We start from the raw sequence: 72089 nt of genomic DNA on the forward strand, positions 1-72089 counted from the left end.
TCCTTTTTTTTTTTTCTCTTCTTCTTCTGGGACCCCTATAATACGAATGTTGGTGCATTTAATGTTGTCCCAGATGTCTCTGAGACTGTCATCAATTCTTTTCATTCTTTTTTCTTTATTCTGCTCTGTGATAGTTATTTCCACTAGTTTATATTCCATGTCACTTATCCATTCTTTTCCCTCAGTTTTTCTGCTATTGATTCCTTCTAGAGAATTTTTAATTTAATTTATTGTGTTATTTATCATTGTTTGTTTGCTGTTTAGTTCTTCGAGGTCCTTGTTAAACATTTCTTGTATTTTCTCCATTCTATTTCCAAGATTTTGTGTCATCTTTACTATCATTTCTCTGAATTCTTTTTCAGGTAGATTGCCTATTTCCTCTTCATTTGCTTGGTCTGGTGGGTTTTTACCTTGCTCCTTCACCTGCTGCGTATTTCTCTGTCTTGTCAGTTGGTTAACTTACTGTGTTTGGGGTCTCCTTTCTCAGGCTGCAGGTTCATAGTTCCCATTGTTTTTGGTGTCTGCCCCCAGTGAGTAAGGTTGGTTCAGTGCATTGTGTAGGCTTCCTGGTGGAGGGAAATGGTGCCTGTGTCCTGATGGATGAGTCTGGATCTTTTCTTTTTGGTGGGCAGGACCACGTTTGGTGTGTTTTGGAGTATCTGTGAACTTATTATGATTTTAGGCAGCCTGTCTGCTAATGGGTGAGGTTGTGTTTCTGTCTTGCTTATTGTTTGTCATGGCGTGTCCAGCACTGGACTTCGCTGGTCATTGAGTAGAGCTGAGCCTTAATGTTGAGATGGAGATCTCTTGGAGAGCTCTCACCAACTGATATTATGTGGAGCTGGTAGGTATATCATGGTCCAATGTTCTGAACTCAGATCTCCCACCTCAGTGACTCAGACCTGACACTTGGCTGGAGCACTAAGACCCTGTCAGCCATATGACTCAGAAGAAAAGGGAGAAAAAAAAGAAAGAATGGAAAATTAACATAAAATTATATAAAACAAAGTTATTAAAATAAAATATTTAAAAAGTATATTATTAAAATAAAAAAGTAATTAAAAAAAGAAGAGAGCAACCAAACCAATAATCAAATCAACCCATAATAACTAGTGTTAAAATCTAAAATAAGATAAACAGGGCTTCCCTGGTGGTGCAGTGGTTGAGAGTCCACCTTCTGGTGCATGGGACATGGGTTTGTGCCCCGGTCCGGGAAGATCCCACATACCGCGGAGCAGCTTGGGCCGTGAGCCATGGCCACTGAGCCTGTGCGTCCGGAGCCTGTGCTCCGCAACAGGAGAGGCCACAACAGTGAGAGGCCTGCATACTACAAACTAAACAAACAAATAAATAAATAATAAAATAAAATAAAACAAAATAAGATAAACATAAAAATCAGAAAGTAGTCTGTTGCATACAGCAAACCCCAAGTCTGTAGTTGTTTCCAAAGCCCACTGTCTCAATTTTGGGATGATTCGTTGTCTCTTCAGGAATTCCACAGATGCAGGGTACATCAAGTTGATTGTAGTGATTTGATCTGCTCCTCCTGATGGTGCACGGAGATATTGCCCTTTCTCTTCTTTGTTTGCACAGTCCCTGGGGTTCAGCTTTGGATTTGGCACAGCCTCTGCACGTAGGTCCCTCTCTGGTGTCTGTTCTTCACCCAGGCAGGAGGGAGTTAAAGGAACGGCTGATTTGGCGGCTCTGGCTCACTCAGATGGGGGGAGGGTGTGATATGGAATGTGACATGAGCCTGAGGGGGCCGAGGCCGGCGTGACATTGCAACAGCCTGGGGTACACCCTCTGTTCTACCAGGGAAGTTGTCCCTGCATCATGGGACCCTGGCAGTTGTGGGCTGCACAGACTCCTGGGAGGGGCATGTGGATAGTGACCTGTGCTTGCACACAGGATTCTTGGTGGCTGCAGTAGCAGCCTTAGCATTTCATGCCTGTCTCTGTGGTCCATGCTGATAGCCATGGCTTGTGACCATCTCTGAAACTTATTTAGGCAGTGCTCTGAATCTCCTCTCCTCACGCACCCCGAAACAATGTCCTCTTGCCTCTTAGGTAGGTCCTAAGGTTTTCCCAGACCACCTCCCAGCTATCTGTAGCTCACTAATCCCCTTCAGGCAGTGTTCACACAGCCAACCCCAGTCCTCTCCCTGGGATCTGACCTCCAAAGCCCAAGCCTCAGCTCCCAGCCCCTACCCATCCTGGCTGGTGAGCAGACAAGCCTCTCAGGCTGGTGAGTGCTGGTTGGCACTGATCCTCTATGTGGAAATCTCTCCACTTTGCCCTCTGCACCCCTGATGCTGTGCTCTCCTCTATAGCTCTGAAGATTTCCCTCCACCCACCCCCATCTCCACCAATGAAGGGGATTCCTAGTGTGTGGGAACTTTTGCTCCTTCACAGCTCCCCCGCAGAGGTGCATGTCCCATCCCTATTCTTGTCTTTCTGTTTTTTCTTTTTTCTATTGTCTCTGTTTTTTCCTTTTTCCTTTGCTGTACCCAGGTACGTGGGGAGTTTCTTGACTTTTGGGAAGTCTGAGGTCTTCTGCCAGCATTCAGTACATGTTCTGTAAGAGTTGTGCTACATGTAGATGTATTTTTGATGTATTTGTGGGGAAGAAGGTGATCTCCACGTCTTACTCCTCCACCATGTTGAAGGTCCTCTCATGAAGTTTTAAAATAAATATCTCATAGATAACTTAAGAAGAGGAAAACTTTAAAGTACATTTCTTAGTTACTAGTGTGCTGATTTTTTTCTGTTTGAGACACCCTTTCCCACCCAGCTCCTTAGACACATTTTCTGCCCCCATTTGCCCTGCTCTGTACTCAGGAAGACTAGTCCCTGATGGCTAGCTCCTGCCCTAATATAATTCAGCTGTGGACTTCAGGTTAGGTTAGGACAATGGGAGAAAAAAAAAAAAGGAAGACAAAACTGAAATAAGCTGGAGTAATTCTTCTGCATTCCCTTCAGGACCATGTCTCTCCCAGTACATGAGTCCCATCTTTGTGTGGCAAATACTCTGCTCCAGTAAAAATATTTACTGCCCTTATCTTTTCATCAAAAGGGCTGTGGTAGTTTTGCACTGTAGTATTTTTCTAGGCATATTCTCATTTCTTGTTTTTACCCCTAACAATGTATGCTTAGACTTTTGAAGGAAGGCTTGCCATTGAAGTCTCATCATTTAAAATGTTTAGGGTGAATTCTAATTCATGCCAAAAACTCAGCCTAAAATGTCTAGAAATAATTACTTTTTAAACTTTGGTGAATATTCTCTATTCATATATACACTCTAGATCTACATCTGTAACTGTACATAGGTGAATCACCTCCTTTCATACTTTTAATTCACTTTTACTTTTCCTTAGTGTGGTATAGTGGTTAATAGAACTTGATTTGGAGTCAAAATTCCTGGACTAATATCTCATTTCTGTCATTTACTAGTTATGTGACCTTAGGAAAACATATTAAAACATTTCTTCTTAGATGCCTAGTGTTTGACATGGAGAATTTAAGAGTGCCTATCATATTAAGTATTTCTGAGTGAGGTAAAGATAAAGTGCTGGGAACACTGACTAGTGCATAAGTCTTCAATAAGTTATCCTTTTTGTTGATGTTATTACTTTGTTCTTACCGTTGTCACTAAAATTACTAGCATTACCTTCACCTTCACATAATAAAAATAATGCCAAGATGCTCAAAAAAGATAAATTTACACACCTACCAAGAGTGTATAAGAGTGTGTATTCTAACATTCCACAGGAAATACTGGTATTTTGCAATATTTTAAATTTTGGTTTATCTTATAGGAGGAATACCTTATTTGTATCATGGGGTAATTAGTGAATGTAAATACATTTTCTCATAGTTATGAGTTGTATTTCTTCTTTTGACTTGCCTTAAAAGTTTCTAATATTTGCTTTGGAAAATTCTCAATGAAATTATCTTTTATTTTATAATTTTTATCTTTTGTTTTAATAAAAAGGAAAATGAAACCCTTTGTCATTAATTGTTGTGTTTATTTTTGAATATTTCATTTTTCTGTCAACTTTGCTAATGGTGTATCTTGTTTTATACAATTTTTTTTTTTTTTTTGCCATGCTGTGCCACATGGCTTGCGAGATCTCAGTTCCCCAACTAGGGATTGAACCTGGGCCACTGCAATGAAAGTCCAGAATCCTAACCACTAGGCCCCCAAGGAACTCCCTACAATTTTATAATTGTAATCTTTTCAATAAACCATTCATGTTCTTATGGCTTTTGATGTATATGGTATGTTTAGAAAAATGTCTGAATACAAAGTTTTAATGTTTTCTTTTACCCATTGTACTTCTAGTAATATTTTTGGTATTATTTTTCATTTTCATCAGGGTATAAATAGTTTCTAAATATGAGATATATTTCTACATAAGGAGTAAAGGAAAGATGACATTTTCATGTCACTTTTCTCAGCTTCTTTCCTTCAGTGATTTGGAACACCATCCAAGATGTCATTTCATAGGAACCTCTGAGTCATATGTCTATACCTGTATTGTGTATTTGAGTATCTTGATTTGACAGATTTTGAAAAATGGATATAATCCAGTCCTTTGCTTTATGTGGAAATTTTTTCTCAATTTATGATGAAGATATAATGTGGTTATCATTTCATTTGCAGTATTTTTATGTATCACTTTATAACAGTAAATTAATTCTGTACTCTGGATTCTCATAGCAGTTTCTGATAACTACTCTTTTGGGGATTCTTGTTAAATTTCTTCATTTCTACCTCTTTATATTCTTGCTTCTCTATTCTTGTGAAGTTTCACTTTCTTTTCTATCATTTTTCTTACAAACCATCTTCAACATTTTATTAACTAACCAGGGTAATCAATCAGTCCACAATAATCATTGTCACCATTTATAAAACAATGCAAATAAAAAATAAATGGTCAATAAATATTTGTGGTATTAATGTGTAGCCAAAAATAATAGTAATAATAATTCCTATTAAATAATAATAATTCCTATTATGGAATAAATGCCTCATTTCTGATATTAATGATCTCTATCATGGTGACTCTGAGTACCAAAATAATGGGAAAAACTTATATATTTTTAAATATATATATTTATACACACACACACACACACACACATATATTAAAAACGCTCTTTAAAGTACTCCAAGTAGATTATTGGTGTGTTTTACTCAATAAGTTAAAGACTTAAAGTGAATTTATTTTAAAACATTTTCTTAGAGGTCCAAAGAAACATTTTTCTGCAGGTACATTTACTGTAAGGAGAGAGATGCAGGTAGTTTACACTGAAGACATTTATACACTTAGGTAAATACACAGTATTATATTATACATACTCCAAAGCAAATAAAATAAATATATATATGAATATATATATGACTTGGTCTACCTAGAAATTTATATCTCCAATTCTATTAAAACTGGTTGTAGGACAATAGATATATTAATGCACAGTCAAGATATATTTATGAGAATATTCATCTTTTAAGAGAAACCTTATTTATCATTATAATTTAAGCCTGTTCTAGCATCAGGTTCATTGCCTTTACAATACATTTTGCTGTGAACACTGACAATAAAGATAAATTCCATTCATAATTTTAACAAGTTCTCTGAATTCTTCTTAGAGTTGACGATTTTAGATGTGTTTTTTTCAGCTACACCACACTAAGTTTAAGCGCCCAAAGATGTTAAATTGTAAGTATCTCAATGATATTTTTAAAAATGGATAATAACTTTAACAAGTAGTAAAAAATCTCACATTTTCAGTCACATAATACCTAACCATTACTTTTTTAGTAATGTCCTATTAAAGAACTATGTGGCAGTGTTAGCTGCTAAGGAAACCATCCTCTATGAAATTGAATATAAAATAGAAACCTTTGGAAAAGATATTCAAAATGCACACTGAATGTTTTATATTAGTTTCTTTTGACTTTGTGGTTGGCATTGATGTCTTTTGGAATATATATTTTAATAGCAGATACAATAAAGTTTATTTAGGGCTCTAAATGTATACAGTGGATTTCAAAGTTTTGCTAATACAGTAGATATGAAACTTGGAGAATTTTATGAAGCAAATGCCTTTAAACATCATAAATTTAGCTGTGCCAGAGCAAGCTCCAGCAAAGTTGTAGAACAGTTTACAATATTTGTGCATATTCTGCACTTTCAAATATAATTTTTTTAAATTAATAGCTTTTTAAAAATATATCATTTATATTCTGAACTGAACTTCTGAATAAATCTAAATAAATAATGGTTGTCTAAGCGAAGATGAGATTAACATTAAAGGGAGAGCATTTTTAGCCTTACATCTTTTATTATAGTCTCATTCTCTGTGAAAGCCAGAACATTATAGTGTTCACAAATCAGTTGAATTTTCCACAAGATTAATGCCTAAATTCTGGTGGAACGTACAGTTTCCTTTAAATTTTTTAAACATCTGAAATAAATCATTATAGATGTCCATAACATATTTTTGTTTATGACACATATAAAAATATATTATTTTGTAAAATAACTAAACAATGTAAATAAAGAAACATTAGTACTTGACTGCCCCAATATTGTAATAATAATGGTAGTAGTAGCAGTAGAATAAAGTGTCTGCTATAACTAGACTTTGATCTAAGTGTTTTACATATAGTATACACTGATTCTCACAAAATTTCATGGGGTAGATCCTATGAACACTGCCATTTTAGAGAGAAGGAAATTGAAATAAGGAGAGTTTATGTAATTTGCCCAAAACAACATGTCTAAAGGGTAGAAGAAATATTTTCAACCAGGCAATACAACATCCCCTCCCAAGGTTTCCCAAGGAAACCTTATTTGTCACTATAGCATTCCAGATCATATGCTATACCTTAAAATAATCATGTCCTTACAAAACATGAATTCTGATCAATAAAATAAAATGTAATCTTAATGTGTAGCATTCATTTGTTGAATGCTCTAAATGTACCAGACAATATGTTAAGTACTTGGAATACAAGGACAGAACAATTATGTCATAGACTATAAACACTGAAGCTTAAAATATGGTTTAAAAGTTAGATATTAAGGACATATTGATGGTACATGACACAGGAATCTAAAAATGCATAAACCAGTTGTTGCATAGGATCATTTGAAGTCATAAAACAAAGCAAACTAACCTAGTCAGCAAACAACTGTTTTTTTAGGATATTCATTATAGTTGTTTCCATACCGATATTTTCATATGTACCTAGTAAGCTTAGAATAATGGTTCCCCAAAGATGTCTACATCCTAACCCATGGAACTGAATATGTTACCTTACATGGCCAAAGGGGCTTTGCAGATATGATTGAGTTAAGGATCTTGAGATGGGAAGATTATCCTGGATTGCCCATATGGGTGCAATGTGGACACGATAAAGACAAGTCTTCATTAGAGGGAGGCAAGAGGTGGGATTCAGAGGAGATGTGATGATGGAAGCAGAGGTTGGGGTAATGCGGACATGAGCAAAAGACTACCCGCAGGTTCTAGAAGCTGGAAAGATGAAGAAATTGATTCTCCCATAGAGACTGCAGAGAGAATACAGCTGTGTTTATATCTTGGTTTAAACCCAGTGAAATTAATTTCAGAATTCTGACCTCCAAGACTATTAAATAATTAATTTGTATTGTTTAAATCCACTTAATATGTGCTAATTTGTTACAATGGCAAATGGAAACTAATATGGTACTTTTAACATTGTTGCATTTTATTTCATAACTCATACCCCCCATATATTCTTTAAATCTGTGCATGTCTAGTTAAGGCTTCATAATTTTGAGAGTTGGAAAAATCAGATGGGCACTGCTTTTACTGTGCATGGGTTAGAAAAATTATATAATGCTAGAGTGATGCTTTCTTTGGAAATTGGGTAGAATTTGCATAATCATTTAGACTTGGTTTCCTTTGAGGAACATGGAATTTGTATTACCTTATTTTTAAACAAATGTTTTATTTTAGAACAGTTTTACATGTTCAGAAATAGTGCAAAATTAGTATGGTAAATTCTCATTCTCCCCATACACAGTATCCCCTAATTTTGAAATCTTGTATTAGTATGGTACACAATTAATGAACCAACATTGTTATATTATTATTAACTATAATTTATACTTTATTGAGATTTCCTTACCTTTTTCCCAAGGAAAACCTTTTTCTCTTCCAAATCCTTTTTCTGTTCTAAGATCCCATCCAGAATTCCACACAAAATTTTGTTGTCATGTATGCTTAGGTACCAACTGGGTGTGACAGTTTCTGTGACTTGCCTTGTTGATGTCCTTGATAGTTTCAAGGAGTGTCTTTCAGGTACATTTAGAATGCCTGTCATTTGGTATTTGTCTGATATGTTTCCTCTTGATTAGACTGGGATTATGTGTTTTGGAAGAAAACATAGGTAAAGTGCCATGTTCATCATATCATATTAAGGATTCATGCTATCACCATGTCTTATCATTGTTGGTGTTCATCTTAACCACCTGGGTGAAATAACACTTGGCAGATTTCTCCACTGGAGAGTTATTCTTTTTTCCTTGTCCATACTATATTCTTTGGAAGGAAGTCACTGTACAGCCCATACTCAGTGAGTTGGGAGTGATGCTCTCCCTTTTTGAGAACAGAGTATCTTCAGAAATGATTTACAATTTTTCTGTAGGTGACACATATCTTCACCGCATGTATTTATTCAATTGCTTATTTATACCTGTATGCATCATATGTATTTATATTTTGAGATATAATCCAATACTCTTTTGTTTCTCAAACTATTAAAACTTTACCTATTGAGATGCCCGTTGTATGCCTTTGATATACCCCTATCATTGTGGGTTGTTTCTTGTTGTTTTATATTTTTTGTTTGTAAGTACTTTCTTACTTTTTGGCACTACAAGATGCTCCAGCCTCATCTTCTATATTTCAAGGCACTCGAGTCAGCAATTTCATTGGAAAATGGATTAAAAAAACCAAGATCTGGGTACTCATTGCTACTGAGGTGTTGTTGCTTCTAGACTTACTCAAAGGACAGAAAAAGGAATATATGTGTATAGTCACCTGTGTTTATACATGTACCTCTAAATAGCTTTATGTGTTTCCATCTGTGTCTGCATTAAGCTAACATGAATTCACAAAGAAGTCCTCAACTCTATTGCATTATCATCTTGATCATTTTAGTTTGTTCCCCTTTCTTATCTATAACTCCGCTCCAACAGTGAGGAATCTAGCACGCACTGTCCGACACCCATATACTTAATTGTTCTGTTCCAGTATCCGTGTATAATGGTCTCAGAATTGTTAGCTTATAGTCCCACAACGGTCTATTGCTAGGCTTTCTAATAGGTTTCACTGATCTTTGGGAAAGCATTTACATTTTATCACTAGTTATTTTATCTATGGACATTATTTTACTAATCCAAATAACTATTATGTTACCTTGTGATGTTCAAATATATGTTTCCATGCCCAGTTAAGCCATTTGTATATAAATTTTGTGAACTATGAGCTTAACGTCTTAGGCTATTCTTTTTGAAATTGGGTTTGCATTTTTTTTTTTTTTTTTTTTTTTTTTTTTTGCGGTACGCGGGCCTCTCACTGTTGTGGCCTCTCCCATTGCGGAGCACAGGCTCCGGACGCGCAGGCTCAGTGGCCATGGCTCACAGGCCTAGCTGCTCCGCGGCATGTGGGATCTTCCCGGACCAGGGCACGAACCCGTGTCCCCTGCATCAGCAGGTGGACTCTCAACCACTGCGCCACCAGGGAAGCCCGGGTTTGCATCTTTTTATTTCACTATTGTGGCTTACTTTATATAGTTTAGATACAAGTAATTTGTCAGATATACATAATAAATAGTTTATTCTTATCTGAGTCAATATTTTCTAATCCTAATGACTTTGTTCAATGAGCCCAATTCATGGAATATTTGTTTGTTTGTTTTGGTTTAGTTTTGTGGTTTTGTCTTAGTGCTTTTTGTGCCTTCTCTATGTAAGAAATACTTTATCTCCAGGTGATGAAAATATTTTCTCATGATTTTTATAGTATCCTTTATGTCATTATATTTTATGTTTGGATTTATGATCCTTCTTGAATTGGTTCTTATGTGTCGTGTGAGAAGAGGATCATGGTTCATTTATTTTTCTCAACAGATATTTTAATGTTTTGGGTACCACTTAACTGAAAAGTTGTTTCTCCCCCCATTTTATTTCTTTGAGACCATTGTTGAATGTCAAGATAGCATGTCTATGAATCTATATCTGATTATTCTGTTACATTGATCTAATTTTATTTCATATTAGTCTGATTTTCACTATTTATACCAATTCCATACTATTTACTGCAGTTTTAAAGTGAATCTTGAAATCTAAGATTTTACTGGCTCTTTTAAATTCTTTGCATTTCCATATAATTTTATGATTAGACTGTATCTATAAATTTTGTTATAATTATGACTGTGCTGTTTCTGTATATTGATTTGGTAAGAATTGACATCTTTAAAAGATTGAGAGAGACATTAACTCCATGAACAATGATATGTTTATCCACCTATCTTAAATTTCCCTTAAAAATATTTTACAATCATCAGAATAGATGTCATAGACAGTATTTGTTAAATTTATTTTTAAATGTTTTAATGTTATTTTAAATGGTATTATTTTCTTTATTGTTTTCCACTGATTAGGTGCTAGCATGTGGAAATACAGTTCTCTCTGTATATCAACATTGATCCTATGACACTGGTAAGTTTACTTATTAGTCATAGTAATTTTATTGTAGATAATTTTAGGTTTTCTACTTATCATCATCCTTTCCAACCTTTATGAGTTATTTTCTCATACTGTGTTCAGTAGCTGTGGTGTCTACTATAATGTTGAAAAGAGGTGGTGAGATTAGACATCCTGATCTTAGGGGAAAATATCCAATATTTCACAGTTAAATATGATGTTAGACCTTTTAAACATATTTATTGAACTGAGAAAGTGCCTTTCTGTTTCAAAATTTCTGGTATGTATTTTTATCATAAATATGTATTGAATTTTGTCAGTGATTCTCCTGATTCTATTGAGTTGATTATATATTTCTTCTCCATTGTTAATGTGGTAATTTACATTGAGTTTTAAAAATGTTGAAGCAACATTGCTGCATTACCATAAAATAATTGAATTGTCAAAACAGACTCACATAAATCATAGATTTTCTCCAACACCAAACTTTAGGAACTTTTCAGAGAATTCAAATATTATAGAAGCACCAACTTCTTTCTGGAGAGACCAAAACCATCAGAAGCAATTTCTAAGTATTCCTTTTTCCCACACTGGGATGATGAAAACATGGAGACCAAACCAAGTGTCCATAAAATTACTGTTAGATAAAGGTTTTTTTTTTTTTTAACATTGTTACCCTTGTGTTTGACTAACATTCATTCTCCAGCTGATCATGTTCTATAAATCCTTAAATTCTGGGTTTATTTACAATAAGAGAGTCAGATAGACAAGTCATGTCTTGCCAAAATGCATTTATTTAAAAGAACTCTCATGTATATTCCCATTTATAAATGTCATCAGCTTATTTACAGGGAGGTCTGATCTAGTTCAACTATAATCTCTACAGTCCCCAAGTAGAAGGAAATAAATCAAAGCCTGGCTGTTAGCCTTACTACACCATCCACCCTCTGATCTTGATCAATATCGTCTTGCCTAATATTTCTATGTATCTTTTCATAATTTGTCTTAAAACATAACTCCTGAAAATATTTCCCCCAAGATTTTATACAAACAAGTCTGTAAACACTCCAATGACTCCTGGGATTTGACGTATCTAATGGAAAATGGGAATTATTTTTTATATAAATCATTTTAGTAATGACTCTATCCCTTCACAGGCATTTTGAAACTTTTATCAGCTTGATTATTCCCTTTCTCTGCCATCAAGGATTATTTGGACTTTTTGTATGTGTTAATGAACGTGTGTCTGATATGTCTTAAGCCTTCTTCTGACCAATCTATATATATTGATATGCATGATATTGATCAAGAGCTTCAGATAAATCCCCCAATATTTTCTACTTCTGACTGGCCTGAGAAGTTGATTTTAATGTAATACTAAAGTTAATAAAGTAGGGACTTCAACATAATATTTGGCATATGATGCATAAGTTAAAATTATAGTATATATTTTCTTTTCATGTGCTTAACCTATGTACCCATAATTGTAACACCTGGGGTAATTACTAGAGGCCATTTTTTTGAAAACCCCTGAGATTCCACGTGGTGTTTGGACATAACCATAATCATATATCATGGCATATGTTTCTACTAACACAGGATTTTAGGTAAGATAATGTAATACTACCATTGCCTCCCCTATTGCAATGACACAGTGTTGATTTTTAACATCATTCTTTTAATCCTGACAATTTAAACCACAAAGGAGGTAATTTCACTGCTGATATGTATTACTCGGGTACACATCCCTGGCATAGACCACTAATGCACCTGGCCACTGACCTTTAAGGTCAGTGATTAGATTATCCAACCACCTTCCTTGAGAAATGGCTCAAACCTTCTCTCCTGTCTTTGTTAACGCCTGTGATATTCCATCAAATAGGTGGCTTCTCTGGTCCATTCACAAATCCTTCATTATCCTCCTGAAATGACTTCCATTTGCAAACAGTCTCCTGGAAAAATACTTCTTTTATCATCCGCATTTGGTTTAACAATTCTTCTTTCATGATATTACATTGTAGTGTAGTAATTTTGACATTGGTAAATTTACTTTCACAGTATTTTTTTTTTTTTAGGCAATACAGTGCACACAGTTACAGCTTAAATTTTCTTTTTTTTTAATCAGTTTCTGCTCTATAACAAAGTCAATCAGTCATACATATACATCTGTTCCCACATCCCTTCCCTCTTGCGTCTCCCTCCCTCCCACCCTCCCTATCCCACCTCTCCAGGCGGTCACAAAGCACCGAGCCATTCTCCCTGTGCTAGGCGGCTGCTTCCCACTATCTGTCTACCTTATATTTGGTACTGTATATATATCCAGGCCTCTCTTTCACTTTGTCACAGCTTACCTTTCCCCTCCCCATATCCTCAAGTCCATTCTCAAGTAGGTCTGTGTCTTTATTCCCGTTTTACCCCTAGGTTCTTCATGATATTATTTTTTCTGAAATTCCATATATATGTGTTAGCATACAGTATTTCTCTTTCTCTTTCTGAGTTACTTCACTCTGTATGACAGACTCTAGGTCTATCCACCTCATTAAAAATAGCTCAGTTTTGTTTCTTTTTATGGCTGAGTAATATTCCATTGTATATATGTGCCACATCTTCTTTATCCATTCATCTGATGATGGACACTTAGGTTGTTTCCATCTTGGGGCTATCGTGAATAGAGCTGCAATGAACATTTTGGTACATGTCTCTTTTTGAATTATGGTTTTCTCAGGGTATATGCCTAGTAGTGGGATTGCTGGGTCATATGGTAGTTCTATTTTTAGTTTTTTAAGGAACCTCCATACTGTTCTCCATAGTGGCCGTACCAATTCACATTCCCACCAGCAGTGCAAGAGTGTTCCCTTTTCTCCACACCCTCTCCAGCATTAATTGTTTCTAGATTTCTTGATGATGGCCATTCTGACTGGTGTGAGATGATATCTCATTGTAGTTTTGATTTGCATTTCTTTAATGATTAATGATGTAATGATGAGCATTCTTTCATGTGTTTGTTGGCAGTCTGTATATCTTCTTTGGAGAAATGCCTATTTAAGTCTTCTGCCCATTTTTGGATTGGATTGTTTGTTTTTTTCCTACTGAGCTGCATGAGCTGCTTATAAATTTTGGAGATTAATCCTTTGTCAGTTGCTTCATTTGCAAATATTTTCTCCCATTCTGAGGGTTGTCTTTTGGTCCTCTTTATGGTTTCCTTTGCTGTGCAAAAGCTTTGAAGTTTCATTAGGTCCCATTTGTTTATCTTTGTTTTTATTTCCATTTCTCTAGGAGGTGGGTCCAAAAGGATCTTGCTGTGATTGATGACATAGAGTGTTCTGCATATGTTTTCCTCTAAGAGTTTGATAGTTTCTGGCCTTACATTTAGGTCTTTAATCCATTTTGAGCCTACCTTTGTGTATGGTGTTAGGGAATGATTTAATCTCATACTTTTACATGTCCCTCTCCTGTTTTCCCAGCACCACTTATTGAAGAGGCTGTCCTTTCTCCACTGTACATTCCTGCCTCCTTTATCAAAGATAAGTTGACCATATGTGCGTGGGTTTATCCCTGGGCTTTCTATCCTGTTCCATTGATCTATCTTTCTGTTTTTGTGCCAGTACCACACTGTCTTGATTACAGTAGCTTTGTAGTATAGTCTGAAGTCAGGGAACCTGATACCTCCAGCTCCGTTTTTCGTTCTCAAGATTGCTTTGGCTATTCGGGGTTTTTTGTTTTTCCAAACAAATTTTGAAATTTTTTGTTCTAGTTCTGTGAAAATGCCAGTGGTAGTTTGATAGGGATTGCATTGAATCTGTAGATTGCTTTGGGTAGTAGAGTCATTTTCACAATATTGATTCTTCCAATCCAGGAGCATGGTATATCTCTCCATCTATTTGTATCATCTTTAGTTTCTTTCATCAGTGTCTTATAATTTTCTGCATACAGGTCTTTTGTCTCCTTAGGTAGGTTTATTCCTAGATATTTTATTCTTTTTGCTGCAATGGTAAATGGGAGTGTTTTCTTGATTTCACTCTCAGATTTTTCATCGTTAGTATACAGGAATGCCAGAGATTTCTGTGCATTAATTTTGTATCCTGCTACTTTTCCAAATTCATTGATTAGCTCTAGTAGTTTTCTGGTAGCATCTTTAGGATTCTCTATGTATAGTATCATGTCATCTGCAAACGGTGACAGCTTTACTTCTTCTTTTCCAATTTGGATTCCTTTTATTTCCTTTTCTTCTCTGATTGCTGTGGCTAAAACTTCCAAAACTATGTTGAATAAGAGTGGTGAGAGTGGGCAGCCTTGTCTTGTTCCTGATCTTAGTGGAAATGGTTTCAGTTTTTCACCATTGAGGACGATGTTGTCTGTGGGTTTGTCATATATGGCCTTTATTATGTTGAGGAAAGTTCCCTCTATGCCCACTTTCTGCAGGGTTTTTATCATAAATGGGTGTTGAATTTTGTTGAAAGCTTTCTCTGCATATATTGAGATGATCATATGGTTTTTTCTCCTTCAACTTGTTAATATGGTGTATCACATTGATTGATTTGCATATATTGAAGAATCCTTGCATTCCTGGAATAAACCCCACTTGATCATGGTGTATGATCCTTTCAATGTGCTGTTGGATTCTGTTTGCTAGTATTTTGTTGAGGATTTTGCATCTAAGTTCATCACTGATATTGGCCTGTAGTTTTCTTTCTTTGTGACATCCTTGCCTGGTTTTGGTATCAAGGTGATGGTGGCCTCGTAGAATGAGTTTGGGAGTGTTCCTTCCTCTGAAATTGTTTGGAAGAGTTTGAGAAGGATGGGTGTTAGCTCTTCTCTAAATGTTTGATAGAATTCGCCTGTGAAGCCATCTGGTCCTGGGCTTTTGTTTGTTGGAAGATTTTTAATCACAGTTTCAATTTCAGTGCTTGTGATTGGTCTACTCATATTTTCTATTTCTTCCTGATTCAGTCGTGGCAGGTTGTGCATTTCTAAGAATTTGTCCATTTCTTCCAGGTTGTCCATTTTATTGGCATAGAGTTGCTTGTAGTAATCTCTCATGATCTTTTGTATTTCTTCAGTCTCAGTTGTTACTTCTCCTTTTTCATTTCTAATTCTATTGATTTGAGTCTTCTCCCTTTTTTTCTTGATGAGTCTGGCTAATGGTTTGTCAATTTTGTTTATCTTCTCAAAGAACCAGCTTTTGGTTTTATTGATCTTTGCTATCGTTTCCTTCATTTCTTTTTCATTTATTTCTGACGTGATCTTTATGATTTCTTTCCTTCTGCTAGCTTTGGGGGTTTTTTGTTCTTCTTTCTCTAATTGCTTTAGGTGCAGGGTCAGGTTGTTTGCTCGAGATGTTTCCTGTTTCTTAAGGTGGGATTGTATTGCTATAAACTTCCCCCTTAGAACTGCTTTTGCTGCGTCCCATAGGTTTTGGGTCGTCGTGTCTCCATTGTCATTTGTTTCTAGGTATTTTTTAATTTCCTCTTTGATTTCTTCAGTGATCACTTCGTTATTGAGTAGTGTATTGTTTAGCCTCCATGTGTTTGTATTTTTTACAGATCTTTTCCTGTAATTGATGTCTAGTCTCATAGCATTGTGGTCGGAAAAGATACTTCATACAATTTCAGTTTTCTTAAATTTACCGAGGCTTGATTTGTGACCCAAGATATGATCTATCCTGGAGAATGTTCCATGAGCACTTGAGAAAAATGGGTATTCTGTTGTTTTTGGATGGAATGTCCTATAGATATCAATTAAGTCCATCTTGTTTAATGTATCATTTAAAGCTTGTGTTTCCTTATTTATTTTCATTTTGGATGATCTGTCCATTGGTGAAAGTGGGGTGTTAAAGTCCCCTACTATGAGTGTGTTACTGTCGATCTCCCCTTTTATGGCTGTTAGTATTTGCCTTATGTATTGAGGTGCTCCTATGTTGGGTGCATAAATATTTACAATTGTTCTATCTTCTTCTTGGATCGATCCCTTTATCATTATGTAGTGTCCTTCTTTGTCTCTTCTAATAGTCTTTATTTTAAAGTCTATTTTGTCTGATATAAGAATTGCTACTCCAGCTTTCTTTTGATTTCCATTTGCATGGAATATCTTTTTCCATCCCCTTACTTTCAATCTGTATGTGTCTCTAGGTCTGAAGTGGGTCTCTTGTAGACAGCATATATATGGGTCTTGTCTTTGTATCCATTCAGCCACTCTGTGTCTTTTGGTGGGAGCATTTAGTCCATTTACATTTAAGGTAATTATTGATATGTATGTTCCTATTCCCATTTTCTTAATTGCTTTGGGTTCGTTATTGTAGGTATATTCCTTCTGTTGTGTTTCTTGCCTAGAGAAGTTCCTTTAGCATTTGTTGTAAAGCTGGTTTGGTGGTGCTGAACTCTCTGAGCTTTTGCTTGTCTGTAAAGGTTTTAATTTCTCCATCAAATCTGAATGAGATCCTTGCTGGGTAGAGTAATCTTGGTTGCAGGTTTCTGTCCTTCATCACTTTCATTATGTCCTGCCACTCCCTTCTGGCTTGTAGAGTTTCTGCTGAGAGATCAGCTGTTAACCTGATGGGGATTCCCTTGTGTGTTATTTGTTGTTTTTCCCTTGCTGCTTTTAATATGATTTCTTTGTGTTAAATTTTTGACAGTTTGATTAATATGTGTCTTGGTGTATTTCTCCTTGGATTTATTCTGTATGGGACTCTCTGTGCCTCCTGGACTTGATTAACTATTTCCTTTCCCATATTAGGGAAGTTTTCAACTATAATCTCTTCAAATATTTTCTCAGTCCCTTTCTTTTTCTCTTCTTCTTCTGGAACCCCTATAATTCGAATGTTGGTGCGTTTAATGTTGTCCCAGAGGTCTCTGAGACTGTCCTCTGTTCTTTTCATTCTTTTTTCTTTATTTTGCTCTGCGTCAGTTGTTTCCACTATTTTATCTTCCACCTCACTTATCCGTTCTTCTGCCTCAGTTATTCTGCTATTGATCCCATCTAGAGTATTTTTCATTTCATTTATTGTGTTTTTAACCGATGCTTGATTCATCTTTAGTTCTTCTAGGTCCTTGTTAACTGTTTCTTGCATTTTGTCTATTCTAGTTCCAAGATTTTGGATCTGGGAAATAGAATCTTGGATCATCTTTACTATCATTATTCTGAATTCTTTTTCAGATAGACTGCCTATTTCCTCTTCATTTGTTAGGTCTGGTGGGTTTTTATCTTGTTCCTTCTCCTGCTGTGTGTTTTTCTGTCTTCTCAATTTTCTTATTTTACTGTGTTTGGGGTCTCCTTTCTGCAGGCTGCATATTCGTAGTTCCCGTTGTTTTTGGTGTCTGTCCCCAGTTGCTAAGGTTGTTTCAGTGGGTTGTGTAGGCTTTCTGGTGGGGGGGACTAGTGCCTTTGTTCTGGTGGATGAGGCTGGATCTTGTCTTTCTGGTGGACAGGTCCACGTCTGGTGGTGTATTTTGGGGTGCCTTTGGCCTTTTTATGATCTTAGGCAGCCTCTCTGCTAATGGGTGATGTTGTGTTCCTGTCTTGCTCGTTGTTTGGCATAGGGTGTCCGGCAGTGTAGCTTGCTGGTCGTTGTGTGAAGCTGGTGCTGGTGTTGAGATGGAGATCTCTTGAAGATTTTCGCTGTTTGATATTACGTGGAGCTGGGAGGTCTCTTGTGGACCCGTGTCCTGAAGTTGGCTCTCCCACCTCAGAGGCACAGCAGTGACTCCTGGCTCCTCAATTTGGGATGATTCGTTGTCTATTCATGTATTCCACAGATGCTGGCTACATCAAGTTGATTGTGGAGCTTTAATCCACTCTTTCTGAGGCTGCTGGTAGAAATTTCCCTTTCTCTTCTTTGTTCTCACAGCTCCCGGGTCTCAGCTTTGGATTTGGCCCCACCTCTCTGTGTAGGTCGCCAGATGGCGTCTTTTCCTCTCTCAGACAGGACAGGATTAAAGGAGCAGCCGCTTCAGGGACTCTGCCTCACTCAGGGCGGTGGGCAGGGAGGGGCATTGAGTGCGGGTGGAACCTGCAGCGGCAGAGGCCGGCGTGACATTGCACCAGCCCGAGGCGTGCCGTGCTTTCTCCCAGGGAAGCCGTACCTGGATCTCAGGACCCCGGCAGTGACGGGCTGCACAGGCTCCCCAGAAGGGGGGCGTGGGCTGTGACCTGCACTCGCACACAGGCTTCGCCGTGGCGGCTGCCGCCCCAGCGTCCCACGCCCGTCTCTGGGGTCCGCGCTTTCAGCCACGGCTCGCGCCCGTCTCTAGAGCTCCTCCAAACAGCACTCTTAATCCCCTCTCCTTGCGCACCAGGAAACAAAGAGGGAAGAAAAAATCTCTTGCCTTTTCGGCAGGTCCAAACTTTTTCCCGGACTCCCTCCTGGCTAGCTGTGGTGCATTAGCCCCTTCAGGCTGTATTCACACAGCCAACCCCATTCCTCTCCCTGCGCTCCGACTGAAGCCTTAGCCTCAGCTCCCAGCACCACCTGCCCCCGGCGGGTGTGCAGACAAGCCTCTCGGGCTGGTGAGTGCCGGTTGGCACCGTTCCTCTGTGCGGGAATCTCTCTGCTTTGCCCTACCCAGGTACGTGGGGAGTTTCTTGCCTTTTGGGATGTCTGAGGTCTTCTGCCAGCGTACAATAGGTGTTCTGTAGGAATTGTTCCACGTGTAGCTGTATTTCTGGTGTATCTGTGGGGAGGAAGGTGATCTCCGCGTCTTACTCTTCTGCCGTCTTCCCCGGAAGTACTTTCACAGTATTGATAAAAAAAATTATGTTCCTTGAAAATCTATTTGTCATATTCCACAATCTGGGTGTCAAAAGACTTTCCATAAGTGTCTTCCAAAGGAACATAATTGGTGAATGGTATAGGACCAACTAAGTAACATTTCTACTTTATTTGAAAGCAGTATATCCACAATAAAATTTATAATTCAAACATCATATTTCCCTCATGTTACTTGAAAAAAAAGATAGTAAAATAGACCAAAAATCATGCACCCAGTATTCACTGCAACTGGCTACTAGTCAACTAAGTCATCTGTGGTTAGTAAGTCATGTTTTTCTCTAGATTATTTGGACAGAGTTTTAGTCAGTGACCATAAATCAGCATAGTTCAATTTCCCAATTTTTGGACAAAATGCGTAGTGGTTTTTATTATCATCAGCTAAAAATTAACAGCAGATCTGAGCAAATGTAATGGGTATTAGCAAATGCAGTGCATTGAGTTTTGCTTTTAAATGGTCTCATTATTGCATCCTTCCTATGAATTAAGCACACATACAAGCTTCATTACTATTTGCCATGATTTCTCTTGGTTTCCACTGAGGTTCCTTCTTAAACCATATTTTCCCTCCTTTGATATGGTGTTTGGTTTTGACTATACAGTGTACCCATAAAGTGAGGTGTATAATCAATATTACATGGGCCTCTCTCTCTCTCTGATCCATCCCTGAAAGATATTGAAAGATTTAATATGTAAAGAATTACAGGATTTCCCCTGCCTTTAGATAATTGGGATCCATTCACTGTCAGTACAAATCTGGATATATGAGGTGAGGTTTTGACCCAACACAAGATCCCCTCAGGAATACATCATGTTGTATGTAGCTCTGTAGGTACCATGTTAAGTTCATTGATGACTCCTTTGATTTGCACACATAAGTACAACCCTTAATCTGAGATGTCCAGATCAGTCAAGATAAATAAAATCTTTGTGAGATGGGAAAGGTATAAACAAATCTCCTTTTCCAATCACACATTTTCTTTTTTTTTTAACTTTTCATTTTATATTGGAGTACAGTTGATTAACAATGTTGTGTTAGTTTAATTTCCCAATCCTAGAGATCTCTCCAGCTGGACCCCAACCACACGTTACAGTGTGTCATATTTTTTATTAAAACATGTTTCTTTATTTGACTTAGCCTGTTGAATACTTTTAAACACCTGCTTTCAGCAACAGATATTTTAAATTGCCTATTTCATTTTGTACGGACACCACAGATCTGAGGTTGATAAGAGATGTATTATCTACATTATTATAATATTTCCTTGCTTATTTTTTTTTTTTTTTTTTATGGTACGCGGGGCCTCTCACTGTTGTGGCCTCTCCCGTCGCAGAGCACAGGCTCCGGACGCGCAGGCTCAGCGGCCATGGCTCACGGGCCCAGCCGCTCCGCGGCATGTGGGATCTTCCCGGACCAGGGCATGAACCCGTGTCCCCTGCATTGGCAGGCGGACTCTCAACCACTGCGCCACCAGGGAAGCCCCTCCTTGCTTATTTTTAAACACTAACAGCAGTAAAATGTGGACCTTGGTAAACAGAGGCAATTATTTATTTATTTATTATATAAGTTACAGGTGTACAATAGTCATTCACACTTACTAAATGTCATACTCCATTTATATTTACTATAAAATATTGACTGTATTCCCCATGTTGTTCAATATATATTTATAGCTTATTTTATAAGTAATAGTTTGTACCTCTTAATTCCTTACCCCTATATTTCCCCTCCCCCTTCCATCTCCCCACTGGTAACCACTAGTTTGTTCTCTATATCTGTGAGCCTGCTTCTTTTTTTGCTATATTCACTAGTTTGTTGTATTTTTTTAGATTCCACACATAAGTGATATCATACAGTATATGTCCTTCTCTGTCTGAATTAGTTCACTTAGCATAATACCCTCCAAGTCCATCCATGCTGCTGTAAAAGGCAAGATTTCATTCTTTTTTACGGCTGAGCGCTGTTCCATTGACTATATGTACAACCTCTTCTTTATCCTTTCGTCTATTGATGGACATAGATTGCCTCCAATTTTTGGCAGTTATATATAATGTTATGAACATTTGTGTCCATGTTTCATTTTGAAATAGTGTTTATAATTTTTATGAATATATACCCAGGAGTGAAACTGCTGTATCATATGGTAGTTATATTTTTAGTTTTTTGAGAAACCTGCATACTGTTTTCCACACTGGCTGCATCAATTTACATTCCCACCAACAGTGTACAAGGGTTCCTTTTCCCCACAACATTTGTTATTTGTGTTCTTTTTGATGGTAGTCGTTTTGACAAGTGTGAGGTGATCTCTCATGGTGGTTTTGATTTGCATTTCCCTGATGATTAACAATGTGGAGCATCTTTTCATGTGCCTATTGGCCATCTGCATTGCCTCTTTGGAAAAATATCTATCCAGGTCTTCTGTCCAGTTTTTAATCAGGTTGTTTATTTTATGGATATGGTGTTGTATGGGCTGTTTATATATGTTGGATATTAATCCCTTAACAGTTAGTAATTTGCAAATATTTTCCCCCAATCAGTAGGTTTTCTTCATTTTGTGGATGGTTTCCTTTGCTGTGCAAAAGCTTTTAAGTTTAACTAGGTCCCATTTGTTTATTTATGCTTTTATGTCCTTTGCTTTTTTTTTTTTAATTTCCTAAACTTTTACTTGTATTATTGATAATTGCTTTTGTTACTAGATCAATAAATAAAGTCCTAGAGTAGAATGAGTGTTAATTCCAACTGATCACTTACTATTTATTTCTGGCCACCACACTGCATAATGTCAGTAAAAGGGGTCAGTTATGAGCAAGTCCTTGACTTGGTGGAATTTTTACCTAGAGCCATCATTGAATGAGTTCTTTCACATTGTCACTAAGTAATATTTCTTACCATATTAGAGACTTCAGTGAATGAGAAGGAAATGTTCCATTTTTTTTTTCTTTTTTTTTTCTTTTTTTCCCTCTGTGCATGTTTCTTCCTCCTCTTTAAAGAATATCTGTAAGACTGTTAGTATTTTTCCTTACATGTTTTGTAAATTTCATCAATGAAATAATCTGGATATAGAGTCGTGTTTGTGAAAATTTTGAGAATTTCATTTTTTTAAATATACAGGATATTGTACATTTTGTAATTTTTCTTGACAGTTTTTTTTAAGCAGTGATTTTGAAGTGGTCTATTTTGTCTACATTTATTGAATTAATTAATATAAATTTTCATTATAGACTCATAATATTCATATTATGAGTAGCATTCTCAGTGATACCTCTTACCTCTTCTATTATTCCTGATAATGATCAAGTATTTATTATCTATTTTTTTAAATTTTTTACTCAGATTTATCAATTATATTGGTCATTTCAAAGAAAAGTTTTTTGGCTTCTTGATATTCTTTCATTTCTATTTTTTTCTATTTCAGTTTTCTGTGCTTTTATTTTTATCATTTCATTAATTCCTTCTTGATGTGGAAACTGAGAGCACTTAATTTAATTATATTCTTTTCTAATATATGCATGTGAATTTGTTTTTTTCTAAGTATTGCTTTAGATGCAGTGCACAAATATTTATATAGTGAACATTTAAAATAATATACTTCTATATATATATATTTACCTGAGTAGTCCACAAAATTAAAAAAATGGAAATAAAACTATTATTGTTGTTTTATATCTGTTAAAATATATAGTCTATCCAGTGCTTTTCATTTCTTAAAATATCTCCAAGTTTATATCTTGTAAAATTTTTCTCTATCCTCACTATCATTCTTTGGCAGTTCATTAAATGTATTTTGTGAATGGGTGGAAAGGGGAGCTTATGGGGAAAATTCCCTCGGCTTTTTTCTTTTTTCTGAAAGTATCTTTATTTTGCCTTCATTGTGAAATCTTTTTTTTTTCTACTGGATATAGAATTTTATTTATTTTTAAAATTTATTTCTATGTTTTATACAATTTTTAAAGGTTACTTTCAATTTACAGTTATTACAAAATATTAGCTATATTCCCTGTGTTGTACAATTCATTATTGAGCCTATCTTACACCCAAAAGTTTGCACATCCCATGCCTGCACCCCTATATTGCCCCCACCATCATAACCACTAGTTTGTTCTCTATATCTGTGAGTCTGCTACGTTTTTGTTATATTTACTAGTTTTTTTTAGATTCCATATATAAGCTATATCATGCAGTATTTGTCTTTCTCTGTCTGACTTATTTCACTTAGCATTTTACCCTCCAAGTCCATCCATGTTGCTGCAAATGGCAAAATTTCGTTTTTTATGGCTGAGTAGTATTCTATTTTATACATATATACCATCTCTTTTTTATCCTATCAACTCTTGATGGACACTTAGGTTGCTTTCACATCTTGGCAACTGTAAATAATGCAGCTATGAGTATTGGAATGCATGTATCTTTTAGAAATAGTGTTTTTGTTTTATTCAGATATATACCCAAGAGTGAAATCACTTGGTCATATGGTAGTCCTATTTTTAGTTTTTTGAGAAACCTCCATACAGTTTTCCACAGTGGCCGCACCAATGTACATTCCCACCAACAGTGTACAAGTGTTCCCTTTTCTCCACATCCTTGCCAGCCAACATTTGTTATTTGTGTTCTTTTTGATGATAGTCATTCTGACAAGAGTGAGGTGATACCTCATGGTGGTTTTTATTTGTATTTCCCTGATGATTAGTGATGTTGAGCATCCTTTCATATGCTTGTTCACCATCTGCATTTCCTCTTTGGAAGAATGTCTATTTAGTTCTTCTGCCCATTTTTTAATTGGATTGTTTGATTTTGGATATTGAGTTGTATGAACTGTTTATATATGTTGGATACTAATCCCTTAACAGTCATGTTATTTGCAAATAGTTTCTGCCATTCATTAGGTTGTCTTTTCATTTTGTCAATGGTTTTCCTTGCTGCACAAAAGCTTTTAAGTTTAATTAGGTCCCACTTGTTTACTTTTGCTTTTATTTCCTTTAAGAGAGGGATCCAAAATAGTATTGCTGCAATTTATGTCAAAGAGTGTTCTGCTTATGTTTTCCTCTAGAAGTTTTACAGTATCCAGTCTTACATTTAGGTCTTTAATCCATTTTGAATTTATTTTTGTGTGTGGTGTTAGAGAATATTCTAATTTCATTCTTTTACATGTAGCTGTCCAGTTTTTCCCAGCACCACTTATCGAAGAGACCGTCTTTTCTCCATTGTATATTCTTTCTTCCTTTGTCATAGATTGATTGACCAAAAGTGTGTGGGTTTATTTCTGGGCTTTCTATCCTGTTCCATTGATCTATAAGTCTGTTTTTCTGCCAGTACCATACTGTTCTGATTAATGTAGCTTTGTAGTATAGTCTGAAGTCTGGGGGTATGATTCCTCCACCTCTGTTCTTCTCTCTCAAGATTGTTTTGGCTATTTGGGTTTTTTTGTGTTTCCATACAAATTTTAAGATTTTTTTGTTTTAGTTCTGTGAAAAATGCCATTGGTTAATTTGATAGGAATTGCATTGAATCTGTAGATTGCCTTGGGTGGTACAGTCATTTTAACAATATTGATTCTTCTAACCCAAGAACACAGTATATCTTTCCATGTGTTTATGTGTCTTAAAATTCTTTCATCAGTTTCTTATAGTTTTCAGAGTACAGGTCTTTTTCCTCCTTAGGTAGGTTTATTCCTAGGTATTTTATTCTTTTTGATGCAGTGGTAAATGGGATTTTTCCCTTTAGTGTCTCTTTCTGATAGTACATTGTTAGTGTATAGAAATGCAACAGATTTCTGTATATCAATTTTGTATCCTGAAACTTTACCAAATTCATTGATGAGTTCTAGTAGTTTTCTGGTGGCATCTTTAAGATTTTCTCTGTATAGTATCATGTCATCTGCCAACAGTGACAGTTTTACTTCTCCTTTTCCAATTTGGATTCCTTTGATTTCTTTTTCTTCTCTAATTACTGTGGGTAGGACATCCAAAACTATGTTAAATAAATAAATAAATAAATATTATTTAAGTAAGTAAATAAATAAATAAATAAATAAATATGGGCATCCTTGTCTTGTTCCTTTTCTCAGAGGGAATGTTTTCAGCTTTTCACCATTGAGTATGATGTTAGCTGTGGGGTTGTTACATACGGCCTTTATTATGTTGAGGTATGTCTCCTGTATGCCCACTTTCTGGGGAGTTTTTATCATACATGAATGTTGAATTTTAGCACAATCTTTTTCTTTATTGAGGTGATCATATGGTTTTTATTCTTCAGTTTGTTAATGTGGTGTATCACACTGATTGATTTACGGATATTGAAAACTCCTTGCATCCCCGGGATAAATCCACTCAATCATGGTGTGTGATTATTTCAATGTATTGTTGGATTTGGTTAGCTAATATTTTATTGAGGAATTTTGCATCTATGTTCATCAGTGATATTGGCCTGTAGTTTTCTTCTTTTGTGGTATCTTTGTCTGGTTTTGGTATCAGGGTGATGTTGACCTCATAAGATGAGTTCAGAAGTATTCCTTCCTCTGTGAATTTTTTGAATAGTTTCAGAAGGATAGATGCTAACTCTTCTCTAAATGTTTTGTATAATTTACCCTTGAAGCCATCTGGCCCTGAACTTTTGATTGTTGGGAGTTTTTAAAGTTACTGATTCAATTTCAGTATTGGTAATTTTTCTGTTCATGTTTCCTATTTCTTCCTGGTTCAGTGTTGGGAGATTGTACCTTTCTAAGAATTTATCCCTTTCTTCTAGGTTTTCCATTTTATTGGGGTATAGTTGCTTGTAGTTGTCACTTATGATTCTTTATATTTCTGGTGTGTCACTTGTAACTTCTCTTTCATTTATAATTTTATTGATTTGGGCACTCTTCCTTTTTTTCTTGATGAGTCTGGCTAAAAGTGTATCAGTTATGTTTATTCGGAATTTAGTTCACTGAACTGAGCTTCTTGGAGATGTGAATTGTTGTTTTTACTCTAATCTGGAAATGTTTTTTCTATCATAGCTTCAAAAACTTTTCTTCTTCTTTTTCTCTCTCTGTTTATTCTGGATTTTATTTGTGTTAGACCAGTTGATGGTTAGTCACATTACCAGATGACGGAGGCTCTGCTTTAAAGTGTTTTCTTTCTGTGCTGTATAGCTGATAATTTTTGTTGACCTTTTTTCAAGTTTTCTATTACTTATTTTTGCAATGTCTAACCCATTTTTAAGCCATATGGTAAATTTCTTATTTCAGGCATTTTAATTTTCAGTAGTAAAATTCCTATTTGGTTCATTTTTAGAGATTACCATTTTTCTTCTGAATATTCCCATTCTTCCACCCTTTATATCCATCCCCTCCAGTAAATTATTTAATATATTTAAATATTTGTTTTATAGTTATCACCTGGTAATTCCAATATGTTGGTTATCTGCCTCTTTGGACTGTGTTTTCTTTTATGTGTCACATTTTCCTGTTTCCTTTGTGTGTACCATATTTTAAAAAAAAATCATATATGTGTATGAAGGAGTGATGGAAACTGATAATGCAGCTTTTTGTTCTCATTTGTTATAGAGGATTCAGGCCTTTCCTCTTTTTGGCAGCTAGGTTGAGTTGCTGATTACTGTGAATCCATCTGCAGGGGAATTAAGCTGGGGCTATGACATAGATTTAATTAAAATGAGTTGATCTATGGTTAGTCCAACGTCCAATTTACCAGATGTTACCACTGAGGAACTTATTTCTTTTAATTTGTCAGTGTTTGAGCTGAGGTGGTTTGAAACTCTGTTTTTGATAAGTTTGGTTCACCTTATATGAAACTGTAGCAGTATCCAGAACCCATGGTCCACATTAAGCCTGTTCTAAATTCTCAGTCTTTCCTAATTTCCCCTCGACTACTGCCTTCTAAGCATTTTCTCTAGTATGTCTGACAGTGGAAAAACACAAACATCAAAAGCAAAATAGAAAACTTTCTGATGATGAGCTCAAAAAATAAAATTAAAACCATATGAGCAAACACAGCACCATGAGTGATACAGAAAAAAAGTAAGTTATGAAAATGAAATAGGAGATATTGTGTCAACAATTTCCCTTCAATGGGATTTTCTATGTCAAAACATGGAGATTAAAGAATATTGCCCTGAAGTATTATAAGTAAAGCTGACAAGAGATAAGAATGTTTTAGATTAGTTATTTTGATTGAATCTTTTCTATATGTTTGAAAGATATTATTTTAATGTGTGAGTGCTATGGAGAGGGAAATGTAGGCATAGATGATGGATTAAATTTCACATAAAAGCAGCAAGGTTAGTGTGGGTGTGTGTGTCCAAAATTGTCCTCAAAATGTATGTGGACAGATTTCTCTTATAGCATTCATATATCACTGGATAATATACAGATATTTGGAAGCTTAGGTGGCTTGGGATGTGACACTGATGGAGTACATTGCTGTCATTCAGTGAATGTGAACCAGGAATGCTAAAGATCTGTGATACAGGGACAGTCCTTCACAATCAAGAATTATCCCGAGGCCCGGAGGAAGATGGCGGAAGAGTAAGACGTGGAGATCACCTTCCTCCCCACAGATACATCAGAAATTCATCTACACGTGGAACAACTCCTACAGAACACCTACTGAATGCTGACAGAAGACCTCAGACCCCGCAAAAGGCAAGAAACTCCCCACATACCTGGGTAGGTCAAAAGAAAAAAGAATAAACAGAGACAAAAGGATAGGGACGGGACCTGCACCAGTGGGAGGGAGCCGTGAAGGAGGAAAGGTTTCCACACACTACAAGCCCCTTCGCGGGCGGAGACTGCAGGTGGCGGAGGGGGAAAGCTTCGGAGTAGCGGAGGACAGCACAGCAACAGGGGTGTGGAGGGCAAAGCGGAGGGATTCTGGCACAGAGGATCGGTGCCCTCAGGCACACACCAGCCCGAGAGGCTTGTCTGCTCGGCCGCCAGGGCGGGCGGGGCTGGGAGCTGAGGCTCGGGTATCTGCATTCAGTCCGAGCGCAGGGAGAGGACTGGGGCTGGCGGCAGGAAGAGAGCCTGAAGGGGTTAGTGCACCACGGCTAGCCCGGAGGGAGTCCGGGGAAAGGGTCTGGAGCTGCCGAAGAGGCAAGAGACTTTTTCTTCCCTTTTGTTTCCTGGTGCGCGAGGAGAGGGCATTAAGAGGGCTGCTTGGGGAAGCGCCGGAGACGGGCGCGAGCCGCGGCTAAAGGCGCGGACCCCAGAGACGGGCGTGGGACGCTGGGGCTGCTGCTGCTGCCGCCGCCGCGGGGCCTGTGTGCGAGCGCGGGTCACTGTCCGCCCCGCCTTCCGGGGTGCCTGTGCACCCCGCCACTGCCGGGGTCCCGGGACCCAGAGAAGGCTTTCCCGGGAAAGCGCACGGAGCGCCTCAGTCTGGTGCAACGGCACGCCGGCCTCTGCCGCCGCAGGCCCGCCCCACACTGCGCGCCCCTCCCTCCCCTCTGCCTGAGTGAGCCAGAGCCCCCGAATCAGTGGCTCCTTTAAACCCATCCTGTCTGAGCGAAGAACGGACGCCCTCCGGTGACCTACGCGCAGAGACGGGGCCAGGTCCAAGGCTGAGACCCGGGAGCTGTGAGAGCAGAGAAGAGACAGGGAAATCTCTCTGTGCAGCCTCGGAGGCAGCGGATTAAAGCTCCACGGTCCACTTGATGTACCCTGCGTCTGTGGAGTGCATGAAAGGACAGCGAATCATCCCAAATTGAGGAAGTGGACTTTGAGGACAAGATTTAAGACTTTCCCCCCTTTTCCTCTTTTTACAACGAATTATGTCAAATTAAGGAGGTGGACCTAGAGAGCAAGATTTCAGACTTCTCGCCCTTTTCCTCTTTTTACAACAAATTATCCCAAATTGAGGAGGTGGACTTGGAGAGCAAGATTTTTGATTTTTCCCCCTGCTCTCTTTTTGTGAATGTGTATGTGTATTCTGTGTAAGATTCTCTCTGTATAGCTTTGCTTCCACCATATGTCCCAGGGTTCTATCTGTCCGTTTTCATTTTCAATAATTACTTTTTAATTTTAATAACGCTACTATATTTCATACTTTATTCTATTTTACTTTACCTGCTCTTTCTTTTTTTCCTCCCTTCCCTTCCTCCCTCCCTCCCTCCACCACTCCTTTCCTTCTTTCTCTCTTTCTTTCCTTCCTCCCTTCTTCCCACCCTTCTTTCTTTCACTCTTTCCTTTTCTTTCCTTCCTCCGTCCCTTCCTCCCTCCTGTCTTTCTTTCCTTCCTCCCTCCCTCCCACCCTTCTTCCTTTCACTTTCTTTTTCTTTCCTCCCTGCCTCCCTCCCTCCTGTCTTTCTTTCTTTCTTTCCTTTCTCCCTCCCTCCCTTCTTCCATTCACTCTTCCTTTTTCTTTCATTCCTCCCTCCCTTCCTCATTTCTTTCTTTCTTTCTTTCCATCCTTCCTCCCTCCCTCCCTCCTTTCTTCCTTCCTTCCTTCCTTCATTTCTTTCTTTCCTTCGTCCTTTCTTTCTCCTCTCTTTCTTTCTCCTACTAGTTCTGTCTTTCTACTTTTTCTCCCTTTTATTCTGAGCCGGGTAGATGAAAGGCTCTTGGTGCTGCAGGCAGGAGTCAGAGCTGTGCCTCTGAAGTGGGAGAGCCAACTTCAGGACACGGGTCCACAAGAGACCTCCCAGCTCCACATAATATCAAGCAGCGAAAATCTCCCAGAGATCTCCATCTCAACACCAGCACCCAGCTTCAGTCAACGACCAGCAAACTACAGTGCTGGTCAACCTATGCCAAACAACTAGCAAAGCAGGAACACAACCCCACCCATTAACAGAGAGGCTGCCTAAAAACATAATAAGGCCACAGGCACCCCAAAACACACCACCAGACGTGGACCTGTCCACCAGAAAGACAAGGTCGAGTCTCACCCACCAGAACACAAGCACTAGTCCCCCCCACCAGGAAGCCTACACAACCTACTGAAACAACCTTAGACATTGGGGACAGACACCAAAAACAACAGGAACTATGAATCTGCAGCCTGCAAAAAGGAGACCCCAAACACAGTAAAATAAGCAAAATGAGAAGACAGAAAAACACACAGCAGGTGAAGGAGCAAGATAAAAACCTACCAGACCTAACAAATGAAGAGGAAATAGGCAGTCTACCTGAAAAAGAATTCAGAATAATGATAGTAAAGCTGATCCAAGATTCTATTTCCAAGATCCAAAATCTTGGAACTAGAATAGACAAAATGCAAGAAACAGTTAACAAGGACCTAGAAGAACTAAAGATGAATCAAGCATCGATTAAAAACACAATAAATGAAATGAAAAATACTCTAGATGGGATCAATAGCAGAATAACTGAGTCAGAAGAACGGATAAGTGAGGTGGAAGATAAAATAGTGGAAATAACTGATGCAGAGCAAAATAAAGAAAATAGAATGAAAAGAACAGAGGACAGTCTCAGAGACCTCTGGGACAACATTAAATGCACCAACATTCGAATTATAGGGGTTCCAGAAGAAGAAGAGAAAAAGAAAGGGACTGAGAAAATATTTGAAGAGATTATAGTTGAAAACTTCCCTAATATGGGAAAGGAAATAGTTAATCAAGTCCAGGAGGCACAGAGAGTCCCATACAGAATAAATCCAAGGAGAAATACGCCAAGACACATATTAATCAAACTGTCAAAAATTTAACACAAAGAAATCATATTAAAAGCAGCAAGGGAAAAACAACAAATAACACACAAGGGAATCCCCATCAGGTTAACAGCTGATCTCTCAGCAGAAACTCTACAAGCCAGAAGGGAGTGGCAGGACATAATTCAAGTGATGAAGGAGAGAAACCTGCAACCAAGATTACTCTACCCAGCAAGGATCTCATTCAGATTTGATGGAGAAATTAAAACCGTTACAGACAAGCAAAAGCTGAGAGAGTTCACCACCACCAAACCAGCTTTACAACAAATGCTAAAGGAACTTCTCTAGGCAAGAAACACAACAGAAGGAATATACCTAAAATAATGAACCCAAAGCAATTAAGGAAATGGGAATAGGAACATACATATCATTAATTACCTTAAGTGTAAATGGACTAAATGCTCCCACCAAGAGACACAGAGTGGCTGAATGGATACAAAAACAAGACCCATATATATGCTGTCTACAAGAGACCCACTTCAGACCTAGAGACACATACAGATTGAAAGTAAGGGGATGGAAAAAGATATTCCATGCAAATGGAAATCAAAAGAAAGCTGGAGTAGCAATTCTTATATCAGACAAAATAGACTTTAAAATAAAGACTATTAGAAGAGACAAAGAAGGACACTACATAATGATAAAGGGATCGATCCAAGAAGAAGATATAACAATTGTAAATATTTATGCACCCAACATAGGAGCACCTCAATACATAAGGAAATACTAACAGCCATAAAAGGGGAGATCGACAGTAACACACTCATAGTAGGGGACTTTAACACCCCACTTTCACCAATGGACAGATCATCCAAAATGAAAATAAATAAGGAAACACAAGCTTTAAATGATACATTAAACACGATGGACTTAATTGATATCTATAGGACATTCCATCCAAAAACAACAGAATACACATTTTTCTCCAGTGCTCATGGAACATTCTCCAGGATAGATCATATCTTGGGTCACAAATCAAGCCTTCATAAATTTAAGAAAATTGAAATTGTATCAAGTATCTTTTCCGACCACAATGCTATGAGACTACACATCAATTACAGGAAAAGATGTGTAAAAAATACAAACACATGGTGGCTAAACAATACACTATTCAATAACGAAGTGATTACTGAAGAAATCAAAAAGGAAATTAAAAAATACCTAGAAACAAATGACAATGGAGACACAACGACCCAAAACCTATGGGACGCAGCAAAAGCAGTTCTAAGGGGGAAGTTTATAGCAATACAATCCCACCTTAAGAAACAGGAAACATCTCGAATAAACAACCTGACCCTGCACCTAAAGCAATTAGAGAAAGAAGAACAGAAAACCCCCAAAGCTAGCAGAAGGAAAGAAATCATAAAGATCAGATCAGAAATAAATGAAAAAGAAATGAAGGAAACGATAACAAAGATCAATAAAACCAAAAGCTGGTTCTTTGAGAAGAGAAACAAAATTGACAAACCATTAGCCAGACTCATCAAGGAAAAAAGGGAGAAGACTCAAATCAATAGAATTAGAAATGAAAAAGGAGAAGTAACAACTGACACTGCAGAAATACAAAAGATCATGAGAGATTACTACAAGCAACTCTATGCCAATAAAATGGACAACCTGGAAGAAATGGACAAATTCTTAGAAATGCACAACCTGCCAAGACTGAATCAGGAAGAAATAGAAAATATGAATAGACCAATCACAAGCACTGAAATTGAAACTGTGATTAAAAATCTTCCAACAAACAAAAGCCCAGGACCAGATGGCTTCACAGGCGAATTCTATCAAACATTTACAGAAGAGCTAACACACATCCTTCTCAAACTCTTCCAAACAATTTCAGAGGAAGGAACACTCCCAAACTCATTCTACGAGGCCACCATCACCTTGATACCAAAACCAGGCAAGGATGTCACAAAGAAAGAAAACTACAGGCCAATCTCACTGATGAACATAGATGCAAAATCCTCAACAAAATACTAGCAAACAGAATCCAACAGCACATTGAAAGGATCATACACCATGATCAAGTGGGGTTTATTCCAGGAATGCAAGGATTCTTCAATATATGCAAATCAATCAATGTGATACACCATATTAACAAGTTGAAGGAGAAAAACCATATGATCATCTCAATAGATGCAGAGAAAGCTTTCGACAAAATTCAACACCCATTTATGATAAAAACCCTGCAGAAAGTAGGCATAAAGGGAACTTTCCTCAACATAATAAAGGCCATATATGACAAACCCACAGCCAACATTGCCCTCAATGGTGAAAAACTGAAACCATTTCCACTAAGATCAGGAACAAGACATGGCTGCCCACTCTCACCACTCTTATTCAACCTAGTTTTTGAAGTTCTAGCCACAGCAATCAGAGAAGAAAAGGAAATAAAAGGAATCCAATTTGGAAAAGAAGAAGTAAAGCTGTCACCATTTGCAGATGACATGATAATATACATAGAGAATCCTAAAGATGCTACCAGAAAACTACTCGAGCTAATCAATGAATTTGGAAAAGTAGCAGGATACAAAATTAATGCACAGAAATCTCTGGCATTCCTGTACACTAATGATGAAAAATCTGAAAATGAAATCAAGAAAACACTCCCATTTACCATTGCAACAAAAAGAATAAAATATCTAGGAATAAACTTACCTAAGGAGACAAAAGACCTGTATGCAGAAAATTATAAGACACTGATGAAGGAAACTAAAGATGATACAAATAGATGGAGAGATATACCATGCTCCTGGATTGGAAGAATCAATATTGTGAAAATGACTCTACTACCCAAAGCAATCTACAGATTCAATGCAATCCCCATCAAACTACCACTGGCATTTTTCACAGAACTAGAACAAAAAATTTCAAAATTTGTTTGGAAAAACAAAAGACCCCGAATAGCCAAAGCAATCTTGAGAACGAAAAACAGAGCTGGAGGAATCAGGCTCCCTGACTTCAGACTATACTACAAAGCTACAGTAATCAAGACAGTGTGGTACTGGCACAAAAACAGAAAGATAGATCAATGGAACAGGATAGAAAGCCCAGAGATAAACCCACGCACATATGGTCAACTTATCTTTGATAAAGGAGGCAGGAATGTACAGTGGAGAAAGGACAGCCTCTTCAATAAGTGGTGCTGGGAAAACTGGACAGGGACATGTAAAAGTATGAGATTAGATCATTCCCTAACACCATACACAAAAATAAGATCCAAATGGATTAAAGACCTAAATGTAAGGCCAGAAACTATCAAACTGTTAAAGGAAAACATAGGCAGAACACTCTATGACATCAATCACAGTAAGATCCTTTTGGACCCACCTCCTAGAGAAATGGAAATAAAAACAAAGATAAACAAATGGGACCTAATGAAACTTCAAAGCTTTTGCACAGCAAAGGAAACCATAAACAAGACCAAAAGACAACCCTCAGAATGGGAGAAAATATTTGCAAATGAAGCAACTGACAAAGGATTAATCTCCAAAATTTATAAGCAGCTCATGCAGCTCAATAGGAAAAAAAACAAACAACCCAATCCAAAAATGGGCAGAAGACTTAAATAGGCATTTCTCCAAAGAAGATATACAGACTGCCAACAAACACATGAAAGAATGCTCAACATCATTAATCATTAGAGAAATGCAAATCAAAACTACAATGAGATATCATCTCACACCAGTCAGAATGGCCATCATCAAGAAATCTAGAAACAATAAATGCTGGAGAGGGTGTGGAGAAAAGGGAACACTCTTGCACTGCTGGTGGGAATGTGAATTGGTACAGCCACTATGGAGAACAGTATGGAGGTTCCTTAAAAAACTAAAAATAGAACTACCATATGACCCAGCAATCCCACTACTAGGCATATACCCTGAGAAAACCATAATTCAAAAAGAGACATGTACCAAAATGTTCATTGCAGCTCTTTTCACAGTAGCCAGGAGATGGAAGCAACCTATTTTTCCATCATCGGATGAATGGATAAAGAAGATGTGGCACGAATATACAATGGAATATTACTCAGCCATAATAAGAAAGGAAATTGAGTTATTTGTAGTGAGGTGGATGGACCTAGAGTGTGTCATACAGAGTGAAGTAAGTCAGAAAGAGAAAGACAAATACTGTATGCTAACACATATATATGGAATTTAAAAAAGAAATGTCATGAAGAACCTATGGGTAAAACGGGAATAAAGACACAGACCTACCTGAGAATGGACTTGAGGATATGGTGAGGGGGAAGGGTAAGGTGTGACAAAGCGAAAGAGAGGCATGGACATATATACACTACCAAACGTAAGGTAGATAGATAGTGGGAAGCAGCCGCAGAGCACAGGGAGATCAGCTCGGTGCTTTGTGACCGCCTGGAGGGGTGGGATGGGGAGCGTGGGAGGGAAGGAGATGCATGAGGGAAGGGATGTGGGAACAGATGTATATGTATGACTGATTCACTTTGTTATAAAGCAGAAACTAATAAAAAAATAAAAATAAAATAAAATAAAACATTTGAATACATTTTTTGTCTTAAAAAAAAAAGAATTATCCCATCCAACTGGTAAATAGTGACCCCACTTAGAAATATGTATCTGTATAAGTTATGTACTCTCATATACCATTGTCCTTTTATTAGGGAACATCAACTACTGGGATCCATAAATCTGTCTCTTGTTACAAGCACACTGTCAAAATTGCCCTTTCCTAATAAGACTACTTTATTTAATTGACAGTTGTCTCCTCAATAATCACATACAACCATTCCAAGGTCAGCAACCTATATGTTTATTTTTAAAATAAATGTATTTTTACAAGAAATAGCAAGCAAAGAGGAAAGAGAAACCAATAGAATATATTGATAAACTAAAAATATTAGAGTTTTAACTGAAAGCAGCCCTCCCTTGTGATTCTGGACTACATTAATTTTGCTAGTCTCTCACTCACATTGCCTGCATATCCTGTTCCAAACAGCCCTGCACTTTATTCCATTGTCTTGCTATTTCATTGTTTGAGTCTAATTCTTGTCTTTTCAACAAGAATATAATTTCCTTGAGAGGTACAAACATATTTTATGTAAACTTTGTACCCCTTACACCAGCTGGCACATACTAGGTCATTTCACTGGTTGATTAAAAGATGACTAGTAAAAATACTCGAAAGTGCAATAAAATTATGTTTTCCAGAAAATCAGTTATTAAGTTTATTATTCAAGATATTTGATATTATGTTTACTCCAATTTAATAGCTAAGTTTATTTTTCAGGTTTTTAAAAATTCACTAAAAATTGTCTGCTACTTTTTGAATATCTTACATATGCATTTTTATATTAAAACATATTTTTCTATCCTCATACACATACATGTGTGCACACAAAAGTATGAGCTGAGAATAGTTGCCCTTATAGGAAAGAAAAATTTGCATATGTCCAAACTCATAAAAATGTACACATCAAATATATGCTGTTTTTATATAACATATCTCAACAAAGCTGTTAAAAAAATAAAGAAGGCTTGGAAAAGGTAAATAACTTGTCATGCTGTAAATACCTAATAAGCAGCCCAGCCAGGTATTCCTGATTCTAAACACACAGGAGTCTCTATGAATCTTTAATAAAATATTTAATAAGAATAATGTAATTTTAGCTACTCTTGAATACATTAAAGAAATTAAATTATTTCTGCCACATTCTTTCTTGTATAGATTCAGAATTCTTAATCTTGGCACACAAACACCAAAGTGTTTCATTAGGTACCATAGACTGGAATCAACTGTGTTGAAAATTTTAGAAATTCTCCAAAAAAGTCTTCATCAAGACAATGTTTAAAAGAGTGATATTGTCTGGGATTCATTCAGTGCCTTTGGGGAATAGTTTCATGATTTAAAACTTGCTGCACATTCTTTTCAATCTGAAATCAAGCAGATTTCCATTATTTTTTGTCAACCAATGTTTCTACTTTTCTCACAAACATATATCAGGTTGTTGTTTTGGCTGGAGTTAAACAAACACAGGTGTTAAAATTATCAGTTTCCTCATAATGTTCCTATGTACTTGTGCTATGGAATAGTCATTAATTTTCTGTAAGAGACACATTTTCCCAATTCATTACACCTAAAGAAACTGCCAGGAAATATGTGCTGCCAATATATGAGCCATTACAGACTTCCCGTATGTATTTTGCATGCAGGTGTTTCATGTGCAGTTTGCCAGAAACAAACTGTTTTTCAGGTGCATAGAGAATTATCATCTTTGTACAAAAAAGGAACAGTAATGCCTACTCCTAGTAGAGTTTTTCTCAATAGGAGAGTAATATAGAGTTGTTGCATAGAGGACGGAATTGAACACACAATGTTTGACAGCCTAAGTGCACCGATGCAGTTGGGTTCCATGTTAATTACTCAACCCAGAATGGACGGAGATAAAACGCCAGTACAGAGCCAGAAGATGAGGATGAACGTGGTTAAAGTACCTTTTATGTAAAACACAGTGCTTTTTCCATATCCCTGTGAGTTAAGTGCTGTTATAACTACTTGATAAATGGCAGAAGTGTGAAGTGTGGCTCAAATTTTATGCAACTTCCTCAAAGTCACACAGTTAATAAGGATTGTACCAGACTTCATACCCATGTCAGGTGATTGGAAAGCCTAATTTCAATGATTTGAATTCTGCTTTGGTTTCTATTCTGTTGTCTTGGAAGCTGTGCTCCTTGAGATTGGAATACTTCATATGAATTCCCGACAGTGAACAGGATTGTGCCATTCTATGGAGAGACTGGCAAAAGATGACCTATAACCTTTCTACTTTCTCAGTATTTGAGTTTAGAGCCCAAATCACCGTTGAGGTACTGTCTCTTTGTTCATTTTATCTTTCCTTTTGTGGTGACCATGTACTACGGCTAGGCTTGATTTACCGTTCCTATGTTAACACAGAGACTAATAGCAACTTCTCTTTGTTGCTTTAAATTTATACATGTTTCCATTAATGATCATCATATCCTACATGGAATCTCAAAACACAAGATGTACCATCTCATCCAAAACTAAAGCACTCCTGTGCTGGTCCACAGGAAAGAGGGAACAAAGAAGAGCACTTTAGCACAGGAGTAGGTTGGATGGATTTAATTTCTAACCCAACTCTTCCACTTACTGTGACCATACCTAGGTTACTTAACATTTTTACATTTTAGTTTCATTTTCTACTTAGTGAAATTTAAATGTCTTTTCAACATTAATGAGATAATAAATCTAAATAACTATCGAGAATATATTTCTTACTGTCAAGTATATTATGTTGCTAATAAATGCTTGTCATTTTCATTGTAATGAGAATCTATATGTCTAGATTTCACCTGCATTCTGAAACAATATTAGAATAAACATGTGGAAAACTGATAAAACTTTAACATTGAGACTTTCTTAATTCATGTCTGTATGACGCTTAACAAATTTCCCGGTATCCTTTCATATGAGTATTAGTTTTTTCAAAAAATAACCAAAGGAAGTTTCTATATACCAAATTGACACTGATGAGCTTTGTATGCATACCATGTTGGCAGCCTCTGCTTCATTCTTAGGCTTATTTTTTTGGAGGATCACAGGGCTGAATCTAGTGAACCAAGACCAGGCTCACTCTAGGTCCTGAGGCAGTTTTATTTTGGATTAAATATTATGAAAATTCCATGGAATATGAGAAACTTGACACTACATAGTCCCATATAATGCTTTTATACCCTTTGTACTCTTGTTTTTATACATTCTACTTCTAAATACTTTATATGGTCCACAGTACTTGGTTATCATGTTCGCATTAAAAACCAATACTTATTTAAATAAGTTAAAAACATAACAATGGTTACATTAACCCACCCATTTACTATTTCTTTTGCTTCTCATCTCTTTCTACTGGTGTGGGCTCCCATTGGGAATAAATTTTTTTCGTGCCTCAATAATTTCCTTTAGTCAATTTTTCATTTTATCTGTTGTATTATTTAGTTCCAGTATTGCCTTTTGTTCTTATTGGAAAATAACTCCCTTCTTTCTGCTGAAATTTTCCTTCTGTTCATCCATCTTTTTCATCTTGACCTCTTCCAAATCTTCGGTCAATTTTTAATAATTTATAATAGTTAAAGTTCTTGTTTGTTAATCCAGCCTATGGGTTATTTGCAGTCAGTTACTTTTGACTCTTACTTATGTTGATTATGGGTCATGCTTTCCTGCTTTGTACATGTTGTTTTGTTTTTTTTTTTTTAATGAATTCATGCTAGATATTGTGTGTAAAAGAAAAATAAAGACTGAAATACAGTCTTCTCCTACCTCCCAGAAGAAATAGTTCAGTTTGCATTTTTGCCAGTGTATCATTTGGAAGTTCCTATAATTGGGATTGCTGGCTCAAAAGTCAAATGCATAAATATTTCTCAATATATTGCCAAGTGGCTTTTTATATAAATAGGAACCTTTGTAGTCTCTCAAATAATGACATTGTACTTGTTCTGATAGTCATGATATTAAAATATGTTGTCCAACTAGTTTTTTTTCTGTGTTTTAGTTTTGTTTTGGTTTTTTGTGTTTTTTGTTTGTTTCATTTTGTTTTGTTTTGCTTTTTCCCAAAGAGGTGAAAAATGGAATCTGAGTATTGCCTTATTTGGTCTCCATTTTAGTTCTCATAAAATATCAGTGATAGTCCCTCCTTTATCCATTGCAAATGTTTGTTTTTGTTTTCACACTCTAAGTAGAGTCAGTCAGAGAGATGAGGCAAAATAAAAAGCAGGAGAGATTAGAGAGAGAAGGAGGTCTGAGAGATTAAAAGTATGAGGACTTGATCTGTCACTGCTGCCTTTGAATATGGTAGAAGGGAATGCAGGCAGGCTCAAGAAGCTGAGTGCAAACCCTGTCAACAGCCAGCAGGGAAACAGGGGCCTGAGTCCTACCATCACATGAAACTAAATTCTGCCAACAATCTGAATGAGCCTGAGAAGATTGGAGCTTTGTGAGGCCCACAGCAGAGACGCTACCATGGCCCACTGGACTTCTCCCCTTCGGAGCTGTGAGATAATACATTTCCATGGTTTGAGCCACTACATTTATGATCATTTATTATGGCAAATTTTTCTATAGAAGAAAAATAATTTGCAGGGTTTTTTTTTTTTAACAGAGTTAACTCTTCAAAGGAAAAATAATAGCTAAAGGGAAAAGGGTAACTTAAAATTCAAATAAATTATGGTTTCTGCCTATTTATAGAAGAGCTATAGAGAGAAAGAGAAAATGGAATAATAGGAAATAATGAAAGATATTGTCATAGGGTAAACTGTTAGGATTTAAGGTGAGAATTCAGATAATTTATGTAATAAGAATATACAGTGATGCTTCCAGGAATAAAGAACTGGGTGCAAATGAAAGTCACTGTAGTTTAAGAGGTCAAGGAAATGTGAGGCTAATGAATTAGATGAATCCAATAATTTAAGCAGTGAAATACCCTAATTGTTGAGATGGAGAGGAAATTCTGAGACACAAGCCAAAGCCTTGTTGGAATGAGAAGGAATTTTGGTAGAAAAAAATCAAAAAAGAGGTAACTGGTTGTAAAGTCAAAAGATAAAATTCACAGTAGAAAGATATTTTTACCAGAGTGTTTAAAACAAAAAGACATTGCCCATGTTTCAGCATGCTGTTAGCATTTTTATTTTCCAGAAATTTTAATTTATGAAATTTTGCAGTAGAGTATTTTTTATGTCTCCATATATAAATTAATTTAAATTAAATGGCAAAGGCAATTGACATACACTTCTAGATGATTTTTTTAAATTACTTATACGTGTCCATGACAGTCTCTCACTTCGTATATACACTACCAAATGTAAAATAGATAGCTAGTGGGAAGCAGCCGCATAACACAGGGAGATCAGCTCGGTGCTTTGTGACCTCCTAGAGGGGTGGAATAAGGAGGATAGGAGGGAGACACAAGAGGGAGGAGATATGGGGATATATGTATATGTATAACTGATTCACTTTGTTATAAAGCAGAAACTAACACACCATTGTAAAGCAATTTTACTCCAATAAAGATGTTAAAAAAATTACTTATACAAATTAAGTTTTAACAGAGCTTTATATTAGGCTTTGCTTAAATTTTAATAAATATTAAATCTTAATTTTTTTTTAATTTGAGAAATATATTCTAGTAGAGATCTTTTTTTTTATATCCATGGCTTCAACTTTCCCCTGTCTCATGGAAACATCTTAGCTTATAATTATGTTTATCCTTCTGCATCTTCAGCCCTATGGAATCAGTCAGAATTTGGTACAAGAAACAGAAATCACTCTAGATGTTTCAAATATAAAGGTGTTTAGTATAGAATTTCAGATATTTGTACAGTTGTTGAGAGGAGGAAAGGTAAAAATTATAGATCTTTCCTAACTCTGCTTCAAGGTCCTACCTCAGTAGCTTCACTCCAGAAATTTGGAAAATATTATTAGCACCCAGAGGCCAGCAAAATGCAGAAAAACTCTGGTAACATTACAGCTGCCTACAACTAGTGATCAGACCATGGAGAATGGCATTTGTTCAGTCTTATGTCTACATAGGCCTTACTAATCTCCCTAGATATTCATTCATATATATGAATATATATTTATGTTATATGTAAATATATATTTAACTGGTTTTGTGTTCTGGTTGTTCAAATTGAATCGCCTATATTTGCATTACTTCAGATGGAAAGGTATTTGTGTTTGACTCATTCAGGCTCAAGCATAGTTTTTGGGACTTCCCTATTAGCAGGGTTCCTACAGGTGACGAAAAGCTCAGTGGACCCTGCTCTGTGAACCTAGGGTTTAAGAGGCAGCTATCTGTTCTCTTCAAATAGAGCTGCATGAAACAACTCTGCTCTCATCTTCCTATAGAAATGAAATGAGATTAATTCCCCACAGAATTGAAGTCTCAGCTCTCTAATCAATTTTACCTGGCCTTCATGGGTCAAAAATTCTGACCAAATCATAGAGTTGACATTGAAATCATCCTTTGAGGTACATATTCCACACATGTCCGATTCTTGCAAGGACCTCTACTTCTGTCCTTTTGAGGCACTCTCCAACTGATTTCCCAAGTCACAGGAGTTAGTGTATTGACTCAGTTCTCCATATATGAGTCCATGTGTGATTGCAAATGAGACAGGCATGTGGTTTCAAAGTTGCTCAAATCCAACGTGTGTGGAAAAAGAAATGTATGGAATTCCCCCTACCCACTTCCCACTAGCAAATATCCTTTGATTATTCCTTGTCTCAGAAAATGATAATAACAATTGTATTTACCTAATAATAATAAGCACTTGGAATTTCAGAATCATTCTTAATTTATTTCTCTTTCTCTACTCTCATACTCAATGCATCACCAATTCATGTCTAAGTGACCTTCTAAATATCTCTTAAATAATTTTCTTTTCATCCTTCTTGCCATAACTTTGCCTTGGTTAGACTTCCACAAATAATATTTTAACTGACCTCCAAAAATGCTTAACAGCAAAAGCTATATTTTTGAAACACAAATTCTCTTCCCTCTCACCAGAAACTGCTACTACAACCAGCATTCCCTCCTGACCCCCCCCTCACACATGTACTCACTGTACTTAAAACCCTTTTTATCTTCCTATGATTCTTAGGAAAACATGCAGATCATGCAGACAAGCCATAGGGCTCTGAATAATCTCACTCCTACTATGTCTGCAGCCTTATATCTCTTCAAACTCCTACTCCATGGCTTTGCTCAGATAAACCGGCATCTTCATTACCTTTAATTTACCATTCTCCTTCCCATCATGAAGTCTTTGCAGATGCTGTTTCTTCAGGCTAACACTCTTCCCTTCCTTCCTCACCTTACTAACTTCTCTTAAACCCTTAATTCTTATTGTAATTGTCATGTATTTCTTCAAGAAAATTTTCCTTAAATTCTTAACTTATTAAATTCTATATCATAAATTCTCCAAGTGCCATCTGTTCTTCTTCACACATATCTCAGTTGAAATACTCTTATATTTGCACAAATATCTCATATTGACATTTTGTGTTTGAATCTTTGATCATAATCCCCATAAGAATAGAGAGCAAATATCTTTTTAATCACTATTTTACTCCAAGTGCCAGGCACAGTATCTGAACATGATATGTGATTATAAAGTGGATAAATAAATACCTCCACTCTAGCAGCTTAAGTTCAAATATATTCGTTGAAGTGAATTTTCTTGTCAAATCAATACTTATTCAGAGAATTCTGCTCTGTGAAGGTAATATAAATGTAAATAAGAAAGCTTCCATAACTATGACAGGTATTCACTACATCAACAAAATGTTTTGAGTACTATTATGCAGGGATCATACAGAATTTCCTTGTTTTTTAAGGCTGAATAATACTCCATCGTATACATACACCACATTTTCTTTATCCACGTATCCTTTCATGGACACAGGTTGTTTCCATACCTTGGCTATTGTAATAATGTTGCAGTGAACATGGAAGTGCAGGCATCTCTTTGAGATCCTGATTTCAATTATTTTGGGTATATATATACAGAAGTGGGATTGCTGGATTATGTGGTGATTCTATTTCAATTTTTTGATGAACTTCTTACTGTTTTTAATAGTGGCTGCACCATTTTACATTCCTACCAACATTGTACAGGGTTCTCTTTTCTCCACATATTTCCCAACACTTGTTATCTGTCTTTTTCTTAATAGGTCTTGACAGGTGTGAGGTGATATCTCATTGTAGGTTTGATTTGTATTTTCCTATACCACCTCTGGAGAAATGTCTAATCAGTTCCTTTGTCTATTGTTTTTTAATTTTTTTCCGTGTAAACTCACATTTTATTCCACATTTTTCCGGGTCTATATACTTTACATAATAAAATGAAACAGGAGCATTTATTTAACATCGATGTTTTTGCAGATAACTAAGTAGGCTTCTAGGATTTGTATTCTCTAGGGATTCTCCAGACTCTAACTTTCCTCATTTGTACAGGTTAGCAGTGAGAGTTTTTTTCCCCCACTAATTGAAGTAGTTAAAAAAATTAAAATAGAAAAAGGAATATAAAACCCTAGCATGTGCTGATCCTTATGACATAATTCTTATAAAGTTTCCATAGATCTTTGTTGAGTATTTCTCTTCTAAATGAAACACATTTATGTCTTCAAGGACATGGAATTGGGTCACGGATATAAAATGTTCCCCCTCCTTTATTGTAAAATAGCAGGACATGTTCTTGTCCATCAGTTTTCCATAACCATCTCCCATTTGTGGTGTATGAGATTGTAGATAACATAAAAATGCAACCTTTGTGTTTATTGTCTGTTCTTGTTCCTGACTCTAAAAGAGTTATCTGCACACATCTTATAGTGTTGAATTCAAAACAAGGAACAATAAGGCCTATATTTCAATGTCAAGCTAAAATAGGGGACTAGTTACATTTACAATTAGTTTTTTTTTCCTATATTGCCCCTTCCATTTTCTTCTCCCACAGTAACCACTAGTTTGTTCTCTATATCTGTGTTTGCTTGTTTTCTGTTTTATTCACTGGTTTGTTGTATTTTTCAGATTCCACATATAAGTGATATCACACAGTATTTGTCTTTCTTTCTCTGACATATTTCACTTAGTATAATGCCCTCTAAGTTCATTCATGTTGCTGAAAATGGCAAAATTTTATATTTTATGGCTGAGTATTATTCCTGTGTGTGTGTGTGTGTGTGTGTGTGTGTGTGTGTGTATGTATCTCACATCTTTATCCATTCATCTGTTGATGGACACTTGGGTTGCTTCCTTATCTTGGCAATTGTACCTAATGCTGCTATGAACACTGGGGTGCATGTATGTTTTTGAATTAGTGTTTTTGCATTTTTCGGATATACACCCAGGAGTGGAATTATTCAGTAAGATGGTAGTTCTATTTTTAGGTTTTTGAGAAACCACCATACTGTTTTCCATAGTGGCCACACCAATTTATCTTCCCACCAACAGTGTTCTAGGGTTCCCTTTTCTCCACATCCTCACCAACATTTGTTATTTATGTTATTTTTGATGATAGCCATTCTGACAGGTATTTTTAAATCAGATTTTTTGTATTTCTGCTGTTGAGTTGCTGGAGTTCCTAGTATATTTTGGATATTAACCTCTCATGAGATATATGATTTGCAAATATTTTTTCCATTCTGTAGGTTGTCTTTTCACTCTGTTCGTTGTTTCCTGTGCAGGAGCTTTTTAGTTTGATGTAGTGACATTTGTCTAATTTTACTTTTGTGGCTTTTGCTTTTGGTGACATATCTAAGAAACAATTGCCAAGTACAATGTCATCAAGTTTTTCTCCTATGTTTTCTTCTAGGAATTCTATAGTTTCAGGTCTTATAATTATATCTTTAATCCATTTTGAGTTGATTTTTCTATATGGTGGATGATAAGGTTCTATTTTCATTTGTTTGTAGGTAGATATCCACTTTCCCAACACCATTTGCTGAATACATTGTCCTTTCCCTTTTGTATTCTTAGAACCCTTGTTGAAAATCTCTTTTCGAGGGCATACATGGGTTTATTTATGGGTTCTGTCTTCTGTTCCATCTATCCATATGTCTGTTTTTAAGCCAGTATCATATTGTTTTGATTTCTGTGGCTTTGTAATATATTTTGAAATCAGTAAGTGTGATGGGTCCAGCTTTCTTCTTTCTCAGAATTACTTTGGCTATTTGAGATCTTCTGGTTCCAAATGAATTTTAGGGTTTTTTTCCTTTTTTCATTTCTATAAAACGTGCCATTGGAACTTTGGTTGAGAGGGCACTGAATCTGAAGATTGTATTGAATCTGTAGATGGTCATTTTAATACATTGTCTTCTGACTCATGAGCATGGGTTGTCTTTCCATTTGTGTCTTCTTGAATATATTTTATCAATGATTGTAGTTTTCAGTAGACAAGTCTTTCATCTCCTTGGTTGAGTTTATTCCTAAGTATTTCATGCTTTTTGTTGCTGTCTTAAATGTGATTGTTTTTTAAATTTCCTTTTCAGATATTTCATTTTTCCTGTTTTAAAACACATTAATTTTTGTATGTGAAAGAAAGAAATAAAATTATATATATTTGCAGATAGCATAATCTTATGTATAAAAATTTTAAATACTACCAAAATGTTAGAATTAATTTTAAAATTCAGAAATTTAATAAATTAATAATAAAATACCTAAACAAATTGAGACTGAAGGGAAAAACAAGAGTCTCAAAGCTAAATGTAGGTTAGGACTGGACTTTACAGTATACTGTTGGTTGATTATTGCCCAAAGACAGTTTCTATAACACTTGGACTAAACTACATGTATCTATTTGTTTACATTCTAGTTCTCTTTCAGAGGAAAGATAATATAAAGAGGAATAGATGAATAAATTAAGTTCAACAAGAAAAAACTAAATTTCAAAAAATTTCTAATTGTTAGAAATAAAAGAAAAACACACAGAAAACACAAAATGACACAAAATCCACAATATTAAGGTGAATCAAGTAGAATTGATTAGATAAATCCATGTGGAAAAATTATATTGAACATTATTTGGGTTTTTAAAATACTTTTAACCTGAAGTAGTTTTTTGAAAAGGAGACGTTTTGCTTAATTCTGAAGAAAATGTTGGTTTCAGAAAACATAATACTTTACATTGTTTTACCATAATACTGATGATATTGTCTATTTTCAAGTTTTCACAAAAGAGAAACCAAGTTTTTTTCAGATTACTTGCTGGCAAACACATTTAGCTTCATTGATTATAAAAATTAAAATATTTAAAAGAAAATTAAATTCGTGAATTTGTAATTATTGTCTGAGAAAACTAATTCTAATATGCAAAACATGGTACTTTTACAAGCAAGCTGAATTATGCATGGTACAATTTTCATAAACCTTTAGAAATATGAATTATGAATTATGAAGCACAAGCTCTGGACGCACAGGCTCAGCGGCCATGGCTCACGGGCCCAGCTGCTCTGTGGCACGTGGAACCTTCCCAGACCGGGGCACAAACCCGTGTCCCCTGCATTGGCAGGTGGATTATCAACCACTGCGCCACCAGGGAAGCCCAGAAATGGACATTTTTGTGTCATTTTCAAGCAACTCCAAGGAATGATATGCTTTCCACATGTTAATTCTTTTTGAAATTCATATTAGTAGCAGAAAAAATTAAATATAATAGAGAAAACTGCCAATCTTTGGAAGAGTTTAGGATAAGAATCTTCCAAATTTGAAACATACAGCTATAAAAGGAGAGTATAATAAATTTTGTAAAATAGCTTTTATAAAAATATTTGTTATTGGGGTAAAAAATATAATTTTAGGACCCGGAGGAAGATGGCAGAAGAGTAAGACGCGGAGATCACCTTCCTCCCCACAGATACATCAGAAATTCATCTACACGTGGAACAACTCCTACAGAACACCTACTGAACGCTGACAGAAGACCTCAGACCCCCCAAAAGGCAAGAAACTCCCCACATACCTTCGTAGGGCAAAAGAAAAAAAGAATAAACAGAGACAATAGGATAGGGACGGGACCTGCACCAGTGGGAGGGAGCCGTGAAGGAGGAAAGGTTTCCACACACTACAAGCCCCTTCGCGGGCGGAGACTGCAGGTGGCGGAGGGGGAAAGCTTCGGAGTAGCGGAGGACAGCACAGCAACAGGGGTGTGGAGGGCAAAGCGGAGAGATTCCGGCACAGACCTCAGGCACACACCAGCCCGAGAGGCTTGTGTGCTTGGCCGCCGGGGCAGGCGGGGCTGGGAGCTGAGGCTCGGGTACCGGCTTTCAGTCGGAGCGCAGGGAGAGGACTGGGGCTGGCGACAGGAAGAGAGCCTGAAGGGGTTAGTGCACCACGGCTAGCCCGGAGGGAGTCCGGGGAAAGGGTCTGGAGCTGCCGAAGAGGCAAGAGACCCTTTTCCCTTTTGTTTCCTGGTGCGTGAGGAGAGGGCATTAAGAGGGCTGCTCGGGGAAGCGCCGGAGACGGGCGCGAGCCGCGGATAAAGGCGCGGACCTCGGAGACGGGCGTGGGGCGCTGGGGCTGCTGCTGCTGCCGCCGCCGCGGGGCCTGTGTGCGAGCGCGGGTCATTGTCCGCCCCGCCTTCCGTGGGGCCTGTGCACCCCGCCACTGCCGGGGTCCCGGGACCCGGGGACGGCTTTCCCGGGAAAGCGCAGGGAGCGCCTCGGGCTGCTGCAACATCACGCCGACCTCTGCCGCCGCAGGCCCGCCCCACACTGCGCGCCCCTCCCTCCCCTCTGCCTGAGTGAGCCAGAGCCCCCGAATCAGCGGCTCCTTTAAACCCGTCCTGTCTGAGCGAAGAACGGACGCCCTCCGGCGACCTACGCGCAGAGACGGGGCCAGGTCCAAGGCTGAGACCCGGGAGCTGTGAGAGCAGAGAAGAGACAGGGAAATCTCTCTGTGCAGCCTCGGAGGCAGCGGATTAAAGCTCCACGGTCCATTTGATGTGCCCTGCGTCTGTGGAGTGCATGAATGGACAACGAATCATCCCAAATTGAGGAAGTGGAATTTGAGGACAAGATTTAAGACTTCCCCCCCTTTTCCTCTTTTTACAACGAATTAACCCAAATTAAGGAGGTGGACGTAGCAAGATTTCAGACTTCTCGCCCTTTTCCTCTTTTTACAACGAATTATCCCAAATTGAGGAGGTGGACTTGCAGAGCAAGATTTTTGATTTTTCCCCCTGCTCTCTTTTTGTGAATGTGTATGTGTAATCTTCTGTGTAAGATTCTCTCTGTATAGCTTTGCTTCCACCATATGTCCCAGGGTTCTATCTGTCCGTTTTTTTTTCAATAATTACTTTTTAATTTTAATAACGCTACTATATTTCATACTTTATTCTATTTACTTTACCAGCTCTTTCTTTTTTTCCTACCTTCCCTTCCTCCCTCCCTCCGCTCCTCCTTTCCTTCTTTCCTTTTCTTTCCTCCCTCCCTCCCTCCCACCCTTCTTCTTTCCACTTTCTTTTTCTTTCCTTCCTCCCTCCCTCCCTCCTGTCGTTCTTTCTTTCTTTCCTTCCTCCCTCCCTTCTTCCATTCACTCTTCCTTTTACTTTCATTCCTAACTCCCTCCTTTCTTTCTTTCTTTCTTTCTATCCTTCCTCCCTCCCTCCCTCCTTTCTTTCTTTCTTCCTTCCTTTCTTCTCTTCTTCCTTCCTTTCCCTCTCTCTCTCTTTCTTCTACTAACTCTTTCTTTCTACTTTTTCTCCCTGTTATTCTGAGCCAGGTGGATGAAAGGCTCTTGGTGCTGCAGCCAGGAGTCAGTGCTGTGCCTCTGAAGTGGGAGAGCCAACGTCAGGACATGGGTCCACAAGAGACCTCCCAGCTCCACATAATATCAAGCAGTGAAAATCTGCAATAGATCTCCATCTCAACACCAGCACCCAGCTTCAGTCAACGACCAGCAAGCTACAGTGCTGGTCACCCTCTGCCAAGCAACAAGCAAGGCAGGAACACAACCCCACCCATTAGCAGAGAGGCTACCTAAAAACATAATAAGGCCACAGGCAACCCAAAACACACCACCAGACGTGGACCTGTCCACCAGAAAGACAAGATCGAGCCTCAACCAGCAGAACACAGGCATTAATCCTCCCCACCAGGAAGCCTACACAAACTACTGAAACAACCTTAGCCACTGGGGACAGACACCAAAAACAACGGGAACGACGAATCTGCAGCCTGCAAAAAGGAGACCCCAAACACAGTAAAATAAGCAAAATGAGAAGACAGAAAAACACACAGCAGGTGAAGGAGCAAGATAAAAACCTACCAGACCTAACAAATGGAGAGGTAATAGGCAGCCTACCTGAAAAAGAATTCAGAATAATGATAGTAAAGCTGATCCAAGATTCTATTTCCAAGATCCAAAATCTTGGAACTAGAATAGACAATATGCAAGAAACAGTTAACAAGGACCTAGAAGAACTAAAGATGAATCAAGCATCGATTAAAAACACAATAAATGAAATGAAAAATACTCTAGATGGGATCAATAGCAGAATAACTGAGTCAGAAGAACGGATAAGTGAGGTGGAAGATAAAATAGTGGAAATAACTGATGCAGAGCAAAATAAAGAAAAAAGAATGAAAAGAACAGAGGACAGTCTCAGAGACCTCTGGGACAACATTAAACGCACCAACATTCGAATTATAGGGGTTCCAGAAGAAGAAGAGAAAAAGAAAGGGACTGAGAAAATACTTGAAGAGATTATAGTTGAAAACTTCCCTAATATGGGAAAGGAAATAGTTAATCAAGTCCAGGAGGCACAGAGAGTCCCATACAGAATAAATCCAAGGAGAAATACGCCAAGACACATATTAATCAAACTGTCAAAAATTTAACACAAAGAAATCATATTAAAAGCAGCAAGGGAAAAACAACAAATAACACACAAGGGAATCCCCATCAGGTTAACAGCTGATCTCTCAGCAGAAACTCTACAAGCCAGAAGGGAGTGGCAGGACATAATGAAAGTGATGAAGGAGAGAAACCTGCAACCAAGATTACTCTACCCAGCAAGGATCTCATTCAGATTTGATGGAGAAATTAAAACCTTTACAGACAAGCAAAAGCTCAGAGAGTTCAGCACCACCAAACCAGCTTTACAACAAATGCTAAAGGAACTTCTCTAGGCAAGAAACACAACAGAAGGAATATACCTACAATAACGAACCCAAAGCAATTAAGAAAATGGGAATAGGAACATACATATCAATAATTACCTTAAATGTAAATGGACTAAATGCTCCCACCAAAAGACACAGAGTGGCTGAATGGATACAAAGACAAGACCCATATATATGCTGTCTACAAGAGACCCACTTCAGACCTAGAGACACATACAGATTGAAAGTAAGGGGACGGAAAAAGATATTCCATGCAAATGGAAATCAAAAGAAAGCTGGAGTAGCAATTCTTATATCAGACAAAATAGACTTTAAAATAAAGACTATTAGAAGAGACAAAGAAGGACACTACATAATGATAAAGGGATCGATCCAAGAAGAAGATATAACAATTGTAAATATTTATGCACCCAACATGGGAGCACCTCAATACATAAGGCAAATACTAACAGCCATAAAAGAGGAAATCGACAGTAACACAATCATAGTAGGGGACTTTAACACCCCACTTTCACCAATGGACAGATCATCCAAAATGAAAATAAATAAGGAAACACAAGCTTTAAATGATACATTAAACAAGATGGACTTAGTTGATATTTATAGGACATTCCATCCAAAAACAACAGAATACACATTTTTCTCAAGTGCTCATGGAACATTCTCCAGGATAGATCATATCTTGGGGCACAAATCAAGCCTTGGTAAATTTAAGAAAATTGAAATTGTATCAAGTATCTTTTCCGACCACAATGCTATGAGACTAGACATCAATTACAGGAAAAGATGTGTAAAAAATACAAACACATGGAGGCTAAACAATACACTACTCAATAACGAAGTGATCACTGAAGAAATCAAAGAGGAAATTAAAAAATACCTAGAAACAAATGACAATGGAGACACGACGACCCAAAACCTATGGGATGCAGCAAAAGCAGTTCTAAGGGGGAAGTTTATAGCAATACAATCCCACCTTAAGAAACAGGAAACATCTCGAGCAAACAACCTGACCCTGCACCTAAAGCAATTAGAGAAAGAAGAACAAAAAACCCCCAAAGCTAGCAGAAGGAAAGAAATTATAAAGATCAGATCAGAAATAAATGAAAAAGAAATGAAGGAAACGATAGCAAAGATCAACCAAACTAAAAGCTGGTTCTTTGAGAAGATAAACAAAATTGACAAACCATTAGCCAGACTCATCAAGAAAAAAAGGGAGAAGACTCAAATCAATAGAATTAGAAATGAAAAAGGAGAAGTAACAACTGACACTGCAGAAATACAAAAGATCATGAGAGATTACTACAAGCAACTCTATGCCAATAAAATGGACAACCTGGAAGAAATGGACAAATTCTTAGAAATGCAGAACCTGCCAAGACTGAATCAGGGAGAAATAGAAAATATGAATAGACCAATCACAAGCACTGAAATTGAAACTGTGATTAAAAATCTTCCAACAAACAAAAGCCCAGGACCAGATGGCTTCACAGGTGAATTCTATCAAACATTTAGAGAAGAGTTAACACCCATCCTTCTCAAACTCTTCCAAACAATATCAGAGGGAGGAGGACTCCCAAACTCATTCTACGAGGCCACCATCACCTTGATACCAAAACCAGGCAAGGATGTCACAAAGACAGAAAACTACAGGCTAATATCACTGATGAACATAGATGTAAAAATCTTCAACAAAATACTAGCAAACAGAATCCAACAGCACATTAAAAGGATCATACACCATGATCAAGTGGGGTTTATTCCAGGAATGCAAGGATTCTTCAATATATGCAAATCAATCAATGTGATACACCATATTAACAAGTTGAAGGAGAATAACCATATGATCATCTCAATAGATGCAGAGAAAGTTTTCGACAAAATTCAACACCCATTTATGATAAAAACCCTGCAGAAAGTAGGCATAGAGGGAACTTTCCTCAACATAATAAAGGCCATATATGACAAACCCACAGCCAACATTGTCCTCAATGGTGAAAAACTGAAACCATTTCCACTAAGATCAGGAACAAGACATGGCTGCCCACTCTCAGCACTCTTATTCAACCTAGCTTTGGAAGTTTTAGACACAGCAATCAGAGAAGAAAAGGAAATAAAAGGAATCCAAATTGGAAGAGAAGAAGTAAAGCTGTCACTGTTTGCAGATGGCATGATACTATACATAGAGAATCCTAAAGATGCTACCAGAAATCTACTAGAGCTAATCAATGAATTTGTAAAGTAGCAGGATACAAAATTAATGCACAGAAATCTCTGGCATTTCTGTACACTAATGACGAAAAATCTGAAAATGAAATCAAGAAAACACTCCCATTTACCATTGCAACAAAAAGAATAAAATATCTAGGAATAAACCTACCTAAGGAGACAAAAGACCTGTATGCAGAAAATTATAAGACACTGATGAAAGAAATTAAAGATGATACAAATAGATGGAGAGATATACCATGCTCCTGGATTGGAAGAAACAATATTGTGAAAATGACTCTACTACCCAAAGCAATCTACAGATTCAATGCAATCCCCATCAAACTACCACTGGCATTTTTCTCAGACGTAGAACAAAAAATTTCAAAATTTGTTTGGAAAAACAAAAGACCCCGAATAGCCAAAGCAATCTTGAGAACGAAAAATGGAGCTGGAGGAATCAGGCTCCCTGACTTCAGACTATACTACAAAGCTACAGTAATTAAGACAGTGTGGTACTGGCATAAATACAGAAAGATAGATCAATGGAACAGGATAGAAAGCCCAGGGATAAACCCACGCACATATGGTCAACTTATCTTTGATAAAGGAGGCAGGAATGTACAGTGGAGAAAGGACAGCCTCTTCAATAAGTGGTGCTGGGAAAACTGGACAGGGACATGTAAAAGTATGAGATTAGATCATTCCCTAACACCATACACAAAGGTAGGCTCAAAATGGATTAAATACCTAAATGTAAGGCCAGAAACTATCAAACTCTTAGAGGAAAACATAGGCAGAACACCCTATGACATAAATCACAGCAAGATCCTTTTGGACCCACCTCCTAGAGAAATGGAAATAAAAACAAAGATAAACAAATGGGACCTAATGAAACTTCAAAGTTTTTGCACAGCAAAGGAAACCATAAACAAGACCAAAAGACAACCCTCAGAATGGGAGAAAATATTTGCAAATGAAGCAACTGACAAAGGATTAATCTCCAAAATTTATAAACAGCTCATGCAGCTCAATTGCAAAAAAACAAACAACCCAATCCAAAAATGGGCAGAAGACTTAACTAGGCATTTCTCCAAAGAAGATATACAGACTGCCAACAAACACATGAAAGAATGCTCAACATCTTTAATCATTAGAGAAATGCAAAGCAAAACTACAATGAGATATCATCTCACACCAGTCAGAATGGCCATCATCAAGAAATCTAGAAACAATAAATGCTGGAGAGTGTGTGGAGAAAAGGGAACACTCTTGCACTGCTGGTGGGAATGTGAATTGGTACAGCCACTATGGAGAACAGTATGGAGGTTCCTTAAAAAACTAAAAATAGAACTACCATATGACCCAGCAATCCCACTACTAGGCATATACCCTGAGAAAACCATAATTCAAAAAGAGACATGTACCAAAATGTTCATTGCAGCTCTATTCACAATAGCCCGGAGCTGGAAACAACCTAAGTGTCCATCATCAGATGAATGGATAAAGAAGATGTGGCACATATATACAATGGAATATTACTCAGCCATAAAAAGAAACGAAACTGAGCTATTTGTAATGAGGTGGATAGACCTAGAGTCTGTCATACAGAGTGAAGTAAGTCAGAAAGAGAAAGACAAATACCGTATGCTAACACATATACATGGAATTAAAAAAAAAAATGTCATGAAGAACCTCGCGGTAAAACGGGAATAAAGACACAGACCTACTTGAGAATGGACTTGAGGATATGGGGAGGGGGAAGGGTAAGCTGTGACAAAGCGAAAGAGAGGCATGGACATATATACACTACCAAACGTAAGGTAGACAGATAGTGGGAAGCAGCCGCAGAGCACAGGGAGATCAGCTCGGTGCTTTGTGACCGCCTGGAGGGGTGGGATGGGGAGGGTGGGAGGGAGGGAGATGCATGAGGGAATGGATGTGGGAACAGATGTATATGTATGACTGATTCACTTTGTTATAAAGCAGAAACTAATAATAAATAATAATAATAAAACAAACAAACAATAAAATAATTTTATGACAGGAATTAAACATTTAGAATTAGAATCAAAAACACTTAAAAAATATCTGATTCATTTTTTCTTAAATTAATAATATATAAGCATTTGGATTTAAGGTATCCTATTTTCAAAGCATTGTTCAAGTTCATCTTTCTGAATTTTATGCCAGAATCCACCAAATATAAAATATTTTTATATTTTCCATTCTCCTTCCCTTTGAAAAACTGTCCTTCCCCATTGTAAGCATTCTTGGTGAGACTGTCTTTTAAAGTAACTTTTCCTCCACTTGCCCAAGAATGGGAAATGGAAATGTTACCAAACGAAGTCTATCAAAGCCTTCTAAGGTCTGAATGATAGAAGTGATACAAGACTGAAAAAAGTCAGAGTTGCTTCTTCTAAGGAGGTATCTATCCCGTGATCTTCCACTCCTGTGGGTTTCTAGTTTTCCAGAACTCCCTGGCTCCCATCCTTCCAGAGGTCTACCTGTGTGACTTTTCCTTTGGTTTTCATGAAATACTGCAAATTCATTCAGTAAATCATTTTTTCTTTAACTTAATCATGTTTGTTTTATATTACTGGCAATAAAGTAACCTAACATGAAATGTTTACAGGAATGAATTTCTCAGAACTACATTGTCAAATACAGAATAATTAAAATGAATGCATTTTTACATTTCATATCAAAGCTTTATTTATTTCTCATTTTCAAAGCTGTTATCAATATACCTAAATGACGTTAAAATATGTGTTAATTTTCTCACACAGATGACCTTTACAATGTTTGTATATTGTTCTTGAGAATGTCATCAAAAAGTCAATATATTTTTAAAATCACATACGTAATTGTTATAAGACAATACAAAACTCTACATGTGTTCAATTTTATTTGTTTAGCCTCACTAAATATTTTATGTATTTTTTCTGTTTTTCTTTTTTTTTTAATTTGAAGTTATATAAGCTGTTCCCTCCTTCTTCCCATCATGAATCAGTTGCTGAGGGCTCTAGGATTTTATCATACCCATAGACTTAACTCTAAACCCTGGGTATTCTAGATCTTTATAATGTGAATTCCTAAAAGTGCCAGGTATCTCATTACAAAATGAAAAAATAGTACCTAACTTCAGTTTTATGAAGGCTAGTTGCTGTCATATATTAAAGAACCAAGAATCATTGCCAGCACTATTTATATAAATTCATTCTGGGTATTGATATGTGGTCTTATCTAATTTATAGAGAAATTTTTAAACTTATGTTTGATTTTTTTTTTTTTTTTTTTTTTTTTGCTGTATGTGGGCCTCTCACTGTTGTGGCCTCTCCCATTGTGGAGCACAGGCTCTGGACGCACAGGCTCAATGGCCATGGCTCACGGACCCAGCCGCTTCACAGCATGTGGGATCTTCCCAGATCGGGGCACGAACCCATGTCCCCTGAATCAGCAGGTGGACTCTCAACCACTGCGCTACCAGGGAAGCCCTTGAAAGTATTTTTATTAAAATACGTTTATAGCAGAAGGGGCTGCTCAACTATAAAGAAGTTTCCTCATGTTCCTTTTTTTGTAGTTAACAATTTTTTACCCTTTTTGGGTAGTTCACTGATTTCTTTTTTATGGAAAGAGGGCAACAATGTGCAAGCTGAACAGTTCTTTCTGTTATCTGTTTATTTTTCTAAAAATATGGATCATCTATCCTCAGCTATCTTGAGGGTCTAAAGACATTTAAAAAAAAGAAAACAAGATTTGATCACTTTAGAATTCTGCTTATCAGTACTGTTATTTATCTATGTAATGTTATTGTATATTTCCTTGGTTATATATCTCATTATCTATGTTGTTTACACTTGTCTTTTAAAATCTATGTTCACTGGATGCAGCCTCTGTTCACCTTTGTTGTAGATGCTCCCCCCTCCCTCCCTGATAGAACAACTTGTTATTGTATAATCTTTCTTGAACAGCATTGTATTTTGTAATTAGTCCCATGTCCCCTCCTTATCCTTCCTTTATTAACCAATGATCACCACCATGTTCATCCATAATTAGTGACACAGCTGTTTTAGAGTGAAAAAATTTTCTACTGTTATTTATAACAGAAACTAATTCCAAAAAAATCAGGCAATATTTTTTAACAAATCAAGATATGTTATAATTTAATCTACCTCAAGGTCAATAGTTAAAACTTCCATTATTGCTAATGTGAACTGCATGATGATTTTCCATCCCATAACTGCTCTGTGTTACAAGTCTTCTGCAGCTCAAGCAGTGCAATCTATCCAGTTCTTCAATCCAGTATTCCAGGAGCCATTTCAAATCCCTCCCAGTCTTTTTCAGCAACTTCTAATCCATGAACAAATCCTGTTTATAGCATTTACAATTTATACTTCAAATCCAATTGTTTGGGGATATATCCACTGGCATTATCCTTGTTCATAAATAACATCTGCTTCAAGGTTCTGGAGGAATTAATTAAAATCTGGGTCACCCATTTATAAGCCCTAAAGTGAATGTGGCCAGAAGTAGTTATTGCTTTCATTAGAACGTACCAATATATTAGCCTCTTTGTCTGCTGTAGGGCTTATTTGCCAATTTGGGAGCAGAAGGAATTCTGCTTCACAACCTGTTACACAGTTTAACATCATTAGGTAGTTTTGTTAATTTTTAAAAATTGAAATATAGTTGATTTACAATGTTTCAGGTGTACAGCAAAGTGATTCTATTATATATATATATATATATATATTGTTTTCATATTCTTTTCCATTATAGGTTATTGCAAGATATTGTGTATAATTTCCTATGCTATACAGTAGGTCCCTGTTGGTTATCTATTTTATATATAGTAGCTTGTAACTGCTAATCTCAAACTCCTAATTTATCCCTTCCCCTCACCTTTCCTCTTTGGTAACTGTAAATTTGTTTTTTTGTGTCTGTGATTCTATTTCTGTTTTGTAAATAAATTCATTTATATATTTTTTTTGATTTCACATACAAGTGATATCATATGATATTTGTCTTTGTATGACTGACTTTACTTAGTATGATAATCTCTATGTCCACCCATGTTGCTGCAGATGGGATTATTTCATTCATTTTTATGGTTGAGTAGTATTCCATTGTATATATGTACCACATCTTCTTTATCCATTCATCTGTCAAAGGACATTTAGGTTGCTTCCATTTCTTGGTTATTGTAAATAGTGTTGCTGTTAACATTGGGGTGCATGTATATTTTAGAATTAGAGGTTTCTCTGGATATATACCCAGAAGTGGAATCACTGAATCATATGGTAGCTCTACTTTTAGTTTTTTTAAGGAACCTCCATACTGTTCTCTATAGTGGCTGTACCAATTTACATTTCCACCAATAGTGTAGGAGGGTTTCTTTTTCCCCATATTTATTGTTTGTAGATTTTTTGATGATGGCCATTCTGACTGGTGTGAGGTGATAATTTATTGTAGTTTTGATTGGCATTACTCTAATAATTAGCAATGTTGAGCATCTTTTCATGTGTCTGTTGGCCACCTGTATGTCTTCTTTGGAGAAATGTCATTATGTTTTCCTAGAAGCCAATGAAGCAGAAAAAGTTTCTACCAAATAAATTTAATAACTGTTGGCTAGAAAGCACTTTAATGAGTCCATAGAGTAGTGACAAAAAGTTTACAATTTCTGGAGAAAGTATGGACTCTTTGGGATTTAGGTTGAAAGAGAGATGAAAATGATAGAAACAAATTCCTCTAATATGAAAAAATCAGCATATTTTTTCAAGTATCTCTTTCCACAAGGGCAGGCAAGACTTAAACTTTAAAATTTCAATATTGCTGTATATTATTTAGCTAATGGCATGTGTGCTTAAACCTCCTGTTAATATTGCTTTCAGTGACATAGCTTCTTTCTTTTGTTGTACTGGAATAAAATAGAAATTATTGAAGACACAAATTAAACAACAGTTAGAAAAAAAGGTAAAGCGTAGAAGAAAAAATAGTGCTGTAAATTTTGATATACCATAATTTATAGAAGTCCCTTTACCCCTTTCGTTTGTGGGTTTTTTTAAAATTGAAGTATAGTTGATTTACACTGTTATTTTAGTTTCTGGTGTCCAGCCAAGTGATTCAGTTAAATATATATAACTGAATATATACACACACATGTATATGTATGTACATATATATTTCTTTTCATACTCTATTATAGGTTATTACAAGAAATTGAATATAGTTCCCTGTGCTATACAATAGGTCTCTGTTTGTTATCTATTTTATATATAGTAGTTTGTAACTGCTAATCTCAAACTCCTAATTTATCCCTCCCCCCTTTGATAACCATGTTTGTTTTCTATGTTTGTGAGTCTATTTTTGTTTTGTAAATAAGTTCATTTATATCATATTTTTTAGATTCCACATATAAGTGATATGATATGATACTTGTGTTTCTCTGTCTCACTTACTTCACTTAGTATGATAATCTTTAGGTTCATTCATGTTGCTGTAAATGGCACTATTTCATTCTGTGTTATGGCTGAGTACTATCCCATTGTATATATGTACCACGTCTTCTTTATCCATTCATCTGTCGATGGACATTTAGGTTGCTTCCATATGTTGCCTATTGTAAATAGTGCTGCTATGAATGTTGGAGTGCATGTATTTTTTCAAATTAGAGTTTTCTCCAGATATATGCCCAGGAGTGGGATTGCAGGATCATACGGGAACTGTACTTTTAGTTTTTTAAGGAACCTCCACACTGTTCTCCATAGTGGCTGCACCAGTCTATACTGATGAGATTATTTTTAAAATGTGTCTGGCTGTGTGTCAAGGATTGCCTTTTTGTGTGTATGCTTGGTTTGGAAATTGCTTTTCCCCCTCACCAACTGACTTTAACTATATTTATATGAACTGAAAAGAAGTCCTGGGACACAGCCTGTGAACCAACATTGAAACATTGCTTCTCAAAGGACAGTTCTAGCAGGAGGGACACGTTTGATGAATGAATGATAGTCATGTACTTAAATGAACTGAGGTATCATCACCAAGTTGGAATGTAGAAAAAATACAGTTTTTTACAGAAGTACATAGATTTGGGGGAAGCTATGGACAACTGTGAACCAATTCCAACTGACAAAACAGATTGTCTTAAATTTTCTAGGGGATAATTTTTGCAAGTAAATTGAGACAATGCTATCAGTACATACATAAGGTAATGACTATATGTAATAGTAAATTAGCAAACTTCACATTTGAAGGAAATGGAAAGGACTATTAGTGTTGTTCACGTACTCATTTCTTTATTAAGAATATATTAAGTACTAAGGATTATCATGTTTGTAAGAAATGAGTAAGTTGTAATTCTAATACAAAGTAAATGCAATCAAAATGAACATGTAACACACATATGGCTATTTAATATGATAACTGTAATTTGCACTCATGCTATGAAAATACATGCTAAAAAACATTTAATTTTCCTTCATCAAATATGGGAAGATATAATGTATGGAAATTCATTTTCACATAAAATACAATGCATTTTCCTAATTAAAAATAACAAATGCTACAGAAATGTTGGAAATTGATTGATAGAAAAAAAATTAAACCCCACATATTTTCAATTCTGTGGCATTATTAACATGCTGGCAAAAATAGGATAGAATTGAATGTAAACAGTAAGGAGTATAAAGTGGTATGTCATATTATTTTGATAAAAGTAATGAAAATGAAAGCACACCATGTAAAAACACTGATTTTGATAATATTGTATTCATTAAGTAATTTATGGCCTTCTTAGAAATTTACAACCTGATTAGTAAAACGAAAAAAAAAAAAAAAAAGAAAGGAAAAAAATATTTGGGAAGCAATATACTGAGCTTCCAACCAAAAAGAGAAAATTAAAAAATAAAGGAATAAAAAACATGAACTAGTAAATGGATAAAAATAAAAACTAAGCAGTTGGAGCAGGTGCTGCAGCTGGCAGGTGGGGTGGGGGCCGGCCGAGCTGACCACACACAGACCCGGCGCGGCGGCACTGCGGCCCCGGGGCAGCCGGCGCCGGGGACCTGCGCTGATTCGATCCCTCCGGAGAAGAATTTCTGATTATTGGAACCGGAGGAAGATGGCGGAAGAGTAAGACGCGGAGATCACCTTCCTCCCCACAGATACATCAGAAATTCATCTACACGTGGAACAACTCCAACAGAACACCTACTGAACGCTGACAGAAGACCTCAGACCCCCCAAAAGGCAAGAAACTCCCCACATACCTGGGTAGGTCAAAAGAAAAAAAGAATAAACAGAGACAATAGGATATGGACGGGACCTGCACCAGTGGGAGGGAGCCGTGAAGGAGGGAAGGTTTCCACACACTACAAGCCCCTTCGCGGGCGGAGACTGCAGGTGGCGGAGGGGGAAAGCTTCGGAGTAGCGGAGGAGAGCACAGCAACAGGGGTGCGGAGGGCAAAGCGGAGAGATTTTGGCACAGAGGATCGGTGCCCTCAGGCACACACCAGCCCGAGAGGCTTGTCTGCTCGGCCGCCGGGGAGGGTGGGGCTGGGAGCTGAGGCTCGGGTAGCGGCTTTCAGTCGGAGCGCAGGGAGAGGACTGGAGCTGGCGGCAGGAAGAGAGCCTGAAGGGGTGAGTGCTAGCCCGGAGGGAGTCCGGGGAAAGGGTCTGGAGCTACCGGAGAGGCAAGAGACTTTTTTCCCTTTTGTTGCCTGGTGCGCGAGGAGAGGGCATTCCCCTCCCTCCCCTCTGCCTGAGTGAGCCAGAGCCCCCGAATCAGCGGCTCCTTTAAACCCGTCCTGTCTGAGCGGAAGAACGGACGCCCTCCGGCGACCTACGCGCAGAGACGGGGCCAGGTCCAAGGCTGAGACCCGGGAGTTGTGAGAGCAGAGACAGCGAAATCTCTCTGTGCAGCCTCGGAGGCAGTGGATTAAAGCTCCACGGTCCATTTGATGTGCCCTGCGTCTGTGGAGTGTATGAATGGACAGCGAATCATCCCAAATTGAGGAAGTGGACTTTGAGGACAAGATTTAAGACTTTCCCCCCTTTTTACAACGAATTATCCCAAATTAAGGAGGTGGACTTAGCAAGATTTCAGACTTCTCGCCCTTTTCCTCTTTTTACAACGAATTATCCCAAATCGAGGAGGTGGACTTGGAGAGCAAGATTTTTGATTTTTCCCCCTGCTCTCTTTTTGTGAATGTGTATGTGTAATCTGTGTAAGATTCTCTCTGTATAGCTTTGCTTCCACCATATGTCCCAGGGTTCTATCGGTCCGTGTTTTTTTTTTTCAATAATTACTTTTTAATTTTAATAACACTACTATATTTCATACTTTATTCTATTTTAATTTACCTGCTCTTTCTTTTTTTCCTACCTTCCCTTCCTCCCTCCCTCCCTCCGCTCCTCCTTTCCTTCTTTCTTTTTCTTTCCTCCCTCCCTCCCTCCCACCCTTCTTCTTTCCACTTTCTTTTTCTTTCCTTCCTCCCTCCCTCCCTCCTGTCTTTCTTTCTTTCTTTCCTTCCTCCCTCCCTCCCTTCTTCCATTCACTCTTCCTTTTGCTTTCATTCCTCCCTCCCTCCTTCCTTTCTTTCCTTCTTGCTTTCCATCCTTCCTCCCTCCCTCCCTCCTTTCTTTCTTTCTTCCTTCTTTCCTTTCTTCCCTTCTTCCTTTCTTTCCCTCTCTCTTTCTTTCTTCTACTAATTCTTTCTTTCTACTTTTTCTCACTGTTATTCTGAGCAGGGTGGATGAAAGGCTCTTGGTGCTGCAGCCAGGAGTCAGTGCTGTGCCTCTGAAGTGGGAGAGCCAACCTCAGGACATGGGTCCACAAGAGACCTCCCAGCTCCACATAATATCAAGCAGCGAAAATCTCCCAGGGATCTCCATCTCAACACCAGCACCCAGCTTCAGTCAACGACCAGCAAGCTACAGTGCTGGTCACCCTATGCCAAGCAACTAGCAAGGCAGGAACACAAACCCACCCATTAGCAGAGAGGCTACCTAAAAACATAATAAGGCCACAGGCACCCCAAAACACACCACCAGACGTGGACCTGTCCACCAGAAAGACAAGATCGAGCCTCAACCACCAGAACACAGGCATTAGTCCCCCCCACCAGGAAGCTTACACAACCTACTGAAACAACCTTAGCCACTGGGGACAGACACCAAAAACAACGGGAACTACGAATCTGCAGCCTGCAAAAAGGAGACCCCAAACACAGTAACATAAGCAAAATGAGAAAGCAGAAAAACACACAGCAGGTGAAGGAGCAAGATAAAAACCTACCAGACCTAACAAATGAAGAGGTAATAGGCAGTCTATCTGAAAAAGAATTCAGAATAATGATAGTAAAGATGATCCAGAATCTTGGAAATAGGATAGACAAAATGCAAGAAACAGTTAACAAGGACCTAGAAGAACTAAAGATGAATCAAGCATCGATTAAAAACACAATAAATGAAATGAAAAATACTCTAGATGGGATCAATAGCAGAATAACTGAGGCAGAAGAACGGATAAGTGAGGTGGAAGATAAAATAGTGGAAATAACTGATGCAGAGCAAAATAAAGAAAAAAGAATAAAAAGAATAGAGGACAGTCTCAGAGACCTCTGGGACAACATTAAACGCACCAACATTCGAATTATAGGGGTTCCAGAAGAAGAAGAGAAAAAGAAAGGGACTGAGAAAATATTTGAAGAGATTATAGTTGAAAACTTCCCTAATATGGGAAAGGAAATAGTTAATCAAGTCCAGGAGGCACAGAGAGTCCCATACAGAATAAATCCAAGGAGAAATACACCAAGACACATATTAATCAAACTGTCAAAAATTTAACACAAAGAAATCATATTAAAAGCAGCAAGGGAAAAACAACAAATAACACACAAGGGAATCCCCATCAGGTTAACAGCTGATCTCTCAGCAGAAACTCTACAAGCCAGAAGGGAGTGGCAGGACATAATGAAAGTGATGAAGGACAGAAACCTGCAACCAAGATTACTCTACCCAGCAAGGATCTCATTCAGATTTGATGGAGAAATTAAAACCTTTACAGACAAGCAAAAGCTCAGAGAGTTCAGCACCACCAAACCAGCTTTACAACAAATGCTAAAGGAACTTCTCTAGGCAAGAAACACAACAGAAAGAATATACCTACAATAACGAACCCAAAGCAATTAAGGAAATGGGAATAGAAACATACATATCAATAATTACCTTAAATGTAAATGGACTAAATGCTCCCACCAAAAGACACAGAGTGGCTGAATGGATACAAAAACAAGACCCATATATATGCTGTCTACAAGAGACCCACTTCAGACCTAGAGACACATACAGATTGAAAGTAAGGGGATGGAAAAAGATATTCCATGCAAATGGAAATCAAAAGAAAGCTGGAGTAGCAATTCTTATATCAGACAAAATAGACTTTAAAATAAAGACTATTAGAAGAGACAAAGAAGGACACTACATAACGATAAAGGGATCGATCCAAGAAGAAGATATAACAATTGTAAATATTTATGCACCCAACATAGGAGCACCTCAATACATAAGGAAATACTAACAGCCATAAAAGGGGAGATCGACAGTAACACACTCATAGTAGGGGACTTTAACACCCCACTTTCACCAATGGACAGATCATCCAAAATGAAAATAAATAAGGAAACACAAGCTTTAAATGATACATTAAACACGATGGACTTAATTGATATCTATAGGACATTCCATCCAAAAACAACAGAATACACATTTTGCTCAAGTGCTCATGGAACATTCTCCAGGATAGATCATATCTTGGGGCACAAATCAAGCCTTGGTAAATTTAAGAAAATTGAAATTGTATCAAGTATCTTTTCCGACCACAATGCTATGAGACTAGACATCAATTACAGGAAAAGATGTGTAAAAAATACAAACACATGGAGGCTAAACAATACACTACTCAATAACGAAGTGATCACTGAAGAAATCAAAGAGGAAATTAAAAAATACCTAGAAACAAATGACAATGGAGACACAACGACCCAAAACCTATGGGACGCAGCAAAAGCAGTTCTAAGGGGGAAGTTTATAGCAATACAATCCCACCTTAAGAAACAGGAAACAACTCGAGTAAACAACCTGACCCTGCACCTAAAGCAATTACAGAAAGAAGATCAAAAAACCCCCAAAGTTAGCAGAAGGAAAGAAATCATAAAGATCAGATCAGAAATAAATGAAAAAGAAATGAAGGAAACAATAGCAAAGATCAACCAAACTAAAAGCTGGTTCTTTGAGAAGATGAACAAAATTGACAAACCATTAGCCAGACTCATCAAGAAAAGAAGGGAGAAGACTCAAATCAATAGAATTAGAAATGAAAAAGGAGAAGTAACAACTGAGACTGCAGAAATACAAAAGATCATGAGAGATTACTACAAGCAACTCTATGCCAATAAAATGGACAACCTGGAAGAAATGGACAAATTCTTAGAAATGCACAACCTACGAAGACTGACTCAGGAAGAAATAGAAAATATGAATAGACCAATCACAAGTACTGAAATTGGAACTGTGATTAAAAATCTTCCATCAAACAAAAGCCCAGGACCAGATGGCTTCACAGGCGAATTCTATCAAACATTTAGAGAAGGGCTAACACCCATCCTTCTCAAACTCTTCCAAACAATATCAGAGGAAGGAACACTCCCAAACTCATTCTACGAGGCCACCATCACCTTGATACCAAAACCAGGCAAGGATGTCACAAAGAAAGAAAACTACAGGCCAATATCACTGATGAACATAGATGCAAAAATGCTCAACAAAATACTAGCAAACAGAATCCAACAGCACATTAAAAGGATCATACACCATGATCAAGTGGGGTTTATTCCAGGAATGCAAGGATTCTTCAATATACGCAAATCAATCAATGTGATACACCATATTAACAAGTTGAAGGAGAAAAACCATATGATCATCTCAATAGATGCAGAGAAAGCTTTCGACAAAATTCAACACCCATTTATGATAAAAACCCTGCAGAAAGCAGGCAAAGAGGGAACTTTCCTCAACATAATAAAGGCCATATATGACAAACCCACAGCCAACATTGTCCTCAATGGTGAAAAACTGAAACCATTTCCACTCAGATCAGGAACAAGACAAGGCTGCCCACTCTCACCACTCTTATTCAACATAGTTTTGGAAGTTTTAGCCACAGCAATCAGAGAAGAAAAGGAAATAAAAGGAATCCAAATTGGAAAAGAAGAAGTAAAGCTGTCACTGTTTGCAGATGACATGATACTATACATAGAGAATCCGAAAGATGCTACCGAAAAACTACTAGAGCTAATCAATGAATTTGGTAAAGTAGCAGGATACAAAATTAATGCACAGAAATCTCTGGCATTCCTGTACACTAATGATGAAAAATCTGAAAATGAAATCAAGAAAACACTCCCATTTACCATTGCAACAAAAAGAATATAATATCTAGGAATAAACCTACCTAAGGAGACAAAAGACCTGTATGCAGAAAATTATAAGACACTGATGAAAGAAATTAAAGATGATACAAATAGATGGAGAGATATACCATGCTCCTGGATTGGAAGAATCAATATTGTGAAAATGACTCTACTACCCAAAGCAATCTACAGATTCAATGCAATCCCTATCAAACTACCACTGGCATTTTTCACAGAACTAGAACAAAAAATTGCAAAATTTGTTTGGAAAAACAAAAGACCCCGAATAGCCAAAGCAATCTTGAGAACGAAAAATGGAGCTGGAGGAATCAGGCTCCCTGACTTCAGACTATACTACAAAGCTACAGTAATTAAGACAGTGTGGTACTGGCATAAAAACAGAAAGATAGATCAGTGGATCAGGATAGAAAGCCCAGAGATAAACCCACGCACATATGGCCAACTTATCTTTGATAAAGGAGGCAGGAATGTACAGTGGAGAAAGGACAGCCTCTTCAATAAGTGGTGCTGGGAAAACTGGACAGGGACATGTAAAAGTATGAGATTAGATCATTCCCTAACACCATACACAAAAATAAGCTCAAAACGGATTAAAGACCTAAATGTAAGGCCAGAAACTATCAAACTCTTAGAGGAAAACATAGGTAGAACACTCTATAACATAAATCACAGCAAGATCCTTTTGGACCCACCTCCTAGAGAAATGGAACTAAAAACAAAGATAAACAAATGGGACCTAATGAAACTTCAAAGCTTTTGCACAGCAAAGGAAACCATAAACAAGACCAAAAGACAACCCTCAGAATGGGAGAAAATATTTGCAAATGAAGCAACTGACAAAGGATTAATCTCCAAAATTTATAAACAGCTCATGCAGCTCAATTGCAAAAAAACAAACAACCCAATCCAAAAATGGGCAGAAGACTTAACTAGGCATTTCTCCAAAGAAGATATACAGACTGCCAACAAACACATGAAAGAATGCTCAACATCATTAATCATTAGAGAAATGCAAATCAAAACTACAATGAGATATCATCTCACACCAGTCAGAATGGCCATCATCAAGAAATCTAGAAACAATAAATGCTGGAGAGGGTGTGGAGAAAAGGGAACACTCTTGCACTGCTGGTGGGAATGTGAATTGGTACAGCCACTATGGAGAACAGTATGGAGGTTCCTTAAAAAACTAAAAATAGAACTACCATATGACCCAGCAATCCCACTACTAGGCATATACCCTGAGAAAACCATAATTCAAAAAGAGACATGTACCAAAATGTTCATTGCAGCTCTATTCACAATAGCCCGGAGCTGGAAACAACCTAAGTGTCCATCATCGGATGAATGGATAAAGAAGATGTGGCACATATATACAATGGAATATTACTCAGCCATAAAAAGGAACGAAACTGAGCTATTTTTAATGAGGTGGATAGACCTAGAGTCTGTCATACAGAGTGAAGTAAGTCAGAAAGAGAAAGACAAATACCGTATGCTAACACATATATATGGAATTAAAAAAAAAAATGTCATGAAGAACCTAGGGGTAAAACGGGAATAAAGACACAGACCTACTTGAGAACGGACTTCTGGATATGGGGAGGGTGAAGGGTAAGCTGTGACAAAGCGAAAGAGAGGCATGGACATATATACACTACCAAACGTAAGGTAGATAGATAGTGGGAAGCAGCCGCAGAGCACAGGGAGATCAGCTCGGTGCTTTGTGACCACCTGGAGGGGTGGGATAGGGAGGGTGGGAAGGAGGGAGACGCAATAGGGAAGGGATGTGGGAACAGATGAGTATGTATGACTGATTCACTTTGTTATAAAGCAGAAACTAATAAAAAAAAAAAACTAAGCAGTTAAGGGACATATTTTTTTAACAAAGCTAGAAACTCTTTCTAGAAAACAAAAGTAAAATAGACCCATTTTGGCAAGTAAGTTCAAAGAAAAAAGGTAGGACTTACAAATAAATAGCTTCAGACATTTAAAAAATATTTTAAAATAATTGCATATAGAAAAATTTAAAAAAACTAAAAATGTGTCATAAATAAATTTAGACCAGTAGAACTGAAAATCTAAATGAACCTGGCAGTTTTAAGGAAAAATTTTAAAAGTATCAAAACTGAAAGAAATAGGAAACCTTCTTTGTAAATGCCAGAATGATAATGCCAATAAATTATCTCTCTGTTAAAAATGGCCACCAATCTCAATCAGATCAAAAAAAAAAAAAAAAAAAAAGGTAAATGTACTGGGATGAAAAGACAGTTTACCACAATCTGTGCAAAGCTTCAAGTTTTACAAGAAATTAGGTCTGTGGTTGATTATTTTGTTCGTCTCTTGCATTCATACCACATCCTATTTATACAACATCAGTAGAAAAATTTTGCCTTTGGGTTTTCAAGGGAGAAGGATTTCCCTCAACCCTCTTAAGGTCCTTGGCTGGGTCTGAAAATTAAACTGACAAAGACAGGTTAATAAAAGAAAGGCATAGAAATGCATTTAATATAATTTCCATGTGACATGGAAGAAATCACAAGGAAACAAAAGCCTGAAGAAACAGACCTGCTCTTCTTCATGTAGGTTTGATGGATTAATGGAGAAATAGGATAGGTCAGACAGTACGAGGTAAGTGTAGGAAACAGGGAAACTTAGCAATGCCTCTTTGTTAGGATTCTTCTTGGAATCCCTTTGTCTTTGAAGAAAAGGATTTTTTTTTTTTTTTTGGTCTGGATATAGGGAGGGCACATCTGTTGTGAGGGTTTATGACCTGCTTCAGGGAAGAAGGAGGGGGATGGGAGGGCAGAGTGACCTTCCTGCTGTTTTCTCAAACTGCTTCCATTTAAAATATTCAATTGCCAAGGTGTCATATTTTTAGGTAGCATGTCCTGAAGCCACCAGGCTCTTTCTTCCTTCCTTCCTTCCCTCCCTCCCTCCCTTCATTATAGTATAGTTTCTACAATACCAGGGATCATTTTCTGTTTCTTTATCTCTAACAGGCATACTACCAGTACCTATGTTTGAATAAAGTTAAGACTAAATTCTGCAATATTCATATTTTAGGTTATTTCTAATTCTTTGGGGAGTTTTAATCTTTGTTGACCTAAGTTGTATTGAATAGATCATACTTAACTATACTTAAAGTTAAGCCCAGTACTGTTTTTTCATCCCCACATGCCCACCAATATTCAGATAAGTGAAACTGTATATTGGAAGGAAAATAATTTAAAAACCCCAAATTTTAAATACAGTCCTATTTGGTATTCCAACTATACAAAATGCATACGATGGGTGAAGAAGAGTTAACCACAAGATAAAATGAAAGAAGAACTACTATTTTTCTGCCAGGTTGACGAATACAGTGATTTACTTATATTACATATTTCATCATAGTCCAAATTATTGACATTTTAAGGAATAGCATAATTAGAAATTGAATTTCTAAGGAGATAATAGCTCAGAATGAAATTGATCTTTACCTCTCAGACAAGATTCTCTCTTTAGCCAAACTCTATTCAGTATCCTCTGTGCTCTTTTTTGACTAGGACCCATCCTTCAACATGTCTTTAAGGAGCCAATTTTAGCAAGAATCCTGCTGAGACAAGTTTGCTAGAATACCCCACCATCAATGTCTGATCACCCTTGACATCTGACCAAATTTCTCATCCCTGACCATCCTTGAAGTGTAGATGAAAACATGTTGCCTGCCATATCAGCAAACAAAGGATGCTGCACCCATCAGGCCATCAGCCACTACAGCTGCCCCGATGGTGAACCCTGAGTGAACTCGGGTGCAGACAAACAGGCTGCCCACTGCCAAGCCCTCAAACATTGCCGCCACCCCAAACTGTACACCCTTAAGGGATACAGGATGGTAAAGAACAGGATATTGGCCCCAGACAGCTAAGGTGCATATCAAAGGAATGATTTCCATGAACCCAGACTCTTGAATCGTCCCATACATAGAAAAGTGCTAAATTCATTAACTAGAGACCTCTGGTTTTCTTTAACAGTAATTTTTTTTTTTTTTTTTTTTTTTTTTTTGGCAGCGCCCTGCAGCCTGTGGGATCTTAGTTCCCTGACCAGGGATTGAACCTGCTCCCTCAGCAACGAGATCGTGGAGTCCTAACCACTGGACCGCCAGGGTATTCGCTAACAGTAATCTTTTGATGTTCTGACTACCTGGTTTCTGTTGCAAAAATCCTTCTGTATCCTGGCTCCTCCCTAATCTCTTTGAAGCAGTCCCTCAGAGCTGTCTGAGAGGCTGTCTTCTAGGCTGAAGTCCTCAGTTTTGTCTGCCAAATAAAACATAATTCTCAACTTTTAGAAGTTGTACATTTTTTTTCAGTCCACAGTTTGACAAAGAAGGGGCCCAGAGCAGACTCCTCTCCTTCACCTGAACTCTACAATGAACTGGAGCCTTGGTACCGGCAGAGGCCTTTTGGGCCCATCCTCCTCCTCAGAAGTCCAGACGAATTTGGGTGAGTCTCTCCTGGTTCTCAGATCTCCTGATCATTGGTTGATTATCCTGAGGTTTTTACAATTTTATTGGGGTATACTTGATTTAAAATGTTGTGCTAGTTTTAGGTGTACAGCGAAGTGATTCAGTTATACATATACATGTATCTATACTTTTTCAAGTTCTTTTTCCATTTAGGTTACTACAGAATACTGAGTGGCGTTCCCTGTGCTAAACAATAGGTACTTGTTGGTTATCTATTTTAAATATAGTAGTGTGTATATGTCAATCCCATACTCCCAGTTTATCCCTCCCCTATACCCTTCCCCACTGGTAACCATAAGTTCATTCACTAAGTCTGTGAGTCTGTTTCTGTTTTGTAAATAAATTCATCTGTATCATTTTTTTTTTTTTAGATTCCACATATAAGCTATATCACATATTTATCACTCTCTGACTCACTTCACTTAGTATGATGATCTCCAGGTCCATCCATGTTGTTGCAAATGGAATTATTTCATTCTTTTTATGGCTGAGTAATATTCTGTGGTATATATGTACCACATCTTCTTTGTTCATTCATCTGTCGATGGACATTTAGGTTGCTTCCATGCCTTGACTACTGTAAATTGTGCTACAATGAACACTGGGGTGTATGTATGCTTTCCAACCATAGTTTTCTCTGGATATACAGCCAGGAGTGGGAGTGTTGGTCATATGGTAGCTCTATTTTTAGTTTTTTAAGGAACCTCCATACTGTTCTCCATAGTGGCTGTATCAATTTACATTCCCACCAACAGTGCAGGAGGGTTCCCTTTTCTCCACACCCTCAGCATTTATTGTTTGTAGATTTTTGATGATGGCCATTCTGATTGGTGTGAGGTGATACCTCATTGTAGTTTTGATTTGCATTTCTCTAATAATTAGCCATGTTGAGCATCTTTTCATGTGCCTGTTGGCCATCTGTATGTCTTCTTTGGAGAAATGCCTATTTAGGTCTTCTGCCCATTCTTTGATTGGATTGTTTTGTTTTTGTTTTTACAAAGTTCTATTTATTTTCAATAATGAAATCAA

The sequence above is a fragment of the Hyperoodon ampullatus genome (assembly GCF_949752795.1).
Source record: "Hyperoodon ampullatus genome assembly, chromosome: 2".
Taxonomy (NCBI): Eukaryota; Metazoa; Chordata; class Mammalia; order Artiodactyla; family Ziphiidae; genus Hyperoodon; species Hyperoodon ampullatus.